The sequence below is a fragment of the Onychomys torridus genome, chromosome 17 (genome assembly GCF_903995425.1).
Source record: "Onychomys torridus chromosome 17, mOncTor1.1, whole genome shotgun sequence".
In the NCBI taxonomy this organism is placed as follows: Eukaryota; Metazoa; Chordata; class Mammalia; order Rodentia; family Cricetidae; genus Onychomys; species Onychomys torridus.
The window spans coordinates 29,558,408-29,630,496 of record NC_050459.1 but is presented as its reverse complement, the minus strand read 5'-3'; the positions used below and the strand labels follow the sequence as shown (position 1 = coordinate 29,630,496).

The window sequence follows — 72,089 nt, the reverse complement described above, 5'->3', positions numbered from 1 at the left end:
GCCTTGAACTCACTCTGTAAACCAGGCAGTCATTGAATTTGCAAGCTAGGTCCAGCTTCTCCCATGGATTTCAATTCATTTTCTAGGGTTGCTATGGTAACTACAACAAACAGAATGGTGTGGAAAATGAAAAACATGCCAGGAATGATGCCAAGGACCTGCTGTCTCAGCTTCTCAGAGGCTGAAGTAGGAAGACCACTTGAGTCCTGGAATTCTCAGCCATTGTAGGTAATGTAGTCAAATTCCATTTCAATATCAATGATGAAGCAAAACAACGTAACTCACATGAGAAATGGAAACAAGCTCTTTCAAGTTCGTGAGGACTGGGGTCTAAAATCCGGGTGCCTGAAGCTCCAAGGGTGAGCCCCTTCCAGGCCTGAGCCTCTGGAGGATGCTGGCAATCCTCAGTGCACGTTAGCTTAGAGTTGCATCACCCCAACCTCTGCCTGTTCTTACATGACTTTACTCTGTGTTCATGTGTGCTTCTGTGTCAAATTTCCCCCGCCCTTTCTCTTCCAAAGACACCTGATATGGGATTAGGATTAGGATCCACCCTAAGCCAGTATGACCTCATCTAATTTTGCTTCTATCTGCAAAGAGACACTCCCTGTTTCCTAAAAGATCGAATTCATCTTAGGCCTTTAACATATCTGTGCAGGACCATGATTCCACCGAGGAGACTTTCTCAAAACGTGTGGGATGTTCCAGAAGTTCCTCCTCATCCAGCTGCTCTGCTCGAAGAAAGTCCAGCCCTTCCGGGCTCCACGCCTCTGCACCTACTGTTCTGGAGGCTGGCTGCTGGCCATGGAGAACAAGAGGGGGGGGATGGGGACAAAGGCAGGGGTAGGGCTCATCTCCCAGATGTTCCGGATCACCCAGGAGCATATTAATAAGTAACAATAACTGGATCGACAAGTTATTTGTAGAAGAAATAGAAACGCGCTGTCAGCATGTACTGCAAACCAAAGTCCCCTGGAAGAATACCAGGTTTCATTATTATGAGCAACTCATTTTGGCTGTCTCTCTGTGAGGTTTTGGCGTGGGAACCTAGCTACATCCATCCACACTCCGGATTCCTCTTTGAAGAAATTGCCATTTGTCTGCCTTTTGATTTTAGCTGAAGTATACAGTGGAGCTGTTTTCTGGAGCAGAACTCCAGAAGAGATGATGAAACCATAGAGAGGCTGGTCCAGTGAGTCTCTCCTCTCAATTCTTGGACCAGTTTTAAGCCTGTGTGTCTAAATGAGTTGGAGTCTATATTAGTCTGGGTCTTCCTTCCTTCCTTCCTTTATCATTATTATTTTTTATTTATTTATTTTTTTGGTGATGTTAGGGGATGGAGGCAATAACTACAATAAAATAATGAGGTAGGATATGTATAAAGAAAAGAGGTATTTTTGTTGCTCACAATTTCAGAAGATGGAAGTCCAAACAGCAGGCTGTGACAAGTCACTTGCCCACCTTGACTGCATCCCATTATGGCAAGAGCAGCGTGCATCTTAGGTATGTACAGTCTCACTTCCTCTCCTTAGAAAGCCACTTGAAATCAATTACAGTGGTTCCACCCCAGTGACCTCATCCAATCTAAGCACTCTTTAGAAAACTCTCATGAGAGCCAGGGAGATGTCTCAGTGGGGAAAGCAGCAGCCACGCCACCCTGGCAAATGGGGTTCAGGTTCCCAGAACCCATGTAAGAAGCCAGACTTGGGGGAACAGCACCTACCACTCTGACATGTCTCCATGGGGACAGGGAAATCTCCAAAAGCTCAGGGACCAGCTAAACTGGCTAATGCAGCGAAAAAGAGACCCTGTCTCTAAGCAAGGTGGAAAAGTAAGGAACGACACCAGAGGGGTGTCCCCTGACCTCCACATGCATGGGGTGACATGAACAACGCCTTCACCTACACACTGGAGAAAGCACATACCATATACACAGACACAAACACACACCACACAAAGACATGCCTTTACTTACACATTCCAACACGCACCACACAAAGTGCTCAAGATGGATCCTGTACTGGCTGGTTTTGTGTGTCAACTTGACACAAGCTAAAGCCACCAGAGGAAGGAGCTTCGGCTGAGGAAATGTCTCCTTGAGATCCAGCTGTAAGGCATTTTCTCATTTAGTGATCAATGGAGGAGGGTCCAGCCCATGGTGGGCGGAGCCATCCCTGGGCTGCTGGTCCTGAGATCTATAAGAAGGTGGGCTGAGCAAGCCATGGGAAGCAAGCCTGTAAGCAGCGCCCCTCCATGGCCTCTGCATCAGTTCCTGCATCCAGCATCCTGCCCTGTTTGAGTTCCTGTCCTGACTTCCTTCAGTGATGAACAGCAATGCTGAAGTATAACCCAAATAAACCCATTCCTCCCCAACTTGCCTTTCGGTCATATGTTTCATCGCAGCAAGAGGAATCCCAGCTAAGACAGATCCTATTTGTATTAAGTTTCCACTTTTTAAAAATACCATTAGCATAGACTTTAAGGATTAAAGTTTTGTATGAGCTCCAGGAAATAAGATATTCAAACCCTAACAGAGCCAGAGGATGTTGGGAAGAAACTCAAGACCCTTAAGGCTCAGGCCTATTTTGGATCCTGGTCTCAGGAACAGAGCACCAGCAGCAGGTACCTCTGTCCATTTCTCCCAGGAACACAAATCGGGCAGTGGCCTGGGGAGGACCAAAGGGGAGCCTGCACCGCAGTGTGTAGCAAAGGATTTTCAGCAGGGCTGTAGGCAGGAAGGATGCAGGTGTGTGGGTATGGGTGGTGGGGACACTGGCAGAGGCAGCAGTGGACTGGTGCCACCTTCAAGAACTTCTGGGCTGAGGACTTACATAAGAAAGCCCAAGGGGATAAGCATGAGTGGATGATTGGTTTCTGAGCAAATATGAGTTAATTCTGTTCCAGAAACCACTTTAATCTCTTTCCTTTTTAAAATAGTTTTTACATTTTTATTATGACGGCAGCTTTTTCCTGCAATCCTTCTCCTGCCCCTAAGCCCTGCCCCCAGGTATATCCTCAATATCTTTCAAGCTCATGGACTCTTTTTCTTAATTGGTGTGTGTGTGTGTGTGTGTTCCTAAATGCATAAATACAACCTGCTCGGTCTGTATAATGTTACTTGTCACTTGTGTGTATATGTTTTCAGGACTGGCCATTTGGAATTGGATAAGCAATCGGTGTGCTCTTCCCTGGAGAAGATTATTTCTCCAGCTTTCAGCATTCATTAGCTGTCTAAGTTGTTTTGTGAGGGGTTGAGGACTCATGAGTCACACATACACACACACACACACACACACACACACACACACACACACACACACTAGCATGTCTGTTGATGTTGTCCTTATTTAGCTCTTGTTTGTGCAGCCATGATAGTGAGTCTTCATGGGTGTGGCTTCTGACACTCCTCAGAGACAGTCTCACAGCAAACTTCCTGTTCCTGTGGCTCATGTCGTATTTTCACTCCCTCTTACACAATGACCCCTGAGCCATAGGTGCAGGGATTATGTTGTAGATGTGCAGGCTAATTTTTTTTAAAAATCACAATCACTTTTATTTTTATTGTGATAAAATATACAGAATACAGAATAGAAAACTGAAGCACTTGAGAGGCAGAAGTAGGAAATTACAAGTTTGAGGTCAGCCTGAGCTACAAAGAACCTTTCAGGCCAGCCTGGGAGACAGAGACCCTATCTTAAAACCACCCTAACAGCAAACAAACAAAAACCAAGTTGAGATAAATCAACTTCTAGAGAAAAACAGGCTTATTTAGGCTCACAGATTTGGAGGTTCAGTCTATAACTGGCCGGCCCTGCTGCTTTTGGACTGTGGTGGGGCACCACTGTTGTTGATGTTATTTTATTCTTTGCTCTTTAATCTTTGGGAGCCCACCACCCAGCTCCCAAATAAATATACAGAGGCTTGTTCTTTCTTATGAATGCCCAGCCTTAGCTTGGCTTATTTCTAGCCAGCTTTTCTTAACTTAAATTATTCCATCTACCTTTTGCCTCTGCTCTTTTATCTTTCTCTATTCTATATACCTTTCTTTCTTTCATCATGGCTTGTTGTGTAGCTGGGTGGCTGGCATCTGATGTCCTCATCTCCTCCTTTTTCTTGCTCCTCAATCCTCTCTTCACAGATTTCTCCTCCTATGTATTCTCTCTGCCTGCCAGCCCCACCTATCCTTTCTCCTGCAATGCTATTGGCTGTTCAGCTCTTTATTAAACCAATCAGGTGTTTTAGACAGGCACAGTAACGCAGCTTCACAGAGTTAAACAAAAGCAACATAAAAGAATGTAACACATCTTTGCATCATTAAACAAATGTTCCACAGCATAAACAAATGTATCATCTTCAAGTAATATTCCACAACATAGTATATTGTGACAAGAGTGTCCTGGAAAAAGATACTTATCTGGGAAGGAAAGAGAATGAAGAAAAGTAGCATCAGTAGATCCCTTCAAGGGCATGACCCAGTTCCCCAAGACCTCACACTAAAGCCTACTTCTCCTCCCTTCTTCCTCTTCCTCCCTTCCTCCACCTCCTCCTCTTGAGATAGGGTCTTACTATGTAGCTCTACCTGTCCTGGAATTCACTATGTGGACCAGGCTGACTTTGAATTCACAGAGATCCCCAGTTAAGCCAGATTGGGGATTAAGATTTTTAATACATGAAGGACCAGCTCGCCTACATCTCAGGAGGTGCTGTCTCTTCTCTGACTTTGCAAATGGGCATGAGGTCTGCTTCTGCTGAGAATGGACCTGTGGCCCTCTCCCTTAAACCCCACAAGCAGTATCCAAGGGCCTTCCCATCCAGCGGGAAGAAAGCTGGGGTTAAACTCACCTTTCAGCTGACAACCAAGTCAGGGGATGGCAAGCCTGTTCTGTCCTTGTTTTGGGTATGTTTTCCTTGCCTTTAGGAATAGAGCCTAGTTTTGTAGGGAGAACATCATCCAGTTTACTTGTTTATGTTTTGCCAACCGATACACAGAATTCACAAATATAACACCGCAACTTGGCTCATCTGGTTGGTGGGATATTGAGAGGCTGGGGTTTGCATGTGCAGACACCTGGAGAAGGGCTTGTATGGCAATGATAGGACTGTATTGCTCTCCCTGCAAATGGAGCATGCAAAGGGGTGAGCCCACCAATTGACAATGGCCTGAGATGCTTTCTGTTAAGATCCCACCCATTTCTGCAACTTCACCGCCAACGTGAAAGGAAAATGACCAGAATTTCAAAAGAAACAAATGTGCTTTTAAGCTGCCGAATGAAACAATTAAGTAGTTGAAATATGATCGTCATAAATGGCATTTGAATTCAAAGAGGACAGTGGAGATGGCCTCTGTGATGTTCAATGGAACGATTTAAAAAAAAAGATAATAAGCGGGCTGGGGAGAAGACTCATGCCACACAAGCATGAAGACAAGAATTTGGATTTCCAAGCACCCACATCAAAAGCATGTGGGGCAACACATACCTGCCATCCCTGTACTGGGGAGGGGAGTCAGAAGCATTCCTGGGGCTTGCTGGCCAGCAGTATAGTCAAATAGTGATCGAGGATCAGTCAGAGACCCTGTGTCAAAATAAGGTGAACCCAGTCAACACCCAACTTTAACCTCTGCCCTGCATGTACACACACACACACACACACACACACACACACACACACACACACACAAGAATAAATTGGTAAAGTAATAGTAATAACACAATTCAAAGTCGCTACATTTAAAATACAACAAAGAAAAGAGAAACAGAAAATGTAACATAACTGTGAATTACAGTCTATTTTAGTAACTCTGGGGGCCCACAGAGGTTTCCTAGTGAGATCTGAGCTTGCTTTGCCCAGCAGGGCTGCATTAAGGGATGTCTTGACCATGTGTGTGGTTACCAGGTGATTGGAAGAGACTGCACTTGGCTGAGCTAGCCGGAGGTCTTTTGCCCCACCCCTTGGCATTCCTATAAAAAGCCCTTTTGAAGAGACAGAAGGGGCCAGTGGATATTGACCCAGGCCCTCCCAAAGCTATTCTGTGTTTCTGTCTGTTTCTCTTCCCACTATAATTCTATTTAATGTTTCTTATCTCTCCTCAAGAGCACCATGGGAAAAAGTGGGAGCCAGTCTCCCACAACTAAACTAAATAGGACAAGTAATTTGACATATACAAACAGTAGGAGCAAACCCGCAGAACAACTCATTCTTTAATTAATTTTCTCTCCTGACCAAATAAGGCAAGCAAAAAAAAAAAAAAACAATCTGTACGGTAAAATGACATGAGAAACTTATCCTCTTTCAATGGATACAAAGTTTTAATGTTTGGTGGTGGCAGCATGTTGAGCTAGTCAAATGCACATAACTTGGTGTGCACATCAGAGGGCTGGAGTTCTTTTGGTTGGTTTGTTGTTACTCAGGGTCTTACCATGTAGCTTTGGCTGGCCTGGAATTTACCCAGGTAGTCCAGGGTGGCCTTGAACTCACAGAGATCTGCCTGTTTCTGCCTCCTGAATGCTGAGATTTAAGGTGTGCCCGCACATGCCCAGCTCTCAACCCCAAATGGAGATATGAACCTCCTGCCTTAAACTGGCCCTGTGACGGACCCCATACATACAACTCAGGGTGTTCAGTCTGCAAGTGATGAAGTCTGGGTCTGGTGCTGAAAGCCTGAAAACAAACAGACATTTCCTTTTGGGGCACTGGGATTTGTTCCATTTGCATTACACAGATGGTTTGCATTCCTTGGTGTCTAAAGTATGGAAGCTGCAATCTGTTTGCAGCTCTTTGCATGTGTTTATTTAGGGGTGGAATAGTCCCTGCAGACCAGGCTGGTCCTACAGCAACAGGGACAAGAGATCAGGCCTCCTCTGGACTGAGACAGATTTGAAACCTCTGGAGGAAGCTAGGTGTTGTAGTGACAGATTTGCATCTCCATTTGGGGCCTGGGAGGGTAGGGTGTAGCTTAGAGACCTTACAGAAAAACCTGTAGGATGGCTTGTTTTCATGGTAAAGTTCTGAACTATGCAAATTCAAAACATTTGAAAGCATGCTAGAAGAAAATATCCGCAATTTCTACCCAATCCTTATTTTATACAGTTGCATTTTTCATACACATATACAATGCATAGAATGTAGGTGCATATATAATTATATATGTGTATGTGTGTTGCATATAATTATATACATGCTGAATATATTTATTCTGAAATTTTGTACTTCAGAGTTGATATTTAGAAAATAAACACACTTTTTATACTACAAAGTTTACCTTAAATGTTGATGTTAGATATAGAGTTAAGGTTCATGATTCTTCTAGGTCTAGCCTAAAAAGTAAGACTTCATTATCTTCAAAATGAAGAAGCTTAACTCTGTTAGATCCAATGTTCACATGATACAATGTGATGGTTAATTTCAATTGGCCAAATGATTCTGTTTTTTAAAATATCTAGTGAGAGGGGAATAACAGGGAACAGAGGTCTGAAGAGGAAATGGGAAAAATGGGATGGGAGGTTCTAATGAGGGAAGAGGGAGGGAGATACGTACAGAAGGAGGAAGGACAGACATAATTTCAACCCCTGGGGCCTACATGGTGGAAAGAGAACTGATTCCCCCTCCCCATAAGTTGTCATATGACTTTCTACACAGACAAACGATTGTTTGTTTTTTAAGTCAGTGGTCCATTGGATGTCAAGCTGATGAAGGATAGACTTGCGTTGATTAATTTCAATTATAACGTGATTGGATTAGTAAATACCTAAGACACAACACTGTGTCTTTTAAGAGCTTTTTCAGATTGGATTAACCAAAGATGGAGACCTATCCTTAATGTTGGTAGCCCTGATCCATGGGCTGGGGCTCCAGACTCAATGAAGTGGGTGGGGGACCCAGCTAAAGGCTGGCATTTTCCTTTCCCTGCTTCCTGATCTGCCTGGATGTGAGGAATCCCAGCCACAAGCTCTCACTGACATGAACTTGGCCATACCCTCCCTGCTATGATGGCCTTTCTCCTCTCTCATTCGTTTCTTATCAGACATTTGATCTCTCAGATGAAGAAAATAATATGTGTCTTAGTTAACTTTGACTGTCAGCTCGACATAGCCTAGAGTCATCTGAGAGAGAGATTGCCTAGATCAGATGGATTGGCCTGTGGTCACGGTTAATGGGGGAAGGGGTGTCATGATTGTTAATTGATAGAGGTGCTCACTGTGGGTAGCGCCATTCCTTAGGCAGATGGTCCTGGGGTATATAAGAAGACTAGCAAAGCATGAACCCATGAGTGAACCGTCAAGCAACATTACTGCATGGTTTCTACTGTACTTCCTTGGCTGTAAGGAGATTCTCTGGTTAGAAGTAATACTGTGTGGATAACCAGCAGGCCCACCTTGAATTCCTTCCATGGAATTTCTGCCTCAGCTCCCCTCAGTGATGGACTGTGGCCTGGAGCTGCCAGCTAAAATAAGCTTTTCCTCCCCTAAGTTCCCTTCAGTTTAAGTGTTTCATAGTAGCAACCAAAGTGTTTCATCATAGCAACAGAAAAGTAACTAATACAATAAGCATATCATAGTTAATGGTTTTTAAAGCCTAACTTCTAAAGCAGTTTTAAGTTCACAGAAAAAAAGAAAAAATAAGAAGGTCGTATAGAGGTTTAGCATATGCCCCCACCACATGTGTGGCCTCCGTCATTATCGATAGCCCGTTATTACCACAATACTACAGAACGGTACCTTGTTAACGTGGATGACCCTACACCACACATCAGAGTCCACAGTATACGTCAGGGCTCATTGATTGTGGTGTACATTCTATACGTATAAGTAGGATGGTTACACTTTGTTTTGCTTGGCTTATGATATAGGCAGTTTGTCATTAAAACACACACACATACACACAGAGATTGGAAACCGTTGAACCTGCCAACACAACCCACATCTGTCTGTAGCTGTTGCTTTACTTGTGAGCCTGCATACATAGACAAGCATATACGCAGGCCCTGCACAAGCTGCCAGTCTCTGTGCGTTCAGATGTGTATTGGTCCTGCTGTGTCTAGAAGGCCTTTTTCCTGTGGTGTTCTCCACCCGCTCTGGCTCCTTTAGTCTTTTTACCTTCTCTTCCATAGAGTTCCCTGAGCCTTGACAAGAGGGCTTTCATGGAGACCTCCCCTTGAGGACCGAGTGTTCCAAGGTCTGTCGCTCTCCGTACGTTGTCCAACTGTGGGTCTGTGCATTTGTTCCCAGCTACTGTGGGAGGAAGCTTCTCAGCTGAGTAGGACACTGACCTATGAGTACTGTAGGATGCTGTGAGGAGTAGTTTTAGGGCTATGTTCCTTTAGCAAAACTGTGGCATTTGCTTTTCCCCTAGGTCCATGGCCTATCTAATCTCAGGTTCTTAGCCAGTCAGGCTGTGTTGGGTTTTAATTCTAATGAGATTTAAATAAGATGGGTTCCATCCCATGGAGTGGGCTTTAAGACAGTAGTTGGAAGTTCCCACAACTTTTGTACCACTCTTACGCCAGCATATCTTGCAGGTAGGTCACCATTGAAGATTGCAGAGTTTGTAGCTAGGGTGGTGTTTACCTCTCTCCCTTAGTGTTGGGCAGAGTACCTCCCAGTACCAGGAACACTAGTCAGTAGAGGTAAAGATTCTAGGAAGGAACCAGCCTGACCTCTCTGTGTTCAGTGAGTTATGTAGGTGTTGTCTTCAGCAAAAGGGGCTCACAATAAGTTTGGGGAGAGCAACCCATACCATGCTACTATTTTAATCTCTGTTCTAAAGGGCTCGAATGGGAGCATTATGCATTTTACTCGTTGACTTGAGATTTTAGCCGAGGTAAAGAAGATGAAGTTGCTAGAAAGCAGACTGGCTTAGAAATCAAGAGTTTAGACTGATCACACTGCAAGGCTTCCCTCCCTGCTGCCTGACCAGAGAGTGAAGGATGAGGCAGTGAGTCAATGCACAGATAGAAGTGCTGTGTCTCCAGATGCTTTCCCGGGCAGTTTGTGACCGCATCTGGCTCTCAGTCCAATGGCCGCCTTAGGCCCTCAGGCATGGAGAATAACACAGATGCAAATGCATGGGCAGTCAGGAGCTCAGTGAAATGAGGAGAACGAGAGGAAGGCTTCCCGGCCTCTGCAGTTCCAAACAGCTGCCTATCTGCATTCTAACCTGGCTTGAGTACAGCATCCCCTGTGGAAGCAAATTCTATTTGTCTGTGTGCAGACATGCACAGGCACACCCATCTGCATGTATTCAATAGTCAAGAGGAGATGTGCAGGTAGAAAGACTGCATCGAGAGGAAAGAGGTGAGCTGTGTCTTAGGGTGTTGATTGCTGTGAAGAGACACCACGACCGTGGCAATTCTTATAAAGGAAAACACTTAACTGGGGCTGGTTTACAGTTCAGAGGATTAGTTCATTATCATCACCATGATGGGAAGCAAGGCAGCATGCAGGCAGACATGGCACTGGAGAGGTAACTGAGAGGTCTATATCTCGATCCACAGGCAACAGGAAGTGAACTGTGTCCCATACTGGGTGTAGCTTGAGCGTATGAGACCACAAAGCCTGCTCCCACAGTGACACACTTTCTCCTACTAGGCTCCACCTCCTCCTAATAGTGCCACCCCCTTATGGGCCAAGCATTCAAATATGTGAGTCTATGGAGGCCATACCTATTCAAACCACCATCGATTGTAATTCCCAATCCTAGCTGCCCTTAGAAGCTCTGGGGAAGACTTTAAAATAATGATACCTGGTCCTCTTCTCATTTTTACCTCTGAAAAATCATTCTAGTAGGTGTGTGTGTGTGTGTGTGTGTGTGTGTGTGTGTGTGTGTGTGTGTTTGGTATATGTATACGTTTGTGGGTGTCCAGAGCTGTCCTAAGCCCTCCAAGCACATGCTGCAGCAGGTACATGCACACAGTAAATAAATCTTTCAGAACAATCTGTTCAGGTGAGAGATCCATAACCTTGCACAAAGGCTTTATTGATCTGTAGTGCCAAGGACTGTTATTTCGAAATATCTTATGTAATCATCCTCATTTTACCTTTACAAACTTTCCCCTCCTCAACCTTGTTGAACCTGCTTAGACATTTACTATGCCACAAGCCTTCTCACTATGATGAAATGCTGTTCCCCAGCAAATTTAATAACATTGTGTGTGTGTGTGTGTGTGTGTGTGTGTGTGTGTGTGCGTGAGAGAGAGAGAGAGAGAGAGAGAGAGAGAGAGAGAGAGAGAGAGAGAGAGAGAGAATGCATGTAGAGGTCAGAGGACGATTTGTGAGAGCTGATTCTCTCCATCCACTATGAGGGTCCTGGAGTTAGAATTTGTGTTGTCAGGCTTGACAGCAAAGTGTGTGTACTCGCTGAGCCGTGTCACTGGTCCTAAATCTAATCCTCAGAGAACAGTTCTCTATGCTATTTGATTGGACAACAGTCAGCTTAACTGATTCTGTAGTGACGTCTACTCATGTTGGCTGAGGGCATGACTATAGTATCATGCTTCAGGTTAATATCACACATCTCATCAGAGTCGAGGGGAGTAACTCCGTGGTAAAAACATGTGCTTAGCAAGTTTGGGGCTTTAGGTTCAGTCCCAGAACCCAAAGGGAAAAAACAAACAAACAACAATGACAAAAATGACCCCATTGTTCTAACATAATGTCCACCTATTGAACAACTAGGTACAATGGAAGGATGGAAGCTTTCCTTTTTGCCTGTGTGGTATTTTTACAAAGTTCATGCCTGGATATTGAATGGCAGAGGGAAAAGAAGCTGGCATGGAAATGATTGCTCAGTGGCTAATGTGCTGGCCACGCAAGCAGCAAGCTTGAGAACAGTTCAGATCCTCAGAATTCACATGAATGCAGTGTGTGTGTGTGTGTGTGTGTGTGTGTGTGTGTGTGTGTGTGTGTGTGTGTGTGTTGCAGCCCACCTTTAATTCTGGTGCTCGGAAGGGAGTTAGGTCATCCCAGGAACAAGATGGGATGTATCAGCATGCTCTGGTTTGAGTGAGAGACCCTCAGTAAATAAGATAGAGAGCAAAGACACTCTAAGTCAGCCTTGAACTTTGCAAACATACAAACATGAATGTACACATACACATGCACACACACACACACACACACACACACACACAAAGGTACCAGAGAGGCAGTTGGATCCTCTGGAGCTGTAGTTACAGGTAGTTGTGAGTCTCTTGACATGGTGCTGGGAATTGAACATGGGTCCTTTGAAAGAGCAGCAAGCTCTCTTAGCCACCAAGACATCCCTCTAGCCTCTAATTTTAATTATGTTTTGACCCAAACCTGCAGAAATAAGGATCCAGAATGGTGAGTAAAAGGACCAGGGATGAGAAATAAAGAAGGCAGGAAAATAAAGAAGCCAAAAGCAATATCTGAGACCAGGAAATCTTGCATAAGCTGAAGACTTATGCCAAGCAAATTTATTAAGAAGTACAGTATCATATATACTATTTGTGGGGGGAGGGGGCAGGGGTATGGTTCATAAGTTTTACTAGACTTTTACAGAGAACTTTGCCCCATAACAACTTAAGACCTCTGACTTAGGGGGATGCTAGGTCTTCGGAACAAACTCAATAAAGCCTCACCTGGACCCATGCACTTTGTGACTGTTTTTATTATAGAAATACAGCATTCTAGTTACATACAGTTTAAACACCCACAAATGTGTACATATACCAAACACACACACATACATACATACACACTCTCTCTCTCTCTCTCTCTCTCTCTCTCTCTCTCTCTCTCTCTCACACACACACACACACACACACACACACACACACACACACCTACTAGGATGATTTTTTCAGAAGTAAAAATGAGAGGAGGACCAGATATCACTTTTTTTTTAATTATTTTTATTTTATTTGCATTAGTGCTTTGCCTGCGTGTATCAGATCTTGGAGTCAGAGACAGTTGTGAGCTGCCATGTGGGTGCTGGGAATTGAACCCAGGTTTCTGGAAGAGCAGCCAGTGCTCTTAACTGCTGAGCCATCTCTCCAGTCCCAAGGTATCACTATCAGCAGAGAGCTAAGTTGAGACAGTGCTGGCAAAGAGAACATGGGATATCTCAGACACAGCTGCCTAAGGACTGATAACCACAGCCCAGCAGAATGAGTCTAATCCCTGGAAACCGCAGCCTTCACTCCGTCAAGACACTGTGTCCAGCCCTAGACCAGTCCTGCTAAGTTTGCTCCTGGACAAAGACACAGACACAAAGTTCCCTTTGTCCCTTCATCAGAGCCTTATGAGAAAGTCGTGTTGGTTTGGCTCCCCACAATGGCTGTGGAGCTAGGCTCTCATCTGTAGAATATGAAAGCAAGTGATTATGACATATTGATTCTACTTCCCTAAGTATCATTGAGAGTGGAGAGGAGATTTTATTTCCCCAAAAACAATTTCACCAGATTTCAATCTCTCTCTCTCTCTCTCTCTCTCTCTCTCTCTCTCTCTCCTCTCCTCTCCTCTCCTCTCCTCTCCTCTCCTCTCTCTCTCCTCTCTCAAGTCAGAACATGTCTCATGTCTCTGTTTGTTTCCCAACTATGTAGACTAGCTCATGGCTATAGGGTGGAGGAACCCTAGTCAAGGAATTCAGGAGTATATATCAAGTGATCTGTAAGAAGAAATGGGGAAAATATGCATATGTATCCACAAGCACATCTTCATGAGTATGGAAGAAAAATGGCCACAGTATTAAGAGTATTCATTTATTAATTAATTATTAAAAGTAACTGTAATTCAGAAACCAGTAGTGTTTCTTTTTCTGTATCACATTCCAGATATTGAAGATAGTTCAGAATATCATGATGTTTATCATAGTATAAAATCAATGGTTTTTTTGATTAGCTACTAGATCATTTCGTTTTAGTATATATAGTGGTAGTTCACACATTTGCTTTATATGCATTTAAATGAATGTGTCTCAATATAAGTGGTGTCCTCTGTAGTCCTGTGCATTTATATGTTGAAAGGGTAGTTAAAAAGAGGGTTCATAAGTTTTACTAGACTTTCACAGAGAACTTTGCCCCATAACAACTTAAGATCTCTGACTTAGGGGATGCTAGATCTTCGGAACAAACTCAATAAAGCTTCACCTGCACCCCTGCACTTTGTGACCGGTTTTTTGTTATAGAAATATAGCATTCTAGTTACATAAACAGTTTTAAATTATTTTATTATTTTTAAAGGATACTACTATTAAAAGAGCCAAGATATTCAAGTCCAATACCTTACTGAAGAACAATTAACAAATACACAAATTTACTTCAAGGAGATTGTTGGAGACCCATGTTTTTTATTGATTCTTTAGGGTATTAGTGCAATAATATACCTCGAGAATTTTTAAAAGGATCTGCTATTCAAAGAAAGAAAAATGGGTCCATAAGATTTAATTTGAATTTTTAGCTGTTGAACAGATACTATTCTCATATATGTTTTGAATGGAAATTTCTATGTTTAGAAGCTTAAAATATTTATTCTTGATCCATAATAGAACTAAAACATGGATATCATAATAAATCAATTTCATTTTTGATGCAATAGACAATTACATTAAATCTGTATCATACTATTCATTCATGCCATGTCAATGAGTTTTAAATTTCAATTCAGATCTTAATGTTTAATAAGCTATTCTTGAACTAATTTATTTCTAAATTATACTTTTGCTGCACAATTAATTTAAAGCAGTAGAAGTTATGGTCAAATGGGAAAAATCTGAATGTCTCTATATTTTAAGTATTACTTGGGATTGTACAAAATATAATGAGTGCAAATCCACTTCATATATGAAATGACTATTTTATGGCCTATAAATAACATTTTCAATTCCCTTGAAGCATGCTAGATGTTATTGTTTAGTTTTTTTATTGTTTAGATGTTAAACACTCTCCAAAGGCTTTTGTGTTGAGGGCCTGGTCCCCGGCTAGAGGAAGGTGAGGTTTAATGGAAGTTGTAATGTGCTCTTGAAGAGGATGTTGCTACCCAGATCCTACTTCCCTCTTCTCCTGATTCCTAGAGGCCACAGGGTGATGTCTCCTCTCCACCACGTGTTCTTGCTAGGAGGTTGTGACCTACACAGTCCAGAGAGCAAAGGGAGCAGCTGGCCATACTGTAAAACTGTAGAATTCATGACCAAAAACAGTCGCCTCTCTTAGGTATTTTGTCACGGTGACAGAAGGCAAAAAAATGTCTTTGGGGACCAAATAAGCAACTGGACAATGATATCTTGAAAAGAAGACTTGGTTCACCATAGAGTATTAATGTGAGCTGCAGAAGGACTCAGGCTTTGTCCTCAACTCTTTGGCAGTATGTCCTGATAAATAAATTATGAGTAGCCATTTATTTACTTACCAAAGGGCTGTGGGCCACACAAGACACTAACCATGTCATTTAGTGAGAGCTTTGGATCATGCATGATCAGGTCAACTTCAGTAGGGTGTGGTGGCTGAGGTCGGTTATGCATGTAGACAACTCTATCTATGAGACTGTTCTCTTTTACAAAGCCATCAAGGCTCCAGCAAGCTTTCCTGATTGGCAATACTCACACAGACTATCACACACTGTTGGGAGGAGTCAGCGCCATTTGTACCTCAACTGGGAAAGACTAGGGACTCCATCCTTTGTACTTTGTGCTTTGCCTATAATAAACCATAACTATCAGTATATCAGCCTTGTGTTCTTGAGAACCCATTAACTTGTAGCTGCTGTCAGAAAGGAAGAGGGGCTTGGGAACTTTGGAGTGTCATACCTGACTACCTGAGAAATCACTGAGTCCTCTAAACCCATGTAAGAAAGAAGCTATGGGTTCTCCCCTTTACTCTATCCACTTTCCTTCACATCATCTAACATTCCCCTGCTTCAGGGGAAGCTGATCAGATGGAAGGGGAAAATGAGGCATTGTCCTTCTCATTCCATAGAATGGAGAACCCATGACTGTCTAGAACAGGAGGCATACAGCACCAAGATTCTTGGAGTGCAGGGTTTTGAGACACTCAGTGGCTCTGGACCAGGAACTGTAACAGCTCTTATCTTCTGGGAATACCCTCTGTCACAACCACCTTGACCAGCAAGGAAGATGCAACACCAAGCTCTTCTTTCAGCAGAGGAACCTTGAACAATCTTCTGACCCCAGGGAAAGCCCGTGCACTACCTAAATAGCCCCTGGGTGGCCAACCCCAGCCTGCCACATGGGCACTGCGGATAGGTCCAGGTTCATGGGAACAAGCCAGATCCTAGGACTAAGCCAAATATGGAGTTGTTTACTCCCGAGAGCACTCACCATCGGGAAGGTGGGGGTGGAAGCCAGTGCCATCTTATGGGTGTGGCTGTGCGCAGCTCTCTACAGCCCTCCTTTCTCTTTTGTGTCCTTCTACATCTTCCAACACCTTGTCCAACATTCTCTGGATTCATTTTCTCTCTGCTTCCAGTTTTCCTGAAAGTACAGTGACTGATAGACTTCCTATGGTAATAATAATTCTCTCCTTTTTTATCATATAGAAGTATTGTGAACATCCTCTACCTTGTGGTTGCTATGCTGCTCTGTGGTTAATAAAGAGTCATTTAATTTCACAGCATTATAATCCACAAAGGGAAGCATGTTCCTAAGAAACATATGTGGAATAGTGAAGTTCTCTATGTAAAGGAATAATGGGAAATTACACATTTAAAAGTGTTCTTACTGCAACAGGGTGAATTTTAAAAACCAGGCCAAGCTGCCCCATATTTATGGTATTTACTCTCTCTAGTCATAAAGCCACATGGGTGGCCATCAAGAGTATAAGCTCTGCAATCAAATTTCATTTGTGCCATCTACTGTCAACTTGGCCTTAGGTCTCTCTGTGACTCATTTCCTTATGTGTAAAATGGGAATAAAAATAGGCCTCAGGAGACAGCTCAGTCTATAAGGTACCTGCCACGCAAGCATAAGGACTCAAGTTCCATTCTCAGAACCCGCATGAAAGCTGGGCATGGGGGCTGGAGATACGGCTCAGGTATTAAGAGCACTTGTTGCTTCTAGAGGACCTGAGCTCAGTTCCCAGAACCCAGGTCAGGTGACTCACAACTGCCTGTAACTCCAGCTCCAGGGCATATGCACACATGCATGCACACATACCCACACCCATACACCATGGGTGTGGGTGCTAGCTAGTTTTATGTCAACTTGACACAAGCTAAATTCATTTGGGAGGAAGGAGCCTTCACTGAGAAAATGCCTTCTTATAACTGAGCTGTAGGCAAGCCTGGGGGGGGGGGCATTTTCTTAATTAGTGATTGATGGGGAGGGCTCAGCCCCATTATGAGTGGAGCCATCCCTAGGCTGGTGGTCCTGGGTTCTATAAGAAAGAAAAGCAGGTTCAATAAGCCATGAGGAACATGCCAGGAAGCAGCATTCTTTCATGGCCTCTGCCTCAGTTCCTGCCTCCAGGTCCCTGCCCTTGAGTTCCTGTCCTGACTTCTTCTAATGATATGGAAGTGTAAGCCCAATAAACCCTTCCCTCCCCAACTTGCTTTTTGTCATGATGTTTCATCACAGCTGTAGTAACTCTAACTAGAACAGGGGTGGGTAAAACACAAAACAGAGTGTGGGAACACATATCTGTAAACACTGCAGGGAATGGGGAGGAGGGAGAGAAACACTAATCCTAGCAGACTTGATGAGCTCCAGGTACAGCAAGAGACCTTTTCTCTAGCAAGTCTTTCTCTGTACTGCCAGCTCCCTAATAATGACCCAGAGACATTTAATTGTGAAAGCTGCTTGGCCTTAGCTTAGGCTTGTCCCACTAGCTCTGATAACTCAAATTAACCCATTTCTACTAATCTACGTTCTGTCGAGTGGCTCGTTACCTCATCTCACCATACTGCTCATGCTGCTTCCTCTGCCTCTGGCTGGTGACCCTGCCTTTCATCTTCCCCCGACCTCTCTGTCCCCAGAAGTCCCACCTAACCTCTTCCTGCCTAGCTATTGGCCATTCCGCTCTTTAGTAAACCAATCACAGTGACACATCTTCACATACTGTAAAAGAATATTCCGCAACACTTTTCTCAAAATGTAAGTTAGTGACTGAGGAAGATAACCAGCCTCAATCTCTGGCCTCCATTCATGTGCGCACACGCACACGCACACGCACACGCGCGCGCGCGCACACACACACACACACACACACACACACACACAAACACACACACGTGAAACCATAATCACGTAATCACACATGAATCTCTCTCTCTCTCTCTCTCTTTCTCTCTCTCTCTCTGTCTCGCACAAATATACACTCAAAAGACTTATCACATTTGGTAAGGATTAAATGCCCTAATACTCCATTCATATATCACCAGAATGTTTCACAAGCAAGACTGATGGGAAAGGAAGCCTATTTTACCGCTCATCCATTTAAAATTTATTTAGTGGAAGAAGATCTATCTCTGTCCATAAGTGAAAAGAGTCAGGTGGTTCCCTAATGCTTCTTCTAAATAATAAAAATTTCTATTTAAAGCCAGACATAGTACCAAAGAACAGTGACGTTAGGATGTTGTGGCCCCTATACCAATAAAAGTTTCAGGTGTCATCCAGTTCCCCACTGCTGGGATCGTCTGAAGAGAAGCCAGTTTGGAAGGACAAACCTTTATTTTCTTCTTTACACTCACTTTATCCCCCTAATCTTGTACTCCCAACATGGAAATTATAGTTTATCACCTGAAGTGGGAGGGAAGGTAAGCATGGGGTGGGCAGAAAAGTGGGCAGAAAAGATCTCCCTTACCTGGTTCTTTTGGAAAATGCCTCTCTCTCTTTTCCAAGCTTGACAAATGACTAAGGGTACCTATATCTCATGGTACTTGAGTCTCCCGCCATGAGGTTAACTGTACATCACATATAGAAAGCTCTGTATATTCTTCTGGTTGATGACTAGGTGTCACTCCATCAGCCATGTATCTGCCCACATCATGTATATGTACCTGTGTGTTCAGTCCCACTCCATGTGGCACCAATGTAGCAGCCCAGGAAGCTCCTTGGCTGGGGTTTCGGGGAAGCTCTAAACCAGTGGTTCTCAATCTGGGGGTCACAACCCCAGTGAGGTCCAATATCAGGTATTATGATTAATAACTAACAAAATTACATTCATGAAGTAGCAACAAAATAATTTTATGGTTGGGGGGTCACCACAACATGAGGGATTGTATTAAAGGGTCGCAGCATTAAGAAGATTGAGAACTTCTGCTATAGAAACCTCTTCTCGTGGTCCAGGATGGATTCTTTGCCCTGATAGACCTTAGATGCTCACAGCATCAGCAACTCCCTTTCAAACTGCTAAGGGCATCTCTGGCCCTCTAGACTTCCCGTGCATGAAATACAGCTCACTGTCCCTTGACAGGGCAAGCTTTCCAAGGTCCCAAGTGAAACTGGCCTGAGGTAAAGAAGGAAGCATTACTACCAACCACCGTGGCCAACATAGAAAAGGATCCTTAGTTAAGCTTCTCTTCCCGAACACATTTTCTCCAAAATATTCTCTCCATTTCAGTGATTTTTACAGGCATGCTAACTCTTCTGTCAACAGTAGACTGGCCAGAATGGCATGATCTTATAAGGTTATAGTGGAGCTAAAAGCCAACTGTCTGGAGATGTGCAGTGCATGACTTGTGTGTTTGTGGTGTGAATAAGCCTCTCGTACTGCCACCAGCCACATAAAAGTATAGCACATATAATTAGGTACACCACATAATGCTTGATGGAGGTAGTAAACGGCAGTTACTGGTTTGCGCTTACTATACTTGATTTCATATCATTGTTGTAGAATGCGCTCCTACTTATTAAAGCATCCCAGGCTTCACTGGGAGCAGCAGCGTGCATCTCATGTTTGCCGCATGTCTATGTGGAATGGGTGGCCTGTATCATCCAAGTATGTACTGTGATGTTTGAAGAATGTTGAAGCTGCCTAGGGACAGATCTCTGAGAAAGCAGCCACGTTGTTAAATGAAGCATGACTGCACTTGACTTTGGCTAAAGGGGTCAAAGGTTCTGTAACTCCTTTCAAATTTTTTTTTTCCAAGCTGGCAGAGACCTCACCATGTAGCTGGAAATGACTTTGGGTTTGGGGTTTTTTTGTTTGTTTGCTTGCTTGCTTGTTTGTTTAGTTTTGTTTTTTGAGACAGGGTCTCTCACTGTGTACTTCTGGATGTACTGGAACTCACTATGTAGACCAAGATGGCCCCGAACCTACAGAGATCTGCCTTCTTCTTCCTCTGCCTCCTGAGTTCTAGGATTAAAGGCGTGTGCCACCACACCTGCCTGAGGGTGAGTTTGAAGGCATCCTCCTACCTCCATCTCCACAGTATTAGATTAGAGGTGTGCACCACCATGCCTAGTTAAAGAGATGTAGGAGGTCAAACCCAGGGCTTCATGCACGCTAGGCAAGCGTTCTATCAACTGAGCAACAACCCGCCCCCCAGCCCATAAACCAAATCTCATTTTTTTAAGCTTTCTTAGTTGATCGCTCTGCAGCTCGTTATGTGACATCGATTGTCTTCATGCTGTGTTTGACCAAACCATGAGAGGATCCTGATGTTTACATCTTTAATATATGAAGAGAACCTAGAACGATGCCCACCAGCTGTTCACTATTAACAGTGGTGGACACAAAACAGGACACACGAGTAGTTCAGAAAAGCAGGTGGCACCACTGTGGAATATCTCTCCAGTTTATTTTCATTGTATGAGAGATAGTCTTCTCTTTGGCGTGGACTAGCGGTGGTTGGACTTAAACAGAGCACTACACTTGTGACCTTCACGGCCAGTCAATGATGCTGTGAAAGGGTTTGTGAGACAGCCATTCTGGCCTTTATGGAATAAGAAAGGGTATAGAGTTGGGATACTTCTACAGAAAATATGGGGTATGAATAGCATCCAACCTACTTGGGCAAATCCAGTGTTATTATTTCCTTCAGCAAAAGTAATAGGGGAATTGAAGGGCACTGGCCACACACTGAGAATAATTTTTCATGGCTGAATTTTCTAGAGTAAAAAGCTTTTCAGCTGAAATAGTTCTGTGAACTGATGAAGACATGGTTTTTTTCTGTGTTTTGTAACTGCAGTTACACTTCCTTTTCCACAGAAAGATGGATGAGTTGCTGAACTTGGAGGGAATCTATTTCTCTCCCAGCTGGAAGAACCCACCTTCCTGAAAGCATGAAACTCTTTTGAGCCTTGCTTTCTCTTCCATGAAATGGGTATCACAGCTCAGTCATGATCAATTCACAGGGCTATTCAAGAATTAGGGGTGCGAGTGTCTGGAACAGTGACTCAGCAGTTAAGAGCACTTGCTACTCTTGCTGAGGACCCAGACTGGGTTCCCAGCACCCACAAGTCGGCTCGCATGACCTATGCATTCTAGTTCCGGGACATCCAATGCCCTCTTTTGGCTTCCTGGGGCACTGCATACATGAGGTGCACATATACACATGCAGGCAAAACATCCATACACATAAAACAAATACATATTTTAAAAATAATTCAGTGGCAAGCATGTACAAAATAGTCAAAAATATTAATTTATTATTAAAGTACAGTATAAGAAGAAAAGAGAGGGCTGGAGAGATGGCTCAGAGGTTAAGAGCACTGACTGCTCTTCTAGAGGTCCTGAGTTCAATTCCCAGCAACCACATGGTGCCTCACAACCACCTGTAATGAGATCTGGTGCCCTCTCCTGGCCTGCAGGAAAACATGCTGTATACATAATAAAAAAATAAATCTTGAAAAAGAAGAAGAAAAGAGAACAAGAAAGGCTAAATATAGGGATGAGCAAGGACTGAATGCAGACTGTGGGTAATGAATATGAGTTATGAAAGTGGAAACAGGGCTAATTGTTTTTCTAATGCTAACTCTGTTATGGGTATTTGTTCATTTGGGGTGGTGGATAAGTGAATCATACATATTCAACACTGAAAGTGTAAAATTTAATGTGAAGCTTCACAACTTCTGCCCAGAATTCCAATTCTAACTTGGTAGAAATTAATTGAATTGAACAGTCTTTTTTTTTTTTGGTTTTTTGAGACAGGGTTTCTCTGTGTAGCTTTGCGCCTTTCCTGGAACTCACTTGGTAGCCCAGGCTGGCCTTGAACTCACAGAGATCCTCCTGCCTCTGCCTCCCGAGTGCTGGGATTAAAGGTGTGCACCGCCACCAATGCCGCCGCCACCACTACCACCACCCGGCGAATTGGATAGTCTTTGGATCTGGCTAATTTTGGTGTGTAACATTTTCTTATTTATTTGCAAGTTTTTATAATAAACTTTATTAAAATTATAATAGTTACAAAAATTAAGTTAAAAGACTTGGAAGTACCTAATTAGTCAAGCAAAGCAACCAGCTTTGCCACCTTGTTTATATTGAAGAGAAGGAAAACCCCAGGAACCAAGAGTGGTCTAATAGAGGAGCCTATACAACCAAATAAGGACAAGACAGTGAAGAGGACTGGTGAGTTCATTTCCTTCAGTAAAATACATTCCAATTTCTTCCACCAACACATATTACAGAACAAAAATGAAACTGTGTCTACACTATTGGGATTATGATTTATTTAGAAACTGAAAGCCACATTTCCAGGTGCTTGACTACAACTATGTTTTAAACAGTTGAGTATCCCATGATTCATCTTGAGGAGCAAGAAATGATATAGCCTTCATCAGTTTGATCTCTAGTAAGAAGAGAGATAGAGTCAGGGTGGTAGACATGTTGTTGTAAGCAAACAGAAAATCAAATTGAGAATAATGAAAAGTGAAGATTTTACTTTTTTTTCAGTGTGGGAGATTACAAATTGGGACTTATGATGCTGGATTGTGAACAATAACATAAGCATGAACATACAGTTTACATTTAAAGTTAGAATTAGCTGTACAGAGTACATGTATGACTGTGCCTTCTGCTCATGAGTGAGCTCAGAGGCATTATCTCTATCACTCTCTGGAAGGCTACAACTGGGTAAGGTCAAGAAAACACACAGTGAGCTTGAATATTTTTGCATGTTGCACAACAAAATAAGGAAATGATGGGAAATAAAAACAAATAAGAACATGAAAAACAGACCCAAGAACCAGCCTGAAGGAGACCTGTTTAGGTCAGTCTAAGAAGAGGAGAGAGGGAGAGAAAAGATGGAGAGTAATAAGTCATGTCTGCAGTGATATAAAGGAATCACCGAGGTAGGAAGGATTGGCTTTATAGTGAATTGTTAACTACAGCAGGAATGATGGGAAGGAAGAGTAATTTATTGACTGGCCAGCACAACAGTGGTCTATTGGGACAGGAATTGTCAACAGATGCTAAAGCTTGTGGGCTGAAGTTTGATAAAGTACTGACATAGTTTCCATACACTTCTCCCTTAAATATTTATCAATTTCAAATGGTATGATTCTGATGTTACAATAAAGAAAGTTGACAACAGCTTGACAAAGCAATATTTACTGGCTGTTACTGTAGTGTAAGCTCTTCCCCCAAAATTCATAAGTTGAAGTGCTAATACCCAATACTTCTGAATTTAACTATTTTTGGAGAGATCATCATAGATAGGAATAGAATACAAATACAAATACAAAATACAAACCCAAATTAAACAGGTTTTGTACATGCTAGGCAAATGCTCTACCACTGAGATCTACCTCAGCCCAGCATTGATGAAGTTAAAAGTGAGTAATTAGGGTGACCCATGTATGATTGCTATCCTTACTAGAAAACAAATCTGGATACAGGCATACTGCCTTAGTTTTCTACTGCTTTGATAAAGCACCATGAGCAAAGAAACTTATCAAAGAGTTTATTGGGGCTTACAGTTACAGAGGGTGAGTCCATGACCATCATGGTGGAGTGTATGGAAGACAGATAAGCAGGTATGGCATGGAAGAAGTAGTTGAGAGTTTACACCTGGATCCATAAGCACAAAGCAGAGAGAGCTAACTGGAAGGGTATGAGCTTTTGAAACTCAAAGCCTGTCCCCAGTGACACACCTCCTCCAACAAGGCCACACCTCCTAATCCTTTCCAAACAGTTCCACCAACTGGGGATCAAGTATTTAAGTACATGAGCCCACAGAGGGCCATTCTCACCCAAACCACCACACATCCACAGAGAGAAAACTGAGTGAAGATGGTCATTTACAAACCAAAAAGGCTTGAGGAGAAACCAATCTGTTTGCACCTTAATTATAGACTTGAAGTGTTTGAAACTGGGAAAACGAAAATTTCTTTATTTAAGCCATCCAGTTCATGGAACTTTGTTCTGGAAGTCCCACTTGTTATCACTTGAGATGGGATGACCTCACGTTGTCTCTAGTGTGACATATCAAGAAAACCATAGAGAAAGTTCTATGATCCTTCAGCCAGAAATGGCGGATCCCAGTCTGAGGACCCGACAAGGGCAGACTGATAACATCAAACATAAGGGGAAGGTATGTGGACTGTCAAGATAATGAAAGACCAGAAAAAGCTGAGGAAAGGTCCATACTGAAGGAGGCTAAAATAGCATGGCAACTCGCATCATGTATATCCTTGAAATGAACCCTGAGCCAGAAAAGAAAAAGATGTTGGAGAAGTTGGAAAACTTGAGTAAGGCTTGTAGGTTATTTGTGGGTGGTAATATTGCATGAGTTTTGATTCCTTGATTAAAAGAGCCATGTGGTGGTCATGAAGAAAATGTTCTTTGTTTTGAAAAACAGAACAATGGACGTACATCTTGAGAGTCTGGGTGAAACAGGTATATGAATTCTTCATACTGATTCTGTGCCTTGTCTATGTACTTAAAATAATGTCCAAATAAGTTATATTAATGTACTAATAATTTAAATAACACCACTTCAAATCTATCTCATTTAAAAAGCCCTTACATGCTATATTCAGAAATTGCAGCTATTAAATCATGCTATATTCAGAAATTGCAGCTATTAAATATTATGGAAATTTTTCTTCCTTTACTTATTACATTTTCTTCTCTTCTGTGTTTTGAGACAGGGTTGCATGCTGCTTGGATTGACCTCAAACTCATCGTACAGATTGAGGATGACTTTGAACTTCTGACCCTTTGGCTTCCACCTCTAGAGTCCTGGGATTACAGGCATGCACCACTATACCTAGTTTTACACAGTGTTGGGATTCAAACCCAGGGCTTTATGTGTGCTAGGCAAGCACTCTACCAACTGAGCCACAACCCAGCCCTCACATCAACTGTTTTGTAGCTGTGTGAACTGAGTTTATTATTTTATAATATTTATATTTATATTATTTCCACTATGATATATGATTAGCCTTCCTATCCAGTCTGAAACCCTGCAATAAGGGGATAAAAATGAAAATCCCTTGCTTTCAGTAGCATAACCACTGACGGCCCAGAACAACAACAACTCCAATCCAAAAGCCACACATACAGGTGGCCCTGGTTAAACTAAATGGAGTCACAGAACAAAACCAAAAGTCATGAATCTGGGGAAGGGCTGGTAGGCGTGGGACAGAAGCTGGCAGGTATGAGAGGGAGATAGGAAAGAGGGGAGACAGCCATCAAAGTCCATCATACATGTGCATGAAACTGCCACCTAACAAAATCAATTTTAAAAAGATATTTCTTGGGAAAAAAATTAAAATTCCAAGGCTTCCCAGGTCTTTCAAGTAAAACAATTTTAGAATGAGAAGTAGAAATCTACACTGCTCCTTAGACTCTTACCTGATCCTTACACACACTAAAATATATGAGCCACTTTCATGTGGTTTTCATAATACCCAGGTTGGGGGTTTTGATGATCAAAGAACTTCCTGGAAAACACACACACAGACACACACACACACACACACACACACACACACACACACACACGCCAGGCATGGTGGTGCACATCTGTAATCTCAACAGGTCAATAGAGAAGGATTATAAGTTTGAAGGCAGCTTGGCTTTTATAGTAAATCTGGGGCCAGTTTCAGCAACATAATTATACTCTGTCCTAAGAACAAAACAACAACAACAAAAAAACCCCACATTAAATTATAAAATCTTCAATTTAAGTCATATTATTTTTATTTACTCAGAGTAATTGAGAATATTTTAGTGGGCTCTTGGAAATCATTTCTGTTTAAATTACACTTAAAATTCAATTTAAAATTCTTGGAGTACAAACTCTCCCTTCAAAATTCTGTGAACATGATCCATTGATTGTTGAGAATTAGTATTTCAGGGAAATCTGAGAAAAATCCTTTTGTTATTTTAAAGACAGGGTGTAGTTTGTTTTTTTGTTTTGTTTTGTTTTGTTTTGTTTTTACTCCTTGGGGGCTTGCCACCCAGCTCCCAAATAAATATATAGAGACTTATTCTTATTTATGAATGCCTGGCCTTAGCTTGGCTTGTTTCTAGCCAGGTTTTCTAACTTAAATTATCCTGTTTTTCTTCTACATTTTGACCCTGGGCTTTTTAATCTTTCTTTATTCTATATATCTTTCTTTCCTTCTTACTCCTTGGCTGGCTGTGTGGCTAGGTGGCTGGCTCCTGCAGTCTTCCTCTCCTCCTCCTTTTCTCGCTCTTCCCCCTTTTTTCTCTCGAACTTAGATTTCTCCTCCTATTTATTCTCTGTGCCTGACAGCCCCACCTATCCCTCTCTTGCCTAGGTATTGACTATTTAGCTCTTTATTAGAAAAATCAGGTGTTTTAGACAGGCAAAATAACACAGCTTTACAGAGTTAAACAAGTGCAACATAAAAGAATGCTTTTTTGTCTTTGCATCACCAAAAAACATTCCACAGCACAAACCAATGTAACACATCTTCAACTAATATTCCACAACAACAGGGCCTTACCATGAATTCAGGAATGCTACATCGACCATGCTGGCTTTGAATTCATAGAGACCCCCCTGTGTCTGCCTCCTGAGTGCTGGAATTAAAGGTGTGTGCCACCAGCCCCAGTGACAGTCCAATTTTGGTTCTTCTCTTAGAGTCCTAGCATTTTTATACCTAGCTGATTCTATAATCTTGTGCTGTTTTCATTTGAAAGTGTGCCAAGATACATACTAACTTTCCTGTATTACAGTGGCTGCTTTTCTTGTCACAGTAATCTAAAGACCTGGCGAGAAGCAGCTTGGGGAGAGGTGGGTTCACAGTCTGAGAGGGTACAGTCCACCCTGAGGATCTGTGAGTGGGGACACATAGCCGGTGCTCTTCATATCCTGACTGAAGAGGAAGCAGAAACAGGACACAAACTAGGGTGTGCCATAAAATTTAAGGTCCATCCCAGCAAGCCACTTCCTCCACTGAGGCTTTGAAATTTGAAATTTCGTGACTTAAAGCAGAGTCACCAGTATACTGGTAAACAAGTATACACACACAGGCGGTTATGGATAGCATTTCACACCAAACCCAAACCACATACTGTTTTCCTCTGCAGGATCATTTCCTTCTACTGTATCTTCAATTAGTGGTCCATGCCAGACACTTTCACGCCTTCTCAACCTGACTTAAGTACTTCTGCATTCTCCTCAAATCCATTCTTGTCTCTTGTGCTTCGATGCCCCTTCCTCATTGTCATATGTTGTCATAGTTTCATGAAATGTCCATTTATAATGACATCATTTAAAGGCAAAGTAGGGGTGTGTAACATTTTGGGAATGATATTTTCTATTCTGTAATTCTTTTAAATTATAAAATGAATCATGTATCAAAAGCGTTTGCTGTGGATATCTCTCTGTATAAATAAAATGCTGATGATTGGCCAGTAGCCAGGCAGAAAGAATAGGCGGGATAAGCAGAAAAGAGAATTCTGGGAACAGGAAGGCTGAGTCAGGAGATGCTACCAGCCGCCGCCAGTGAGTACCAACATGTAAGATACTGGTAAGTCACGAGCCACGTGGCAAGGTATAGATTTATAGAAATGGATTAATTTAAGATGTAAGAACTACATAGCTAGAAGCCTGAGCCATTAGGCCAAACAGTTTAAATAATATAAGAGTCTGTGTGTTTATTTTATAAGTGGGCTGCAGGATTATTTTATAAGTGGGCTGCAGGACTGCTGGGGCTTGGCGGGAGCTGGAGAGAAGCCCTCCAGCTATAAGCTTTTTAAAATATGTTGATGGTGATGATGATGATGATGATGATGATGATGATGATGTAAGTCCTTTTTATAACTGCAATCCAGAATAAGAAATGGAGCTGAGTGTTTTAGGAGTCCTCTTCGTGCCTCCCGTTAACTGGCTTTTAAAAATGTTTTCACCTGGGGATCTGTAACCTGGATATTTTAGTTTTGAAAAATTAAGAGACAAACACAAAGGGAGAGCTGCCATATAAGGAAGAAAATAATTGACACTTTTTAATAAAGGCTCCAGGATCATTTGCATGGCCCCAAAGTCACAGACTCTTCTTTGATAGTTTCCAGATCTTTTGGAAGTCTATGGATAAAGTAGTAAGTCCCTCCCGAGGAACTGGGCCTCTTAGGGGGGTCTCACAGAGCTACAGATGATGGAGAAGAAATCTGCCCAGACAGAATGGGCTGCAGCAGATTTTCTCCTTCTTAGTCTGCCAGCTTTGCCTTCACCTTTCGAGTAGTTCAAAGCAGAGTATGTTTGGGGGTATAATGTTGATCTTCAAAGACATGAAGTGGGACTCAGAGGGAAAAACAAGAATTTCATCAAGTCTTGTTCAAGACAATGGAAGTGCAGATGAACAAAGACAGCTTCCCTGGACTCTACTCACATCTTCTACAGCATAGGCCATAGCATTGAGTAGCTTTGCAGTGATGGTATTGAACATGCTTTGTTCTAGTTGGCTTTCTGTCGTGATAAACGCCACCTGGGGATGAAAGGGCTTATTTCAGCTTACAAGTGACAGCCCACCCTTGAGAGAAGCCAGGACAGGCGCTCCGTCAAGACCCTAGAGGCAGAGAACAGAAGAGGGGGCACAGAGGAACACTGCTTACTGGCTAGCAGGGCTTTCTTTCTTCTCCAACTCAGGACCCCTGCCCAGGACCGGCACCAGCCACAGCAGGCTGTGCCCTCACATCAGTCATTAAGAAAATGCACCCCAGACATGCCCGATCTGAGGGAGGCACTTCCTCCAGAGGTTCTCTCTTCCCAGGTGATCTGAGTTTGTGACAAGCTGACAAAAGCTAAGTAGCACATTCCTGTCTCTAAAGCTTGTATTTCAGAAGAGGGTAACATTGAGGAGAAGGCTGATTGGGAAACTTGATGCCAGACATTCCTCAATGATTATTTTTAACTGAGGGTGGGAAGGGGTTTTCATTTTCCCTACAGATTATATGAGCTATCCAGTACTTGATTATAAAGCAGATTCTGCTTAAATGACTTTGCCAGCTGTAGGTTAATCAAAGGGGTTCTGAGACAGTTTACAGAAGCTAGATTCAACTGGGATGTTCAGTAGGGCCAGTTTCAATTTATATTGGCTTTAGGACTCCTTTGAGAGTTAATGAGCAAGTTGGACATGGTGGCTCACACTTGTAATGCCAATACTTAAAGGCAGAGGCAGAAGGTTTATGACTTTCTGGCCAGCCTGGACTACATAGTCTAACCCTGTTCTTCAAACAGTTAAACAGCCTGTGTATTTTCTTTATAGATGGCCAGAGGCCCTAAGGGAAGAGCCTTTCCATCTTCTACCAGGAGGGTGAAGTCTAGCTGGTCTATTCTGGGAACTAGGTAGGAGCTTTGGGGGAGGGGTATGGGGGGATCCCTTAATTCCCCCCAGGAAGAATAAGCACCCTAACCCTGCCAGGTCAGCAAGGCTCTGGGACTCCTGCTTCTTCCCAAACCACTCTCTCCCAGTCTTCCTTGTCTTAGCTCCCCTCTCCATTCACCTACAGTCCGGGGCATACCCTAAAACCCCAGAAACTGCTCTAAGACGTTGCTCTATGACAGATCTGCTGGGCTTTCCCACTGCTAGCTTGTGATTTAGGGTTCTTGGGTTTGTTAAATATACTACTGATCCTCCCCACCCCTAGCTTCCAAAAAACAAAAAACAAAACAAAACAAACAAACAAAAAAACAAAAACGTCATCGTGGTCTCGTATCGTTTAGTCTAGTCTTTGGGGAATTAGGTTTTCAAACATAACTTCTATTTTATGGTGCTTAAAGGGCAGGGAGGACAATGCAAAAATTGAATTCACCACTTCAGTATAGAAATTCAAGCACTAGACATCTTTGGTAAGATCTCGTTCTGCTGTGGAGCATTCTTTTGACTTATCTGTCTTCAGCAGAAATTAATCCTGTCCTTCCAAGATTTTTAGTGAAATGCAAAAACATATTTGATCCTATTTTGTTTATGTATGCCACCTGCCCACCAAAATAAGAATGGCAAAATATAAGGAAAAGATTGTATTCACCTCCTAAATACCAGTATCCATCACAATACACAGTAAAAACAGATACAAAACAAAAAACAATAGATTTGCTAATACAAGGATATAAAATAAGTGACAAACCTTTGAAAACTTTGAACACTTTCATATACATTTTCCACTGGCCAAACCTACTGACTAGTAATTTTTTTGGGGGGGGCAGGGTATGGGAGATTGAACCTAGAGCTTCATGCATGCTAGGCAAATGTTCTATGACTGTGTTCCTATCAATTTTCAACTGCTATCTCCTGAAACTGAAAATCTGTTAGTACTTTCAATGATGAAAACTGATGGTTAAACACGATGATGTGCAGGAAGTTTGGGGTCGACTGCCCTCTGCTGGCACTTCAAAGAACTAACTTCCTGCACAGCAAACCCTGAGATCCGTGGTGGTAAACTTCAATACAATACAGTTGTTTTTGTTTTGTTTTGTTTTGTTTTTTTGACAGAGTCTCACTCTATATCTCTGGCTGGCCTGGAACTTGATATGTAGACCAGGCTAGGCCCTGAACTCATAGGGATCTGCCTGTCTCTGCCCCGCACATGCTGAGATTTAAAGATGTTAGCCACTGTGCCTAACTTCTATTTTCTTAATTTTCTAAGTGCACATGCAGAGAACTTGCAATCAGAGACAACTTGTAATTTTCCAAATCACTTGATGTTTCTTATAAACACTGTTTATTTTGGAAGAATTTGGAGGTAGCATACATTATCGTCAGAGAGGTGTGATGCTGTGGTTCTAGCTCTGGCAGGAGGAGAGACCACGGCAGCAAGGAAGCAGAGATGAGTTCCAGTGCTCAGCCTGCTTCCTCTGCTTACTCAGTTTAGGACTCCAACTCATGGGATGCTGCTGCCTGCGTTCAAGGAAGTCTCCTCCTTAGTTAAACTGACTCAGTTCAGCTACACACACACACACACACACACACACACACACACACACAGATACATACACACACACTCACTCACACACACACACACAGACAGATATGCACACAGACAGATACATACATACACACACACATACACGAGACACACACACACACACACACACACACACACACACACGAGACACACACACATACGCATGGAGAGCGCAAATTGATTAGAATGGCTTACAGGCTGGGGTCCGATTAGTCCAACGATGGCTGTCTCCCAGTGGAAAGGCCAAGAACCCTGGTAGTTGTTCAATCCAGTAGGCTTGACGTCGGTGAATCTTCAGTTTTGCTGGAATCCTGACTCGGAATATCTCAGCAGCAAGACAGATGAACTTCCTATGGAGAGTGAAGGCAAGCGGGCCAACAGCAAATCTTCCTTTTTCCATGTCCTTTCATGTAGGCTGCCACTAGAGGGTGTGACCCAGATTTAAGAGTGGGCTCTTAGACCTCAAATGATCCAATGAAGGAACCCCCACCCCCCCCCCCCCCCCCCCCACAGAAGAAAACGTACCCGGGCACTTGGGATTTGGTTGATTCCAGATGTAGTCAAGTTGTATACAGTGTTCTGCCTGCATGCCGGAAGAGGGCAACAGGTCTCATTACAGATGGTTGCAAACCACCATGTGGGTGCTGGGAATTGAACTCAGGACCTCTGGAAGAGCAGCCAGTGCTCTTATCCTCTGAGCCATCTCTCCAGCTCTACAATTGCCTTCTTATGGGATCAAATGTCTGAAGTAAATCAACTGAACATCCCTGAGTTATTGTTTGGCTCAATAAAACACACACACACACACACACACACACACACACACACACACAAAGAAAAAAATTAATAAATAAGAAAAACAACAGGCAGAAACAGCTGAATAATAAGGTAGAAATTTATGGCACTTTTTCGCCACTGAGTCATAGCAACAACCCCAAGAGAAATTTGTAGAATCAAGATTATGGAACTTTTCTAGGAGACACTATCACAGAGATCTCACTCTGGTGTCCCTTTGGCTCCCTGGTCCTTGAGAACTTTGTGGAAAGAAATCAGAGGAAAAAAAGTATAGTATAGAAAAATATTTTTATTACTATTTATTATTATTATTATTATTATTATTATTATTATTATTATTTAGTATGTGCATGTCTGTGTGTAAATGCCCTAGGAGGTCCGAGCAGTCGTGTCAGATCCCCGGGAGCTGGAGCTACAAGCAGTTAGGAGCCACCCAATGTGGGTCCTTGAGAGCAAACCTCAGTTTTCTGCAAGAGCAGTATTTGCTCCCAACCACTGAGCTACCTCTCTCCATCCTGGGCTTGTGACAGAGAAAATGGAGCACTTCCAAGGTGTGCGGACAGTCACCGAAGGCACCGTTATGGAGGACATCCTCTCAATGAGTGAGTTTGGACAAAAGCCAAAGAGACCATGCCAACCTGTGCTCTAGTTACGCTTTAGACCAGTTCTAGTCTCTAGAATACAGCTTTTCCTAGGGGGTGGGCTCCCCCGCCCTGCACTGGTGATTGACAGGCCTGTTTGGATTAGGAGGGAACAGAGGTGTACTCTTGTTCTTCAAGGTCTCAAGTGAGGCAGATAGTAATCTAGAGACATGACTCATATTCCAGTCCTCCTATTAGAAACCACAGTCTTGTAGTTTCAGTTTCTGGTCTTATAAGCTGCTGCTGAGGAAGTGGAGGAGGAGTCTATCATAAACGACCTCCAACCGTTTGGAGAAAGAAAATGAAGATACGAGAAGGAGACACTTAAGAAGTAAGGACATGAAAGGCAGAAGCACGATATTAATATCTCAGTTATGAATCCCAGACGGAAAAGAATTGGAGGAAGCTACACTTCAGGGACCAGTGAAGAGGCTGGAAATACAGCTTAGACGGTAAGAGCATGTGCTGCTCTTGCAAAGGACAAGTGTTCGGTTCCTGCGCCCACACGGCAGCTGGCAACCCTCTGAAACTCCAACCTCAGGGGTTCTCACACTGCGCGTGCATACATGCAGTATGCAGAGATGGACATGTAGGCAAAATACTCATGCACATAGAATAAAATAAATATTTTTCTATAAATACTATAAAACTTATGTTGAGGACAAAGAATTAATTTTTTATCTTCCCCCACCTATTAAGACTTTAATGCAAATGTTTCGATCCTCTAGAACCAGAAAAACCATCGTTTGCACAAAGAACTGCTGTTTCATTCTAGGACTTGGATGGCCTGGCACGGTGACCCTTTTCCCGTTCCTCCATTTCCAGTTCTCTTCAGACTAGCCAATTGATTAAGACTGAGATTCCAGGCAACGTGGAAGAAGCACACCGCCACCAACCACAGTTAGACTAAGCACCAAACACACTTCCTGTCTCTTGTGTGCTCACTGTTCGGAGCACACCCGCTTGGTCAAGAGTAAAGTTTGCCTTGCCCGGACACTTCATTTGGAACGGTGGTCTCGTCCTTCGCTTCTCAAACTTCCTTCTAACACCAGCACCCATGTGGCAGCTCCCAACTGGTTCTGACTCCAATCCCAGAGGATACCGCGCCCTCTTCTGTCCTCCTGGCGGTACTGCACACACAAGATGCAAGTAAAACACCCATGAACACACACAAAGCGGGCAGCACACGATAAATTAAAATTTCCCTAAATGAAATTATTTTTAAAACGCCAGAGAATGCCAAACAGCAACAGAAAGGGAGGAAATCCTGTAGATTTAAGCGTGCAAGTAGCCAAGAGAAAACCTGCGGTGTCTAGACATGAGGAACACTCTGCAGAAGGGCAAAGATCACACTGACCGTTTTCTTTTCTTTTCCTTTGTTTTGTTTTGTTTTGTTTTTTCGATACAGTTTCTTTTTTGTTTGTTTGTTTGAGACAGGGTTTCTCTGTGGAGCTTTGCGCCTTGCCTGGAGCTCACTTGGTAGCCCAGGCTGGCCTCGAATTCACAGAGATCCACCTGACCCTGCCTCCCGAGTGCTGGGATTAAAGGCGTGCACCAGTCCCTGTCTGTCGTTCCGTAGCCCAGGCTGGCCTTGAACTCACAGAGATCCGCCTGCCTCTGCTTCGGGAGTGCTGGGATTAAAGGCGTGCACCACCACCGCCCGGCTCACACCGGCCGTTTTCAAAGCAAACAGGAAGAAAATAAACAGGAGTTTTGAGTTCCCGGGGAAAAGATCTTAGAACCCGCAGCAACCGCTAATTAGGGCGGCTTCAGAGACGCCATCCAGGCAGCCGGCGCGCCTTTGAAAGCGCGGCTTGACCACGCCCACTTCCCCCAGGCCGCTCCCGCCGGTCCGACGCGCGCGCGCGCGAGATAGAGCCTGGTCCCGCCCACTGCGCCTGCGCAGCGTGACGCCGCCGCACACTCCCGGAAGTAGGAGGCGTCCGGCGGAGTTTGTGTGGCGGCCGCCGCGGGAATGGGAGCGCGGTAGTTTTTTGTTTTGTTTTGTGTTTTTGGAGGGAGAAAAGGCGGCTTCGCGGGGCCCGGCGGAGCGGGAGCGAGCGTCAGCGGCCATCTCCCGGCGGTGAGAGGCAGCAGCATGGAGGGCGAGCGGGGCCGGCAGCGCGGCGGCGGCGGCGGCGAAGCGGCTCAGCAGAAGACGCCGCGGCCCGAGTGTGAGGAGCCGCGGCCGCTGAGCGTGGAGGTGAGGCTGCTCGCGCGGGGCTGCCGCGCTCCCCCGGCGCCGTCCGCAGCGGGGCGAGCAGAGCACCCCTCTGCGGGAGGGAGAGGAGGTCGGGCGGGAAGTTCCGAGTGGGAATTCTGCGTCGACGTTCGGCGCGCGCGGGCGCACGGCGGGTCGGGCCATCAGCCCCGCGGCCGGCGCTGATTGGTGAGCTTCCCGGGCGCCGGCGCCTGTGCCTCCCCAGCCCCGGACGACCGACCCCACTGCCATCTGCACCGGTTCCCAGCCACCCTGTCTTGCTCTGTCCCCTGCTGTCTCTCCCAGAACCCAGCCCGGAACGGCTTAAAATAGTGTTTGTGCATACATGGATTCCCCGTGTGCGCGAAGACCAGAATAGGAGGTTTAGATATGGGTCCTGGGGATCGAACTCTGGTCCTCTTGCAAGAGCAGAAATTGCTCTAGCGTGATCTTGCAATAGTCTGAATATATCTAGTTTACTTCCCTCATTCCGTGCCTTCAGTTCGCCCCTGCCGCCTTTGCCTATTGCGTGCACGTCTTTGCTGTACGCTCTGACTTCCCTGTGTTCTTTTGTAGTGGGCTTTTGTTGTTGTTGTTTTGTTTGTTTGATTGTTTTTTTTTGGTTAAAGATCTTGTGTTCCCCTTGTCCTGGCCATTCTTCCTCCGGATCTTTAACAGCGTTATCTCACTGCCATTGTTAAATTGGTACTCCGTTAAGTACCCCTGGAAAGCTGCCCCTTTCGTTCTAATACATGTTGTCAATAACATCCTCTAAGTCCGTTTTAAAGCTACTTTGCAAAGCTTCATAAGAGAACCCGAATAAACTTCATTGCCTTTCAAAGTCCTGAAACTTTGAAATAGAATGTTTTATGGCCTGGGTCTGTGTTCAGATTGATTTAGGGATTATTTTGTTCGTTAAAACCTTACTGTTAAGTGCTTTTAATAAATGAGTATATATATTTTTTTTCCTTGATTTCATCCACACACAGTTGTTTGTTGTTTTTGAGACTTATCTAGTATATTTCCACTGACTCTAATTTCAGTGGTTGATGTAAACTAGCAGAAGGAAAGAGGAAACATTTTAATGTTTGAACATTTTTGTTTTGGTGTGCAGATGCAAAAGCTTTTCTTTTGTAACTAGACAGTGCATAGCTTTGGCAACAAGATGTGGAAACAGGTTTTATTTAGCAGTAGTTATACTTTATAAAAGTCTCACCTCAGACACAGTAGGTCGTGTTCTTTAAAAAGGGCTTTCAAAGACCACGCTAGAACCCTCTTCTCAATAGAAAAGAACAGCCATTTCTTTGAGGTACTCATATTTTTATTGTGGAAAGTGTACAACCCATTCTTAAGTTCCACACTTTAAAGTACTTCTCTATGTTATAGCAAATTAATGTAGAAGTTGATGATCATTTCCCATAATGTAAAAGGATGTTTTATTTGTGATAATAGAAGCTATACATATATTTAATTGGGTACATGAAAATTCCAGAATGTCACGGTTCTATGAAAATGAGTATTTCTTTCCGTGTTGTGAATTCATCTCCATGTTTTTTACCTGGCCAGTCCTGTATGAGACATGACAGATAGATCTAGAGACCGGAGTGGATGCTGGTGCTAATCTTGAGCATTAATTTAGTAAATGAATGTGTATTTGTAGATAATTCATGCATATGGGCTTTTAAAATTTCCTTCTATTCCTTTGTAGTTTTATTTAAACATCATCTTTGGGGTGGGGTGGGGGAGAACTTATAGTGTAGGCTTCAAATTTAGGAGGAAACAATTTTCCCAAAATCAAGGATGGAATTGTCCTTAGTAGCAAAGATAAATCTTTATAGAACTTACTATTTATATGTCTAGAAGAAGTGTGTTTGTGTTACATGTCTAGAGGAAGTAAATTTTCAAAGCTATATAAAAATTCTTCAAGTATATCAGAATGGAGTTATTGGAAGAAGAGAATATGTATGAATTCACTAAGACATCAGTTTTGGTTAAAATATTCTTTAATGTTGACAGTTTTGTAACCTGAATAAAGATGGAGTTTAAAATTCTTTGTAAGTTTAAATATAAAGACCAAATTATCCTGATAATGTCTAAGGAGAAATTTAAATATTCCTGAAAGGTAATTATTTTCTTGGTTGAAGTGCAGTGTAATTAAAAAAATATTTGTATAAGCATATATTAATTTACAAAGTAAGGTGGTTTTTGTAACAGGTAGTTTTGATAAGGTTATTCCCTCATGATTCAGGCGTTGAAATTGCTGGCCCTTTTCTCAAAGGGACTAACAGTGAGAACTGTGAGTACTCAGGCCCAGGACCTTGCAGTACACTACCAATAAGTTGGTCCTATTGAGTTGAAAGCTGAGAGTGGGAGGTAATCCTTGATCCTTTCCAGATCAGTTTTAATCGAGGAACTGCATTATGACCAAGTAAATAGGCATTAATATGTTAATAGTAAATAAACTTGTTGACAGTGCTGAAAACATAGCTTATGTTTGTAGCATTGCATGTAGAACATAATTAGCTTTAGAAATTAGTGTATTTGTGGTTCGGGTCTACCTATGGGAAAATAGTGGAGTCATGTGACAGAAAGTCAACACTGTCGATCTGAGTAACTGATAAATGTGGGACTTAATGTGGGAGCTTTGAAACAGAATGCATTTGTTTGCTTTAAGTCCTCAGAAGTTTTAGTACTGGACTGGAAGTCTGTTTTCATTTAGGGTAGTTTCTGTTAACTTTGTGAAATAAAGCCAAGCTAAAAAAGTAGGGAGGACGCTGATTCATACATGCACAATTGGGGGGCTACCCACCACCCCCACATTTCCCCAGAGTGCTTTTGAATAGGAGCAGCAGGAAATATTAGGATTAGAGAGGGGGAGAAACAGATGGAAAATAGAGAGTAGCCTCGAGAGGCCCTGGAACCTATTCCAACAGGCCCTGACTGTCTCTGCCTTAGAGTATTTATAGAGATGCCAAGGGGTGGAGCAAAAGACCTCCCCCAGTGCAGAACATCTCAGACACCTGCATGCAGGCCTGAGGTCCAGTCATCCTCTATGCAGACCTGTTGGGTAAATCCACTAGGAACCTGAAAACGGGCTCCCACACACAATGATGTAAAACATCACTTAAACTTAGCTTATTTCTAAGTTTTGGGATACTGTTTGTGAAAGGGCTTGTTTATAGTCTGATGATTGTAAGTAAAATTATGGTTCATTAGTAGTTAGCCTGCTGTATACGCAAGGTCATACTTAGAATAGATGCTACCTAAATACTGTTTACCATTACCAAATACCATCTAGGACAAGTATATTTGTATAGGTGAGGGAACTGCAAATGAGTGGCTAATAACTGCCCGAGGCCATGATGCTGTAATTGGCCAGCTGGGGCCCAGACTGTCATGGCCCTGACTCTAATATCCGTCCTCTTTTCATGACTCAGAACAGAGCAAGGCCAATTATCTTGGAAACACATCTCTCATCTTCCTGTCCTCCTCTGGTGTCAAGGGGAACTTTTCATTGAACATATGGCATGGAGAAGAACCCTTAGGAGTTTGCATCTTTAAAAATGTATTTGCACTGATTATAAATGACCTCTCTCTCTTCCATAGAAAAAGCAGCGATGTAGACTTGATGGCAAAGAAACAGATGGATGTAGGATCGTTACCTCCAGTGGAAGTGACTTCAGTGACCCAGTTTACAAAGAGATCGCAATGACAAATGGTTGTGTCAATAGAATGAGTAAGGAGGAACTCAAAGCCAAGCTCTCCGAATTTAAACTTGAAACAAGGTAATTAAAACTAACTTCAACCTGCTGCTTAAAACACCAATACACTCTATTTCTCAAAAGCAGAGTAACCTTACAGTTACAGAAGTAGTACCTGCTCATTTTAGAAAATCTTGAAAATACTATAACAAAAAAATTCCTACTATGAGAGCATTCATCTCACAACTGTAATTTATATTCTTTAACATGAGTCTTGAGTCTTGCCATGCAACTTTTTTTTGTTTTTGTTTTTGTTTGTTTTTCGAGACAGGATTTCTCTGTGTAAGCTTTGAGCCTTGCCTGGAACTCACTCTGTAGACCAGGCTGGCCTCAAACTCACAGAGATCCGCCTGGCTCTGCCTCTCCAGTGCTGGGATTAAAGGCGTGCGCCACCACTGCCTGGCTGGCATGCCACTTCGTATTGTTCTCCTTTAGATAGCAAAAGGAGGTCTCCGAATCAAAGTTTGTGACTATTTTAGAAATATATCATCATTGTTTAGATGTACAGTCACGTTTGTTATAGCAAGTATGTTGACTTTTTACTTTTGACACGAGCTTATGTGTAGTCTGAGTTGGCCTTGAACACACAGTCCTCCCTCTGCTCGTTTCACCATACTGGTCTTGAAAATTTTGCATAATAACTGCTCCTTTAGTTGACATGATAGAAGATTATATTTTTATGACAGAAGTTTGTCTGAAATCGGAGAAATCAGTCACTTAGAGTCAATCACTTTGTTTTAGTTTCTGAAGGAGCTGTTGTATCCATCACATTTAACTATACTGAATAAGGTTAATGAACCCTCTGTCTTTTAAGAAATAGACACCTGCGTTTTCAGAACTATTTTGTAGCCCCTCCCAAATATGCACAGTGTTTGATATTAAGGGAAAAAAAACTTGACTGTATGCAATAGTTGAAAACATTGTTTCAGGGCAGTCAGAATTCTTATTCCTTCTAAGTGGCCTGCCTACACTGGTTTTCAGATGGAACTGTGGTACTTTTCAAACGAGCACCTACCTGGTCTCCCCTTCCAGGTTGTCTGTATCATAGTTTGTAAGGAAAGTTTTAATTTTATTTTCTCTTGACTCTTTCTGTTGTTAAAGTACAACCTGTGGCCTACAGAAGATGTCTGAGAGAAATTTTTGTTCTTCCCAGGTGTGAAGATCAGTTGCTTACTCCTGGCTTACTTGGCAGCTAGAGGTCTAGATGTATGCTTATACATTTATCCAACAAGCCTGTATTGAACTCTAAGCACTAGACATTGACGTTATGAAGGTAAATACAGAGACATCCCCCACTCTGCAAATCTCAGTCTTGTGAAAACACACAAATGTCATGTTAGAGTGGTCAGGGTGGTGTTGGAGGTCTGCGTGTTGCAGTGCAGCTGAGGGTGCAAAGCAGTGTGTCCCAGGAACTCAGAAATGGGACATTTAAATTACGCCAAATAGGAAAGGGAAGGAGCTAATTTCAGGCAAAAAGAAATTTAAAACAAACAAAAAACCCAGAAAACCTTGTGATTTCTGTTTGTGTGTTTTCAGTTATATATTCTTGCCTTTGTTGTACAGTCAAACTTAAAGAATTCAAAAGCATGCTGTCTGTTGCAGCTACAGCACACAGTGTGCTTTACCATAACTTACGTGTAGCAGTGTGCTGGGGAGGAGTGTTTGGCAGTGGTACTGCAATGGCAGATTGAGGCAAAGTAAAGGAACCCTGTGCTGATAGAAGGGAGCCCCTGAGATGGCTTACATGAGAAGTTGAAGTAGTGCTCAGTTCTTCGGTGAGGTGAAGCAGTGTGCTGCAGACCGTGATCACGGGGCCTCTGCCATAGTCCAAGAAACTACGAGAAGCCGTGGTAGAGAGGATTGAGGAGAGCCTGGTTCAGGTAGTGTGCAGAGGTAGAGCTGGTAAACGTGTTTGCATGAGGAGGAGCCAGGCGGAGGTAGAGGGAGAAGTTTTTAGACGGGACAGCTGGTTCAATGTTGGTGCTGCAGTCAGGTGTGCAGTGCCGTGTCCTTAGAGAAACAGCAAATAAAATGACAGAGAAGAAGTTTGTCACGTCTCACAGGGCGCTCGCTGTCTTAGTATGAAAAGGGTTGAGGGACTTTCCTAGGTTTTAATAATGTGTAAAGAAAACACTAAAATGCCGGGCATGGTGGTATATGACTTTAATTCTGGTAACTCGAGGCAGAGGCAGGTGGATCTCCAAGTTCAAGGCCAGCCAGGTCGGCACATGAGTTCCAGGACAGCTAGGACTACATAATGAGACCCTGTCTGAGCAAGAAGAAAACACTAAAATAGTCTTAAAACAAGCAGCTGGTTGAGTCTCAGTTTCCACAAGTAGGAATCTTGTTCAGTGTGTCAGTGGTAGTTTAGAAAGGAAAACAAAAGGTTTACAAAGCGTCAATAAATCAAACAACCTACTTTTAGAGAACTGTGAGTGCAGTAGGGTTCTCTCAAAGCATGCTCCGAGGGTGTATCCTAAATTACTTTTGAAGTGGCTATAAGACATTCCATTTGAGGGCCATAATGCTTTCATACCCTTAAGAATTTTTTGTTTGTTTGTTTAGTTGTCTAACCCATGAAGAAGAAAGAATATGTGTTCAGTCTGCATTTTCTCACTCAACATTACAGTTTGTCCAGTTATCTTTAATTTTTATATCATATATTATAACATATAGGGCAATGTTATGTGTGTGTGCAAGGTTATGGCTTGAAATACTAGATAAAATGAAGAAAAGACTTCTCTTGTGAAGGAAGATTGGTCGTAGTGAGCATTTTGTTTTCATTGGCTCTTTGCTAACTTAGTGTTGAGTTTTTCTTTCCTTCCCTTTGTTTCAGCTCTGTGCCTGCAGCTGTTAACCAGTGCCAGCAGTTAGGACCTGGGATTCTTGACTGTAACCTTCGCCCAATCTTCTGTTTTTTAGAGGAGTCAAGGATGTCCTAAAGAAGAGATTGAAAAACTATTACAAGAAGCAGAAGTTGATGTTGAAAGAAAGCAATTCTGTGGACAGTTACTATGACTACATTTGTATTATTGACTTTGAGGCTACTTGTGAAGAGGGAAACCCAGCTGAGTTTCTACATGAAATCATTGAGTTTCCTGTTGTTCTGTTGAATATACACACCTTAGAAATAGTAAGTGAATCATTGCATTCTCATCTTATTTTTAGTTGGAACTAGTGTTCAGTAGGAAGCTGGAAGCGCCTGTTTGCCATTTTAGCTGGAAATAAAATTCCAAAAGGAGATTTTTGCATAGTGCTGTGAGCTCCCTATCAGCATGATTAATAGAAAAATCATAATGAAGCAATCCCTGCTTTTCTTCCTCTCCATGAGCTGAAATTGTGCTTTTTCCATTGCTTAGGAGATCTGAGCAGATGGCAAATCTCTAGGGAAGTGACAGATAAAACAGAAAAAAATACTCAGACATAAGAATCTAGTTCTGTGGAAGGTATCAGCTTATAGTTTTGATGTTCATTGAGGGTGGGGGATAGTTTGTAGAAATAGTTGCTGATGGCATGGGGGGGTGTTGATTGTTGTTTTTGCTCTTTGGGGGGCCTGCCACCCACCTCCCAAATGAATTACACACAGAGGCTTATTCTTAATTATAAATGCCCGGCCTTAGCTTGGCCTGTTTCTAGCCAGCCTTTCTTAACTTAAATTATCCCGGCTACCTTTTTTGCCTCTTGGCTTTTCCCGTTCTCTTACTTTTATAAATCTTACTCTTATTCCTTGGCTGGAAGTGTAGCTGGGTGTCTGGTGCCTGGAGTCCTCCTCTGAGATTTCTCCTTCTATATGTTCTCTCTGCCTGTCAGCCCTGCCTATCCTTTCTCCTGCATTGCTATTCTCTGTTCAGTTCTTTATTAGGCCATCAGGTGTTTTAGACAGGCACAGTAACACAGCTACACAGAGTTAAACAATGCAACATAAACAAAAATAACACACCTTAAAATAATATTTTACAAGGGGGGACGGGTAGCTGGACCTTAATTCCCAATCTGTGTATATATATGCCTTAAGTAATTATAGGCACTGCATTGTTAGTTTAGGACATGATAGAAGGTACTCCTCAAAATAATACTCTTTACCTTATAAAGTGTGATCGAGGAGACATCAGCATGCCTCATCTGTCTAGTCACTTGTGTCAGAAAGGCCTTGTACACGATAACACATGGCTTTTCTGTTCACAGCCTCGCCTCGTTTAGTCTGTTCTTCCTCGCCATCCCCCTTGGTGGTGCAGGTCAGAGGACAGCTTTCGGGACTTGGTTCTCTCTCCCCCCTTGTTGGAGTGGGTCTCTTACTAGTTGAACCACCTGCACATTCGAGCCTGTTTCTAAAGTCGCCTTCTCCCAAACAGATGAATAGTCAAAAAGTCATACGGCAGCTGTGAAGGCAGATACCTTGGATAACTGGTAGGACTCCTTTCTTCTCCAGTGTAGGACACTGATAGCACTTAGACATTAGGGCGCATCACTTTCTGGTGTGTTCTCATCACGTGCTGTCCCACCACAGGGAAATCCTCCCTTTACTCCACTCTACTGTCCGCTCCCCTCTTCTCTTCTTTAGGGCAAAACTCTTCAAATAAGGTACATGCACCTCTGTCTTCATGTGCTTTCTTCCCACCATCCCTTAGACCCACTTCCTTCAGTCAAGTTTAAACTGTGTATTCTTTTTAAAAACTTACAAAGATGTTGTGTGGGGGTGCGCACGCGTGCACGCCACAGCCCATGTTTGAAGGTCAGAGGTCAGCTTTGGGGAGATGATTCTCTCCTTCCACGTCATTGAGTGGGATCTCTTAGTTCTTTTGCCTACCCTACTCCAGACTAGCTGGCCTGTGAGCTGGGCAATTGTTCATCCGTAGGTCTGTTTCTATCCTTGTTACCAGCCGTTTCAACACAGGGGCCCATGGAACCCTCTCAAAACCTTGCCATGACTCCTGACCTAACTTTAAATAAAATGCATATTCCATGTATGACCTAGCTTCCTCTTACCTCTAATAGTCTCCTTTTTTTAATGTATTTTTTTATTATTAAACCCTTTTATTTATTTATTTAGTCTTTAGCTGATTTCCTGTGACTGAAGCCTCATTTCCTCAAAAGAATGCATCATTGTTAAAACCCATTGTCATAAAGGACCAACTTAATAGGCTTAATATTCTTTTTGTTTGTTTGTTTGTTTTTGTTTTGTTGTTCATTTGGAGCTGAGGACGGAACCCAGGGCCTTGCGCTTGCTAGGCAAGCACTCTACCACTAAGCTAAATCCCCAACCCCTAGGCTTAATATTCTTAACATAGAACAAACAAAATGACCAACATTTTACATGCCAGAAAAATACTTGCTACAACTTTGAAGGTTTGCTTTTAAACACCTGCTGACATGTTTTTAAAAATCAAAATGAACTGTGTCTTTACATTTGGGTATCAGAAGGCTTTTTGTTGGGAAATTCTCCTTAGGAACTCTGAAATGCTCTGCCGTGGAAGCTGTGTAATTTTGCTGTGGCTGGATTTGTTTCGCATGTGTGTCATGGATGGTAGTCACATACAGCACTTTCACTGTGTCCTTCCCTGCAGGAAGATACGTTCCAGCAGTACGTGAGGCCAGAGGTTAACTCGCATCTTTCAGATTTCTGCATCAATCTTACTGGAATTACTCAGGTGATAATTCTGTCTATTTCTGTTAGTTTGGGTGGTGGGTGGTTGTTTATTTTGAATTTGAAAGAAATCTTTAAATCGGTGATTTATTTTGTGGCTAGGTTAAAGAATATCATTATGAGCAATTTAATGTGCTGTTTTCCTTGCTTGGTAAAAGTCTTTCATACTGTAAAACAACAACGAAGAGATGGCTCAGCAGTTAAGAGCATTGGCTGTTCTTCCAGAGGACATGGGTTCGATTCCCAGCACCCACATGGTAGCTAAGAATTTAAAAAAATAATAATAATAATTATATATAATAACAAAATAATAATTTTTAAAAACAAACAAAAGGCCTTAGGGCTGGTGCAGTGGTGTGTGTTATAGTCTCACATGCTAAGGGAGTAGGGGTCTCAGTTCTGAGGCTGAATGCTTTCTTGAGCACAGACACTTGAGACCAGCTTGGGCAGCACTGACGGAGTCTCACTTAGAAACAAAAGTTAAAGCCAAAGAGTCAGCTCTACACTTGATAGCATTTTGTTGCTTCCTACTCCCCCCTCACACCCATGGAATTGTAATGATGCAGTCAAGATGTCGGTTGTGAAATGGAGCTTTGGTAAGATAAGTGTCACTGTGCTGTACTCACAGACAGGATTTAGACCATGTGTGTTTACAGTCTTGACTATACCTTTGGTGGCCAGTCTCTGGTTTTGTCTATATTTTCTTTTTTTTTAAAGATTTATTTATTTATTATGTATACAGAAGAGGGTGCCAGATCTCATTACAGATGGTTGTGAGGCACCATGTGGTTGCTGGGAATTGAACTCAGGTCCTCTGGAAGAGCAGTCAGTGCTCTTAACCTCTGAGCCATCTCTCCAGCCTTTGTCTATATTTTCATGGGTAGGCCTTTTTTAATTATTTGGATCCTTCATTAGTTTGTTGGCTCTCCACATAGTTCAGTGCCCACTGTGTATTTCAAGTCTGTAATTTGGGATCAGACAGAATAAGCCAGTAGTCACAGTTTGGCCAGGAAGAGTGACAAGTCAGTATTTTATTAGGTTGTGTAGACATCTATACCAGAGGCTTACATCTGTGTTGGAAGGTAGGGCTGCCCTGAGACATGTCTTCAGGTTGGCAAAGTTGGGCGGAATCTTGATAAGTAAATGGACAGAAAAGGAGGATTGGACATTCCAGGTGTGCTGTGGTAGAACTCAGTGTAGTTCGGGATGGCTCAAATCTATGGGTTCTGGAGAATATGTTTGAGCTCTGCAGAGGCAAGCCAATCATAAAGGGTCCCATGATCCTCAAAGCAAGTATAAGAGACATGCAGTGTGTCAGATTGACAGTCTGAAAGTCCAGCCTCATGGCAGTGTGGTACGATGTGCCACACACTGTAGTGTGGTGTGGTGTGGTGTGGTGTGGTGTGGTGTGGTGTGGTGTGGTGTGGTGTAGCGTGGACAAGTGAGATGAGATAGGCTACTTCAGGGCTGTATCTTAGGGGAAGGTCTCCTGCTGTCTTGGAGAGTCAGTTAATCACAGGGAGCCACTGGGGTAGGTCCTTGTTCTCAGTCACTTCTGGTGCTGTAGTAAACACCACCACCAAAGCAACGAGGAGATGGCTTGCTTCATCCTGCGCTTTGGGACCACAGGCCATCACTGAGGGAAGTCGGGGCAGAGAGGAAGCTGACCTGGAGGAATTCTGCTTGCTGCCTCACTCACTAGCTCACTCGCTGGCTTTCTTATACAGCCGGGGTCCCTAGCCACCTGCCCAGGGATGGCTCTGCCCACCGTGGGTGTGGCCCTCCTGCATCAGCAGTCGAGGAAGTTCCCCCACGGGCCACTCTCCGGCCAGGGATCCAGTAATCCTTCTGTTGAGGGTCATTCTTCCTGGTGACTCTAGGTGTCAGCTGATAAAACCAGGACAGCCTTAGTTCCTGATTTTAGGAGAATTGCACACTCACTTGAAAGCAGTCTTTAGTTCTTGGCCATAAAATGATTTCAATGATCTCAGGTGAACATTGAGGTGGTAAGTAGATCTCAGTCATTGAAATCACAGTTTCACAGTTCACATACTGTTTGTTTCTCTCCAGGTCATGCCTGGGCATGTTGTAGGGCTACAAGCAGCAGCTGCCCTAACCCTGTTCTTCTTTTGTGTCTTCAGGATCAGGTAGACAGAGCCGATGCTTTCCCTCAGGTCCTGAAGAAAGTAATTGAGTGGATGAAGTCAAAGGAATTGGGCACTAGGTATAAGTACTGCATATTAACAGATGGGTAAGTATGTTAAACAGATGGGTTTAAATCCTTTTAACAGTGAAGAGGCTCTTACTCTTTGAACGGCTAGAATGTCCACGGTGTTACTCATTAAAAGTCCCCAGGAGCCACTCCATAAGACAGAGTGTTTTTCTTTTCATGTTCTTTTCCTAGTTTGAATTCCTAGGATGGAAGGAAGGAGGGAAGGCCACCATCACATTGAGTCTGTGACTAGAGACCCAGAATGATGCATACCGTACAGAACACTGAAACAAGTTGTCTGTAGCCCTGTTCCATCATGACATTGACCTGCTCACAGAGGCCTTCAGCTTGGCATACACACACAGACACACCTACACCTGTTATTCAGGCTGCCCGTTCATTCTCAGGTTTTAACTTTCTCTGTCCACTTCCTGCTTTCTTCTGGGAGATTCTTTTCTTTGCCAGCTTTTCCTTTGGCTTTACCCTGGCACCACAACTCACGTTGGTCTTTCCATCTCTTGTGAAAGTCTTCAGCCTTTACAATGTCAGCCATGTGACTATCTGGTGTGTGATCTTGTAAGGAAGTTGGACTTCCTTTCAGAACACGTCCTTTTATTACCCCGTAGTCTTCCATAACACTTCCTGTAGTACCTACCAAGTCCCCTATCTCAAAAACCTACTTGGGCCTCTTCTCTAAAAAAGAAAAGGAAAAATGAAGAGCTGCATAGGAAGGTCTGTAGGGTTGACAGGATTACAGACATTGTCCCAAGGTCACTAGACCACAGTGCTATTAAAGGGGAAGGAAGAAGCCCTGATGAGCTTCAGGTTTGATTGATGCCGTGGTGGTGTGTGCTCCCCTGTCAGGATGGTGCTGACACAGAAGTTCGAGGTCTTCACATACGACCTTAAATTCTGGGACGGGTATTCAAAATCAGTATGGGTTGGTTGGTTTGTTTTTTAATTAGAGCAGTAGCAAAAACAGTAATCGATGCCCCCAGGCAGCTCAGGGATTAGGTTAGGGTGGGTGAGGGCTGTTAAAAGTATACAGCAGCAGTAGGCTCCTAGGGTATGCAGTAGATTTTACAGCAGCTGAGCTGAGGGATTGTAGACTTCCCCACGGAAGGTTCTAGTTACTGCTGCTTTTGACTAAGAAAAGCCACATTGGAATGCACTGAGTTCCACACTACACACTTGGTACTTCCCTGGCTCGGTGTGAGACAAGGCCTCACTGGGTAGCTCTGGCTGTTGATGTGCTACGGTGCTAAGATTAAGGAGTGCAGTACACACTGTGTCCCACAGTAAGCACAGGGTAGAGAAATAGCAGGTCAGCTTGTATTTTAACCCCTAAAATTTGTCTTTAAATTACTTGCTTACATGTTTTATGTCAAGGCATACTCTTAAAGAACTTCAATGATAAATTTGGTTTAACAGTCAAGCCGAGCAGTTACAGCAAGGTGGCAGTATGGCAGGAATCAGAACCACAAAAGCAATCAAGATGAGCCTAGGAAGAATTAGTTTGGGAAGAAGATACTGCGTTTGTTTTGTTTTGTTTTTGGCTTTGTTTTTGTTTTTCCATTTTAAGAGTTTTAAAGTATTTTCTGGGAATCAAGGTTAATTTTCTAAGCGTGGTATTTTGTGTGAATATGAGGTCAACATAAGTAGAACACAAAAAGAACAACTTAAAGTATTGTTTGTAATAGTAGTTTAGCATTTACTTTATACCCTTTTTCTCTTTTGATAAGTTCCTGGGATATGAGTAAGTTCTTGAACATCCAGTGCCAGCTCAGCAGGCTCAAATACCCTCCCTTTGCTAAAAAGTGGATCAATATTCGAAAGTCATACGGAAACTTCTATAAGGTAAAAATTGTACTTTTAAAATTAGTTATGCCCTTGATTGTGTTTGCTCTATTTTACATAATATTCAGCTGTGACTTTGTACACATAGTAAACATTTTTTAGGTTTTTAAGATGTTGGGGATTTTTGTGTATGTGTGTGTTGTGATTGTTTTGCCTACATGTATGTATGTGTACCACATGCACGCCTGCTGCCCATGGAGGAGAAGATGGTGTCAGATCCACTGGAACTAGATTGTGGGTGGTTGTGAACCACTATGTGGGTTTTGGGACCCCAATCTGGGTGCTTTGCATTGCAGAGTAACAAGTGACAAAGCTATCGAATTCCTATGGTGACAGATGTTTCAGCTCTATTAAACCGGTCTACAAGTGTCCTTCCCACCCTGCATCCTTACAGTCAAGTCATTGTTGGATGCTTATGGCCTGGGACAATGGAGACTGTTCACAGAGCCTCTCTCCTGCTCTGTTGTGCTAATACAGAGGCAGGTTCACCACATAGCTTGTGTTGCACCTGCAGAGTGCTAAGACAGCAGGCCTGCATCACCACCCCTGGCTGACCAGAAATCTCCATTACTCACCAGTCGAACTTCTCAGTACTCAAAAGTCTGTTGGCTTTCAGGATTCCTTCTTGGAGCCATTAATCTTTTTTTTTTTTTTTTTTTTTTTTTTTTTTTTAAGGTTTATGTATTATCATGTATACAGTGTTCTGCCTGCATATGTCCCTGCGGGCCAGAAGAGGGCACCAGATCTCTTTACAGATGTTTGTGAGCCACCCTGTGGTTGTGGGAAATTGAACTCAGGACCTCTGGAAGAGCAATCAGTGCTCTTAACCACTGAGCCATCTTTCCAGCCCCTGGAATCCAAAGTACCCTTTGGATTCACCTTTTTGGGCTACAAACCTAGGAGAGGAACTGATGGTTACAGGGTGTGTGCATCATTGACATTGCTAGGTAGCACAAGGATAATTTTCCAAAGGGCTTTTCACTTTGCTGCCTCCTTAGCAGCAAGTTTACAATAGATCCATATCTTTGCCACCATCTGAGATTGCCAGGCACTTAGCCGCTACCTATGCATCCTTTTTTTCTTTTAACTTGGGGCCTGGCTTTTTGTTACTGGTTTAGCATGGTTTGGTTATGGCTTGTTAGTCCTTTGATGGCATTTCATAATTTACCCCTTTTTTGTGTGTGTGTATTTTTCTTGTCACACATTTTGGGAATTAATTTTTTTTTTTTTTAATGTTGTGGAAAATAGAAAACATAAGTGAGAGGAAAAAGGTATAATGAGCCATGACTCAGCTCCAGCCCTGGTAAGTTCACGGTCAGTCTTGTTTCAGGGACATCCTCATTCACTTTACTATTTTGAATCAGAAAACAGACAGCAGCTCATCTGTAGCTACATCACTGTGTCTCCAGAATAGTCATGATGCCATTACTACACGTAAGGTGTATAGCCACAGTTCCTGTTGTAACCATTTGCCATAAACATCATTGTGTTTTATTATATATTTTGTGTTGAGCCCAAATCACTATAAAGTTAATATATCTCAGTGGATTGTTTCTTAAATTTATGTCATCTAATTTTATGTGAGTGGGTGTTTTGCCTGCATGCATGTGTGTTTGGTGCCTGCAGAAGCCAGAAGGCATCAGATCTCTGATCTGGAACTGATGTTACAGGTGCTGGGTCCTCTGGAAGGGCAGCCAGTCCCTACCCCGCCCCCCACCCCAGGGGTCTCTTCAGCCTCTCCAGGTGTTTAGCCTGTCATTTTCCTTTCTCCCTGTCCCCTTCCCTTAGCAGCTACTTTACCTTTTAAAATCTTTTTTGTTTTGTGTTTTGGTTTGGTTTTCTTTTTTGAGACAAGAACTCACTACAGCCTTGGATGGCCCAGAACTAGCTAAATAGACCAGGCTGGCCTCAGACTTACAGAGACCCACCTGCCTCTGCCTTCCCAGTGCTGGGATTAAAGGTAGAGGCTGCCACTCCTGGCCCTTTTTGTTGTTGTTGTTGTTGTTGTTGTTGTTTTAGTAGTATGGCCTTTACTGGTTGTGTCCTGATGTAGTTGCAGACATAACTGTCTTCTGCCTGTTTTGTTAAGGCATATTAATAAAATCTTGGGCTGGAGAGATGACTCGGCAGTTAAGAGCGCTTAATGCTCTTGCCGAGGACCTGGGTTTGGTTCCCAGACCCCTCATTACTTGCCTATGAACTGTAACTCTAGTTCCAGAGCATCATCACCCTCTTCTGGCCTCTGTGGGCACCTGCACACATAAACTACTTGTGTGCACATGAGCACACCACACACACACACACACACACACACACACACACACACACACACACACAAAATAAGACAAATCTTTTAAAGGCTAATTATAAAGATAATTTTTAGGCTTATATAAAAATATCAGTAGTTCACTATAAGGTAAATACATCAATATAGTTATAAAAAGCAGTAAACTCCTAGTGTTCTTGAGTGTAGAATTTGGTCTATTTATTTGCCTGCTCTTTTGTGTATGGTTTTCCTTCCTTTGCAGTTGATAGTGCCCATGGGAGGAGTAGAAGAGCGTCAGATCCTTTAAACAGGATCCTCCAAGCTGAGCGTGGTAGCACATGCCCAGTTCCAATTCTTTCGGAGCCTGAGGCAAGAGTTCTGGGCCAGCCTGGACTGCATACCAAATACTGCTTCTCCATCTTGTTTGTTTGTTTGTTTTGTTTTGTTTTGTTTTGAGCTGAGGATCGAACCCAGGGCCTTGCACTTACTAGACAAGCGCTCTACCACTGAGCTAAATCCCCAACCCTTCATCTTGTTTTGTCTGCCTTCTCCAAGTAGACCTTAAAGTCTCATGGTGAAGTCACTGGTATAAGATACTGTGCAACAGTTTGAGTGCCCCCATTACTTTTAACCCAACTTTCCTCAAGAGTGTTTCTCAGAAATTAAAATGTATTAATCTCTTTGTTCTCTCTTCATAAATTTAAAAAGTTACAAGGTAGACATTATAAATCATTTAATCAACCGGCTTAAACTAAACTAGGATTTAATAGTTTTAAAAGTAGGCTAAAAAAAAGTAAAAATACAGCCTCAGGCACAATTTTATATAAGATACGAGGGGAAACTTCCAGTTTCTTTTTTGGCATAGTATACCAGGCTCAAATGTAGACTTAGTATTTATAAAGTTATATAGATGTATCTTTTGTGGCCCCTGTCTTCATTAAAAGCTGTTTTTGAAGTAAAGGAAGGAATAGCTCTCCTGACTGCTGTGCTCTATTTTTATTTCTTCTGTGCAGTTAGTCAGTTTCGATCATATAAACTGGTGTAGTCGAGACGGTGCTTCCTTATTTAAGCACTGCCTGTAACATGCCAGGTGAGTCTCTCCCCATGTTTAAACATCACATATACCCAGGCATATGAAGCTAAGTATAAAACCATCACTAGTTTTTGAAGTAGCACCTCCATCTCTGTAGAAAGTTGAATGCTATTCTATCATTTTTATTAGAATTTCCATTTTTAGTTGAAAACAATTTTCATGAATATATTCTGATCACAATTTTCCCCTCCATCAGCTGCTCCCAGATCCTCCCCACCCACCTAACTTCATGCCCTTTCTCTCTCTAACATACCCACAAATTCACAAACTCACAAAAATGGAAACCAAAGCATATGAGCAAATGACCGATAAGACAAAAAAATGCCCCAAATGAGAGAGAAAGTACAAAAATACCATATTCATGAGACTCCGTTGGAGAGAGCGTGATTTTTCTGTTGCCAGCGGGTACCAGTTACAGGTAGTTTTGGTTAGAGGCGGGAACCTGTGTCCCCTTCATCCTCAGCATTGGGACCCCATCTCACTTGAACCTTTACAAGCCCTGTGCATGCTGCCTCAGTCTCTGAGTTCATATTGCATCAGTCCTGTTGTCTGGGCAGCACTGTTTCCTTGGACTCCTCTTTCCCCTCTGGCTCCTCACCTCTTCCGCATAGCTCCCTGAGCCCTGAGAGGAGGGCTTTGACGGAGACAGCCCACTTAAGACTGAGTGTTCCGAGTCTCACTCTGGTCTAGTTGTGGGTCTGTTAATTCCCATCTGCTGTAATAAGAGGCTTCTCTGATGGTGGCTGAGCAAGGTGGAGGATCGAGAGTATTCCTCTTCCCTGAGTGATGCCTTTGTTCTTGCTGACACCGCGTACAAGGATCCAGCAGTCTTAACTTGTCTTCCACCCAGACCATTGAGAGCTGATTCCGTCTTAGCTTGCCTCCCTGTTTCACAGTGTGGGCACACCTCAGCATCACCGTTTTTCATTTGTTCCACACAAGCTTATGACTGGACGTTGAATATCCAGCTTTAGCACAAGGACATGCAGGCCCACACCTATATACTGGTGTCCACGAGATGTTCTTCTTTCTTCTGTGATTATGACTGATGGTTGAGCTGGATGTGGTGGTCTGCTGGTGCCCAGTGCTTGTACTCCATTGAGAAGTCGGTTATTCTAGTGGCTAATAGCCATATCTGACTAATAGCCTTTCTTTGTTATTAAAGGGCCATGGGGAGTTTCTTTTCTGAGCCTGTGTATTTGGTGTTCTGTATGTCCCTTGAACCTTGATGGGAATCCCTTTCTTTAGATTTGGAGATTTTTCTTTTATGATTTTGTTAAAATGTTTTCTGGACCTTTGACCTTGGTTTCGTCTTCCTTTGTGTCAATATTTGTAGGTTTGGTCTTTTCATAGTCTCCCATCCCAGATTTCCTAGATGTTTTGTGCCTAGGTTGTTTTTTTGTTTTGTTTTTTGTTTTTCCTGTGTGTGTGTGTGTTGTGTTGGTTTTGGTATTTTGTGCCTGTTTTTTTGTTTGTTTGTTTTAAAGATTTAACTTTTAATTTTCTTTTGATTAATCTTTCCTTTTACACTGTCTTTATGAGCTGAAATTCTCTCTTCCACCTCAGTTTTTCTCTTGAGTTTTTATTTTGACTTACTGCATCAAATTTTATTTTTTGTTTTCTTTTGGGCTTTTAGAATCAGAATGGTAGCTGTGGCTGTCCAGGAACTTATGTAGTCCAGGCTGGCCTGGAATTCACTCACTGCCCCTAGAGTGCTGGGATTAAAGGCATATTCCACCACACCTGACAGCTAGTTGGGCGTCAGTGATTTCTCTTTCTCTGTTAGAGTGTGTCTTCATGTCTTGAGAGTTTTTTTTTTATTTCATTCAACTGTTTGTGTTTTCCCGTCCTTCATTCAGGCATTTATTCCTATCCTTGTTCGGTCCTTGAGCATATTCATAATTGCCATCTTGAAGTTTTTGTCTGGTGCCTTGGGAAGACTGCTTCTCTCCGGGAAAAGTAGAATAGGGTGCTGGCTGTTTTGCGTTTCTTGTTTTTCAGTTTAACTGTTCTGAGTTAGTTCTAAAGTATACTTACTAAGCTGTTTATTTTCCAGGTTCCTAGAAGCCAAACCAAACTGACAATAATGCTTGAAAAATTAGGAATGGATTATGATGGGCGGCCTCACAGTGGTCTTGATGACTCTAAGAATATTGCTAGAATAGCAGTTCGGATGCTTCAAGATGGATGTGAACTTCGAATCAATGAAAAAATACACGGAGGACAGTTGATGAGTGTGTCCTCTTCCTTTCCAGTAGAGGGCGCTCCAGCTCCACAGATGCCGCACAGTAGAAAGTAGCTGCATTTTTATCTGGATCAGTTTCTACAAATGAAGAGGTAGCTGAGGAATGCATCGGAGCTAGTGCAACCTTCATGCACCTTAAACATTTGAAATCGTACGACAATTACAGATAGATGGGTGTGTATGCAAACATTTTGTGGGAGGACACACTGACTTCTCTGTCACCAGCACTTTTGATAGGAGCAGTATTTGTCACACAGTAACCATTCCTGCTTAGAACTGAACTTTAATAATATAAGGTGTCCAAAATGTATTCCTTTGGTTTTAATATGTGAGGTTTTATTGGTTCATTCCTTGAATGTCGTGTCTTCCTGATGTTGAAATTTGAAATGAATTTCTACATTAACACCATTAAATTAAATATGTTTTTGGAAGTGTGGAAAGGATTGAAAAGTAGTGTTTATGTTCCCATTGGATTTTACATACATCATAGTCCTTTTCATTTTTGAAGTTTGTAGGTGAAATTAATCTGCGGTCCTCTTCTCCATATCATTGAGGGATTTCTTCCAGGAATGCCGTGTGGGTACCAGATTCTACAGATGTTCACGTTCTGTACCTCCAGTAGCATGATGTTTGTATATAAGCTGTGCATATTCTATATATTCTAACGATCTCTAGATAGCATACTTACTAAACTATGAAGATAGTTGTACTGTTTAGGGGGAATGACAAGAACAGAAGTATCCAAGTTGGTACGCACACCACCACAGTAGGCCTCACCACATAGCACACGAAGAGTTTACTCAGCCAGCACCAGCTGGAAACAAACTAGGTCTGAGGTGATGGGAGCAACAGCAGTTGTCCTGTGCGTCACATATCTGGTCTGCTCAGTTTAGTGCTTGCAGGGCAGCAAATTCGGGTAGTTCTTTCTGGAACATTGCATGAATTCAGGACAGGTAATTGCTTCCAAAGGTGTCTCTCACTAAGCTTGACTACCTGAGTTTGATCCTAGGCACCACATGGTGGACTGAGAATCAATTCAAGGATGTCCTTTGACCTTCTACTTGTACACTGTTAGAACTGAGCCCACACATATACACACATGCACTTCCAAAACAAATAAGCAAAATGTAAAAGTACTGGGGCCCCTCTGCCAGTTTCATCTCATAACTGGAAACCTTGTCATAGATGACAGGGTCTAGTTAAAAATCTAGTTATTATGCTGGGCGGTGGTGGTGCACGCCTTTAATCCCAGCACTCAGGAGGCAGAGGCAGGTAGATCTCTCTGAGTTCGAGGCCAGCCTGGGCTACAGAGTGATTTCCAGGAAAGGTGCAAAGCTACATACACAGAGAAACCCTGTCTTGGAAAAAAAAATCTAGTTATTGATTAATGAAAAATTAGAATAGCCTGGTGGTGTGCACATGTAATTCCCATACACAGAAGTTAAGACAGAGATGAACCTGAGGCCACCCTGGATCACATAAGCGAACCCAACTCCAAAAAGTGTCAGTAAAAAATAGAAGTGAAATTATAAGAGCTATAACATACAAATCAATGGGAATTTTTAGAGATTTGTACATTAGCTTCTCCATTGTGAATGTGTATTCCATTATGAATGTTTGCCCCACTTTGAGATTGACTTACAGCTCATGATGAGCATTGACATTTGTGTTCAGTACTATGGGGTTAAATGTTCTGTGCCATAGTTAGTAAAAGTACCTGGCTTGTCTTAGTGAGTGACCAGTATATACTGGAAAATAATTCCTATTTCTAAAATCAAAATTTGCTTTGGAGATAATGTAAAATTCTTTCTAGAGGCTGAAAGTGTGGACTTTTGGAATTAAACCCCTCTGAAGTTTTTCATGGACCAGTTTCACTGACATTGCTTTCTTTTGTTTGTTTTTAACTCTTAATAGTAACTGTGAGGCCACGTTATTTCTGTGGTTAATACAATCAAGTAGATTTATTTCATCATGTTTTCTAACTGCATAAGAGAAAGGACAGTAGATGTGCTTGGTAGCATGAGAATTCCCTCCACAGACTTGTGGGTTTCTTGAGCCAGTGAGCTGCTGTCTTGAAGGAGAAGAATGGAAAATAGTGCGTCATTGTGACAGGTGCCAGGAGGCCCGCTTACTTACTCTTCCTTCAGGTGATTTTCCCACGTAAGCCATGTTGACATACGCAGGCCCATGCCCTAGAAAAAGAATTGCTTGTCACCTGATTGCATAGTTGCTACCAAGTAACTGAAACTACAATTGGAAAATTGGAGAATAGCAGGAAATACTAATACCTTCCTGGGTTTTTTAATTTTTGTTTTTTAAATCAGGCTGTTTAAATTTCTTCCTGACAAGTAATCAAGTACTTAACCTTTTACTTTGTTTATGTGTTAAGAATTCCAACACTACAAGTTAAAATTTAAGTTCCTTTGGCTCCACTAAGTGTTTTGCCATCTTTACTCAGGTTTTGAGTCCTCACCAACCTCCTCTGATTTGATTTGGCTTCGGCAGTGATGGTGTGTCTTGAAGGTGTAGAATCAGGCCATTCTTGGAGGGAAATGCTGAGGAATGGCTGCGTTCTGTGTAAAGATGTTTGTACTAGTTGACTGGTCACTGCTATGACGTGTTACACTGATGGTAGTAGTTATTCATGATTACTTACAGCCTCTGCTCTCCTTCATCATCAGCAGCCACGTAATTTCCTTGCTTTCCTCGTCCTTGCTTGGGCACATTGGGATGTTATTTCCAAGTCCACACCAACTGGTATATATGCTCAGCTATATTTTGTCAGATTTTTATCTCATGTTTGTATTAAATATTGACATCAACTCTGAAAATATTTATTTTCTTTCTCTCCACTTTTCCCTCCCTTGACTGGATCAAACAAAACAATGAAGAAATTTTTGTTTTTGTTTTTTTCTTTATAAAAATTTGTTTTTTGTGTGTGCATGTGCCTGGGTAAGTTTAGGTGTACCATGTGCCCATAGATGCCTGTGGAGGCCAGAGGATGTCAGATGCCACCTTTGAACTGGGGTTGCAGGTGGTTGGGTCACCTAATGTGGGTGCTGGGAACCTGAGTCCACACTTCTGCAAAAGCAGTAATCACTCAACCATGGAGCCATCTCATGCCCCAAAGAAATGCCTTCCAGATTTCTTTTTTCTTTCCTCTTTGGTTCTTTTCCTTTAGAGACTTGCTTGTCCTGCTCTGGCAATAGTTCCTCAACTGGGTTAGCATAAAAGACCATGGCAGTCGCTAACATGTTAGTAAAGGGAGATACTGTCACTGAGTTATTTCTTTAAATGGTAATTTCTGGAAAGGTGAAAAATCGTTAGTCCATCTTCCTGAATGTTACCTTACAAAATATTAATTTGGAGACTAATTTGGAGGGAAGGAGAGGTAGGTATTAAGATTTCTAGAGGAGGAGGGATCACGGGTGGTCTGAAGAAGCAGCACCAGAGGGTCACCACCTCAGAAGTGAAGTCTGAAGGGTATGCCCTGTTTGAAGGGCCGACTTTGGGAGCTGCTGCTCTAGAGAAGGCTAGTTCCTTGGTGAAGGCCTGTGGACTCTTTTTTCCCAGCCATGCGCATTGAGATGCTTTCATGCAGAGTTGATTCCAGTGTTGATACAAATGGTCCCAATCAGCGTCTTCTTGTCCTTATTGCTGACCTACATTCCAGCTCCCCAGACAGCATCTGAGCAAGGGATCAGTAAACTAATCACAGGCTGGATCTGATGGCCAGTGGCAGATCAGAATCAAAAGAGAACTTGTGTGTATGGGCGTTTGTTTCTGACAGGTGTCTGTGTTGTCTAGACTGGCTTCAAATTCTTCAGTGCTGGAATTACAGGTAAGTGCTACCATGCCCGTGATGAAGGGTGACCGGAAGCATGGCAATTATGGGAAATAAAACTTTGGTGGTGTAAATAAAGCTTTGTGAGTAGCTCCTATTCCCAGTTATTTGCCTGCATTGTATGTGTTTGTGCCTCAGCAGCTGAGATGAATATTCACTCCAGAAACCTGGCCAGGGAGCTGCTTAGTCCTCTAGAGCCGTTTCTTGATCTCTTCCTGATTGAAAGCCTTAGTAAGCACCCTCAGTAGATGAAAAACTGACTGGTGTGTAAGAGTCCTGCATAGTCAGAAGTTTTCCCATGTTCCACCTGGTCCTGCAGCCACCCTGTCCCACAGCTGCTTGGTCCCAAGTAAACACACAGAGGTGTATTATATTGAATACAAGCTGTGACCTATGGCTCAGGCTTCTTGCTAGCTAGCTCTTTCATCTTAAATTAACCCGTTTCTGTTAATCTGTGTGTTGCCATGTTGCCGTGGCTGCTGGCATCTTGTTGCTCCTTGGACAAGGGCTGGTGTCTCCCCTCTGACCCCGCCTTTCTTCCCTCTCTATCCCTCTTGGATTTCCTGCCTGGCTCTATTCTACCCTGCCATAGGCCAGTGCAGCTTTATTAATCAATGGGAGCAACATATATACACAGCATACAGAAAGACATCCCATAGCAGTCATAGAGCAGAATGTTACAGTACAGTTAAAGTTACACCTAACAATGCTCTAACAGTTGTTAGAGCAGTTGATCTCTCTTCAGACGGAACAGGCTCTGAGTCTTGGGGGAGACAGGCATAGGTGGAAAAGGATTTTTGCTTTTTAAAAACAGTTACCCCAGTAACTTGGGAAGAATGGTAGTATGGTATGTCTACTGAGACAGGAGCTAAAAGGTATAAGCTTGGGATTGGGGATAGGGTACTATCAGCCCTTGGTGTCCAGAGCCGCTTGTGGATCATTATCAGGATGCCACAGTCCTATGTTCCCCGCTGTCATAGTGTGTGTAGCCTGTCATTGTCATATACATGAGGTCATCTCTAGATCGCTTAGGAACACCCTCGTCAATGCTGTGAAATGCTATATGCACTATTGTTGGGTGAAAATGTCTGCATTTCATTTTCACTGAAAATGTTCAATGCAGATAGACTTTTTTAAGATGTTTTTTGTTTGTTTGTTTTTTATTGGAGTACCCTCAGAGGCCAGAAGGGAGCATCATATTCCCTGGAATGGGGCTTACAGATGGTTGTGAGCTGCTATGTGGGTGTTGAGAACCAAACCCAGGTCCTCTATAGGAATAACAAATGGCCAGGTGGTGGTGACACATGTCTTTAATTCCAGCACTAGGGAGGCAGAGGCAGGCAGGTCTCTGAGTTTGAGGCCAGCCTGGGCTACTAAATGAGTTCGAGGCAAGGCGTCAAAGCTACATAGAAACCCTGTCTCGGGGAAAAAAAAAAAAAGTAAGTGTCCTTAACTGCTGACCCATGTCTCCAGCCTGGGTGTGTTTCTCTTTAAACCTTGTATTTTTTCAGTCTGGTTCATCGAAGGTGTAGTTGAAGAGCCTTTGGATTCAGAGAACCAAGTCGTTTCTGTGGATTGTGTGTCAAGGCCTGGGTAAAACAATGGGAATTCTGAGACTTCCATACAGTCCAATTTCACACCTCCTAGGTAATGTTCTTGACGTCTGTCAATTTGGGGTCTGCTTTGGTTCTTTGTTGAGTGAATACTGACCATTCTGGGTTCATGTAACATGATCGGTGACAATTGTAGACACAAGTCCTTTCCAGTTTGATCAAGAGGACAAAATAACTTCTACACTTGCCATGTGGCGTTGCCCTCCATAGCAGAGGGCTGTTGTTCCTCACTGCCTCACTACTCCTCTGCCCTCGAGTTTATGTTCTTTATTGACTTATCTTCGTCAGTGGAACCACTTAGTCCTGAAAAGCTCAGGACCCTTGGTCTTTTCTCCCCTGCTCTGGTACGCATCGTTGACCTATCACATCCTCAACTGCTGATAAATTTATTATTTTTATTTATTTTTTTTAACATTGATAAATTTAACTGACCATTGTCTCACTATCTTCATCCATTTTGTGATCTTGACACACAGTACCACACACTGGGCTGCTGTGGGATATCTTTATGCTGTGAGTATGTGTGGCTCTGATTGGTTGATAAATAAAGCTACATTGGCCTATGGCAAGACAGCTTAGAGGCAGGTGGGAAATCCAGGCAGATATACAGGAAGAAGAAAGGCAGAGGGGAGGAGATGCCAGCCTACCACACAAGGAACAGCATGCCAGAGACTGATAAGCCATGGAACACATGGCAAAACATAGATTAATAGAAATGGGTTAATTTAAGTTATAAGAGCTAGCTAGCAAGAAACCTGCTAAGGGCCATGCAATTAGTAATTAATATTGAGCCTCTGAATGAGTATTTTATAAGCGGCTGAGGGACTGCAGCCGGGCAGTACTGGAGAAACCTTTCGGCTATACTGGGAGCTGAGGATTGAACCCAGGGCCTTCTGCTTGCTAGGCAAGTGCTCTACCACTGAGCTAAATCCCCAACCCCTATGCTAGGTCTTTATAAAGAAAGTTGCTTTCTTGGTGTTTTGGAGGTTGGGATGGTCAATGCCTAGGTGGTACATTTGGTAAGGACCTTCTTGCCATGTCAGCATGATGTAGAGAGAATGGTGGGAAGAAAATGGAAGAGTACACCAGCTCTGATCACTGTACCCATAAAGCTACCTCCCAAAAGCTCGACCTCTCTCAATACCATCAACAGGAATTTGAGGGGTTTCTAAGACTATGCATTCAAAACACAGTGCTGTGTTCTAGTTTAACTTCTTTCTCTGTTGCTGTGATAAATAATATGGCCAAAATCAGTTTTGGGGTGGAGGGCGTATTTCACCCAACAAGTGAGAAGTCATGGCAGGAAGGAGCTCAAGCAGGGGCAGGAAGTGTGAGGAAAGCCTCATACTGGTAGCACCGCCCACACTTCCTGTCAATTACCAATCAAGGAAGTGCCTCAAGTAGCAGGGCTTACAGTGGCTACGCCCTCCTTATCAATTACCAATCAAGGAAAAGCCTCAGATAGGCCCACAGGCCTGTGTGATTCAGGTAACTGGGCTGTGGGGAGCTGAGGCTTAGCTAGGAGACACTGACTGTTCCTATCTGTTCCCCGCAAAAATCTTTCTAGACCGATGCTTTGCGCTTGTATCGCAGGAGCCTGCATTTCTCATTAAATAAAAGTCAAGTCTCCTGGCATTTAGACTCTCCAGTCTGAGTTTCTTACATTCTCCAGTTTTGATGGTGGCCATCTGCCCCAGGCCAATCACCATCCCTGCCTTACATGTGTCACGTGACACTCCTTGTCCCCAGAAAGTAGGCCATCAAGCTTGGTCTCTTGCTTATGATTTTTTTCTCCTTTTTTTATTTATTATATTTGTGTTTTAATTTTACACATGGGTTCCCCTGTCCTCCGCCCCCGCCCCCACCTTTCTCCCATCTCCTCCCCTCCATTCCCATCTCCTCCAGGGCCAAGACTCCCCTGGGGATTCAATTCAACCTGGTGGATTCAGTACAGGGAGGTCCATTCCCCTCCTTCCAGGCTGAGCAAAGTGTCACTTATGATTTTTAAGAACCATCTTTGGTCCCAGCCTACCCTGACTTTGATGATGTCTTCTGATGTGTTTTTCTGTGCACACTGGGCCCTTAATTGGTGCCGCGGAGGTTCATATTCACTATTTCGTCTTCGTAGGTTCTTACATGTTGTGTCCTCAGACTCTAACATACAATATATAATTGAAAATAGGCATGATGAAATATATTCCTTAATGCCTGTACCTCTTCCTGAACTGGAAAAGGTGAATGGCTTAAATCCTGACTAATCCTGACTACTCTGAAGAAAGAGTAGATGCCTGTATAGAGAGCTTTCTATTTTCTTGTTCCTATGAACCCTGAATCTCAGAGTCAGAAGTATTTAATCCCTATCAATACTCGCCTTTTCCTCTAGGTGCCAGAAAAAGCAAACAGATGATAAATTCCTTCCTCTCTATCTCTGCTGATTTTAAACCCTCTCCAAGTATCTTTGACCTTGAAAAGGTCATTCATTGCTTCTCTTCTATTTTAGAACAATAATTCTTCAACTTGTTTGGTTTTCATGAATACTTTTTTTTTAAAGTTTTTAGAAAGAAACTATTACATTCCACTTTTTTGGGTTTTGTTTGGTTTTTGAGGCAGGATTTCATGATGCAGTCCAGGCTGGCCTGGAACTTGCTGTGTGGATTGGCTGTGAACTCTCTGGAGACCCACCTGCCTCAGTCTCTTGAGATGGGGATTAAAGGTGTGAGCTACCGCACCTTGGCTCCATTGCACAATAAAACACATTAAATTTCCCAGGTTTAATGTTAGTAGATAGGATATTCATCTTAGCATAAATATTCACATGTTATAATAGGCATCATTCTTTATGTCTGATGGGCTCTAAATGCTATAGAAATTAATTCCACTATCCATATAGAAAATGCAGAGAGAGGGGCTGGAGAAATAACCCAGTGGTTAAGAGTTCAGTTACCAGCAACCATGTGAGTGGCCCATAGCTGCCTGTAACTCCAGCTCTAAGGAGTCTGACACCCTCTTCAGGCCTTCATGGCAATTGTATTCACACGCACAGGGATACACGCAATTTTTTTAAAAAACACAATTTTAAAAAAAAAACAGAAAATGATAAAAACTTCTAAAGTATGTCTTCTTTCTTAAATTACATAGTTATTTCAATGACCCCATCAAGATTTTCTAATAGAGTAAAACCACTAAAAATGCCCATGCTGGACCTAAAAGTTTGATGAAAATGTAAGATTGTATTAGTGCAAATGAAGGAGAATTGCTTCACATTGTGGTAAAAGCATTGAACCATAAAAGTTGGCCATTCCCTCCACTTAGGAAGTGTCCGAGGCAGTCACTCACTAATGCTTTCACTACAGTGCTCCGTTCCTGTGGTTGAGAATGGTGGCTGGGCTGGAGAGCAGGAGCCATTCCCATTGGACCAGTGGAGCTCATGATTTAAACAGTTGATATTAAAGAGGTGAAAACTGTGGCGTACTCCTTTAGCGAGGAGGGGTGTTCAGGGCATTGGACCCAGTTTCGTGCATGACACTAGTCAAGCATCCCACGGTAGAGCCTCATTCATTAAAGAGCACCCAGTATTCAATGTCTAGTTTTAAAACTTGTGTCCATGTAAGTGTGACTACAGCCCCTACGTGAGGAGGAGGAGGAATGGAAATAACTTTCAGGACAGTTGTTTTCAATTTCTTAAATCCCATGCCAAGGATGACATTGTGATCTGTCTTCAAAACTGAGTTTTAAAGAGTAGTCAGTTAATTATGACTCACTTCTTGGTCTTTTATTCTTGTGGAAAACTAGCAGTTGTAGGGTATAGACCGTTAGAAGTGTTTGTTACTCAGAATTATATATTCTCAGGTTTGAGAATGGAAGCCCAAAGGGTCTTACTAAGACATATGTACATATTGGTTGGACTTGCTGATCCTTAGTTAGGGAAACTGCCTAATCCAGTGTATTCAAGAAGAATTAGGATAGTCCAACCTGTTAGTTTCAAAACACATTTTGTTCATATATATAATGTTTTTATACAATTAGTGCTTTGGATTAGTTTTATTATACTATATTCTCCTGACTTTATATATGGCAAATATCCATCATATAATAAAATCAAGTTAGCCAGGCAGTGGTGGTGCACGCCTGTAATCCCAGCACTTGGGAGGCAGAGCCAGACAGATCTTTGTGAGTTTGAGGCCAGCCTGGTCTCCAAAGAGAGATCCAGGAAAGGTACAAAGCTACACAGAGAAACCCTGTCTCAAAAAGAAAAGAAAAGAAAAGAAAATCAAGTTAAAATAACCATGATCGGACTAATTTTGGCAGAAAGAATGACTTGTGAATAAAACGTGCTGATGAATTCTGAAGACGTGAAAACTATCAAGAACCAATATAGACTGTGATGAAAAGGTTAGACAAAGGAGCTGGAGAGAGGCACGGTGGTTAAGAGTCCTTGCTGCTTTTACAGAGGACCTGGTTTTGAGCCCCAGAAGTCACATGGTGGTTCACAACTATCCATAACTCCAGTTCCAGGGGGACCCAGTGTGCTGTTCTGACCTCCTAGGCACTAGGCACACATGGACACATATATACATGCAGACAAAACATTTAAAATCTTTTTTTTTAAAGTTATACAAAGCAGTGGGGATTTAAACTCTGGTAGATTTACCAGACAAGATTCAATATCTTGTTTCTCTAAGTTGTAACAAGTCAATGCTTTGTATGAAACTGCCATTTAGTAAGCAAGTTAGATCGGTACAAGGTGAGATGTTTTCTTTCAGTAAAAGTAAATGTTTGGAACTGAGATATTTGGTAGAATTGGGAAGTACATGCAAACAGTTTTACTATTACATCAGGTGCTGTATGCTGCTAAAAACAAACTGATCTGGCAGCTGGCTTCTAATTGGTTTTCTGCTAGTAGATGGTAGTAATAATTTTACAAGGTTTAAGTATACTGTTATTTGTTGTGAGGGTAAATATTTTACAGTATGATTCAGAAACATTTTGTGTGTAGGTTTTATTCAGTTCATAAAATTTTGATAGTCTATAAAAGTATTCCATGCTACAATAAAAATAATAAACTACCAGAATATAATTTTGATGGCCCAAAGTTACTGTTTTTATTTATTGTCCTAAGAATAAGTTTATCTATGATTTTTTTTTATTCTTTGAGGATTTCATACATATACACAATGTATTTTTATCATACTCACCTGGAAAGTTCTAACTCTTGAACCCACCCTGACTGTCTCAACCCCTCCCAATTCCTGTCTCTTACTTTTTTTTTTTTTTTTTTTTTTTTTTGGTAACTACCAGGTCCAATTTGTGCTGCCCAAATACACTCGGGGAGAGGAACCATTAAGAATGAGTTTTGGTTTTGGTTTTAAAAACCTGACATTAATTGTACCTTTGATTGTACTGAACATTGTCCTCAATGCTTTCATTACTATTAAATTTCATTCATATTGTGGGTTGCATGAAGTGTGGCAGTCCCAGGACAGTTTGAGGGAACCAGTTCCATATGGGACCAAACACAGGTCATCAGGCTTGGTTTAGCAAGTGCCTTTGCCTGCGGAACCAGTTCACCGTTCTGGTTGGTTTCTAAGCAGTTGACAATTTCACTCAGGTAAAACACTAGAGCATTCAGGATCTCTTATAGGTGTTTGCTGCCCAGCTGGTGGAGGAACTTCACCAGGAGTGATGCATAAAGGTGTCCGTTGCCAGGCCTGAGTTTCGTTCCCAAGCCACCAGGTGAAAAGAGAAGACCAGCTCACAAAAGCTGTCTTCCACATGAGTGCTGCAGCCCGCTGACAGCCCCTGACACACATAATAAGCAAATACATTTTTTTTTTTTTCAGAAAATAAAAGAAGGATGCTTTTGGAGGCCAGGGAGACAGCTCAGAGGGTGAAGGGCCAAAGAATACCTGAGTACAGTCTCCAGAAAGAGAAGCTGGGCACTCTTGTAACCTCAGCACTGGGGGTGTGGACCAGGATGATTCCTGGGCTCTGGCCAGCCAGCCATTCTAATATATATATATATATATATATATATATATATATATATATATATATATATATGAAGAGTCTCTTGGCGGAATGGGAACTAACCTGCCCCTGTCTCATGAATGTCACGAAGTCTCTTCATCAGCCAGTGCCAGCCTCTGGGTTCTTTCATGTCAGGCACACCTGCCTGTGAGCATTCACCTTACCTCTGTCTGGAGGTTACTCAGTCCTGAGCTGGGTGGAAACCATGCACACCCAGCACTAGTGGAACAGAATAGCTCTCCATCACTTGCTGATCTTTGTCTTTTTGCAACTGAGCTGCACTCTGTTGCCTTGCCTGAAATATGTGAAGAACAAGGCAACGTTCATCCATTTTGTTTTGGCGAGGACGATGCAACCTCCAAACATTACATTGATTCAAATTCAGGAGAGACAGGTAAAATTTAATAAAGACACTTTAAGTCATACTCCACTAACGCCTACACTGTTTACTTCAGATAACTCTTGCATTTTACCACTTAGTGATCTGAGAGGCAAGAAGGAAGCGACGCCTTTTAAAATGAAGTAAAAGAAAATGGCAATGTAATGATTTGGAATATTATGTGATTCTTTGCTTGAATATGGAGGTTGGTGATATAAGAATCTTATGCTTAGAAACCACAGGTTTGTATCCTTATTAGACAACTCCCTCCCCCTTGCCCCTATGTGTGTGTGTGTGTGTGAGAGAGAGAGACAGACAGACAGACAGACAGAGAAAGAGAGAGAGAGAGAGAGATCCATCCCCTGGAGCTGAAGTTACAGGTAGTATTGAGCCACATGAAAATCATACTCTGTTGTCACATTTTTCCATGACCCTACTGGTTAAAGTCACTTACACAAAAGCTCGAGGCTTGGGGAGACATTTACTACTGTTCAGAGGAGAAGGAAACATGAAACATTACAGCAGTGGTCCTCAACCTTCCTAATGCTGTGACCCTTCAATACAGTTCCTCATGTCGTGGGGACCCCCAACCATAAAATTATTTCATTGCTCCTTCATGTCTTCGTCAGTGTTCTATTGCTGTGAAGAGCCACCGTGACCATGGCAACTATTAAAAAGGAAAGCATTTAATGGGCTGGCTTAGAGTTTCAGAGGTTCAGTCCATTATTATTATGGTGGGACATGGCGGCACGCAGGCAGACAAGGTACTGGAGCCAGGAGTTCTGCATCTTGATCTGCAAGCAACGGAAGAAGTCTCTCCCACTGGGCATGTATTGAGCATATATGAGACTTCAAAGCCCGCTGCCACAGTAACACACTTCCTCCAAATATTGCCACTTCTTCTGGCCAAGCATTCAAACAAGAGTCCATGGGGGCCATACCTATTCAAACCACACTTCATAACTGTAATTTTACTACTGTTATGAATCGTAATGTAAATATCTGTGTTTTCTGACAGCCTTAGGTGACCCCTGGGAAAGGGTCATTTGACCTCCAAAGGGGTCACGATCACAGGTTGAAAACTCGCTGTGTTAGAGCTTCTCAAAGCAGAGGGAGCTCTACAGTGGAGGAGGACCCAGAGTGCTTTGTGCATGCAGCATGTACTTCCCTAAGCTCATGTCCCCACCTTACTCCTTCTGCTGATGCTCAAGATTTATCTCCCACCTCTTCCCCAGCCTCTGATGGTCTGGAAATTCTCCACTAGCTTCCAGGATAGGTCACTGGAGTCACCAGCACCTTGAAGTCTGGACATGAAGAAACAACTCACACCCTCTGCCCTTTCTCCCCAGCAACACGCACGGCCAAGGCAAGGCTGGCTCACACTGTAGACATGCAAGGGTATGTACGCCTAGGTGTGATTACACTTTGCACCTTGACTGAAAGCTTGGTAACTACTGAAGCTGGAGGCAAGTGTTTGTTTCCAAGAGCTGTACCTGAACCTGCTTAATTTAGCCTGTGCTCATGTGCTGCCTCTTCATTGCTCTGGTGCATGATCTATAGTCTGCAAGGCTCTGGACCAGTTTGTAGGAAAATGCTTGGATGCTGTCCTCCGTTGTAGTGACTTGTGGTTTTTTTGTTTGTTTTGTTTTGTTTTGTTTTGTTTTGTTTGCCCTGTGTTCAAGTATGTCTCTTCATGTTTGTTTTTGAGGCTCTTTATGTAGCCCAGGTTATCCTTAAAAACACCGTGATCTCAAATTCATGCTGATCCTCTTGCCGTGGCTCCCCAAGTGTGAGTCACTTCTTTAGGCTTCTTTTTTTTTTTTGGTTTTTCGAGATTTTTCTCTGTAGTTTTGGAGCCTGTCCTGGACTAGCTCTGTAGACCAGGCTAGCCTCGAACTCACAGAGATCCACCTGCCTCCCAAGTGCTGGGATTACAGGTGTGCGCCACCACTGCCTGGCTTAATTCTTTTTTTTTTTTAAGATTTATTTATTTATTATGTATACAGTGTTCTTGCAGGCCAGAAGAGGGCATCAGATCTCATTACAGACGATTGTGAGCCACCATGTGGTTGCTGGGAATTGAACTCAGGACCTCTGGAAGAGCAGTGCTCTTAACTGCTGAGCATATCTCTCCAGCCCTAGGCTTCTAATTCTTTAAGGATCTTGAATGTGAAGGTACATAATTCTGATTAGTTGGTAATTTTTTTTTTATTTTACCAATTTTCAGTCCAGTAACATGCAATAATAGTTGTATTGTTTATATTCAACTAGGGAATACTTGCTAAATATCTTATTCTAATTGAGAAAGTAAGGCAGGAAAGAGTACAGTGAAAAGCAGGTTTCAAGAGGCAATCGAAGAGCAACATCGTGTTTAAGAGCATGCTGTGGAGGTCAGGGCTGTGTTTTGATCTGGATTCTGATACCAGTGGTGTGGCCTCAGCAAGTTACTTAATCTTTCTGAACTCTCAGCTTCCCTACAGAACTTAATAGGGTTATTGTAGGAGCGGAGTGAGCTAACTTCTGAATCATGCCCAGGGAATGTTTGCTTGGTTTCACGAGAGGATCTCAGAGTAGGGCACTGCACACAGCTTCAGGATTCATTGTGGTACTAAAGGCTGTCCCAAACAGCACAGCATGCTAGATTCAGGGTTGAGGCTAGAGGTTCTTAAGTTCTCCATTAGAGTGGATGATCCCAGATTCCAGAATGGAGTCGGGCTTCTTCACAGAATCAGAAGGACTCGCTGTGGGAAGGAGGGGAAGGTGAGGGACAGGAAGGAAGCCAGTGGACAGGTTAGCAGACACATCTGATGCATCTATTCAGTAAAGCCGAGTCCCTGCTGGCCCCTTTCCCAGCAGATTAAGTTACCACACAGCCACCATCAAGTGGTGTTGATGAGGTAAGGTGATTACAGTCATAGTGTTAAGTACTCAGAGGACATCAGAGGGACGGAAGCAATGACTGATGGGCCAGATTGTCAGCAGGATAACTTCTGAATAGAAATACAAGCTAAATCTCAAGGAACAAGCCAATAAACACTAGAAAAAGAAAGGATAATCGTTTACCATGCAGCTAAAATAGCATTTTGATGAAATTGAAATATGGGAACGTGAACACAACTGGATTCTCTAATATTGTATTTTCCCAGGAGAGTCTGGCCTGTCTGCCTTGGGAGGGCATAGATTCTGAACCTGTCAGGACGCTTACACTGACCTGCACCTGCATCATCTTCTTGGCTGACATGGAGCCAGATTCACTTGGTGAGACCTGTTGGTGAACTCTGGCCTCAGAGTCTGAACCATGAGGCCTTTATGAGTGAGGAACATTAGCTCCAACTGTGAGCTGGCTTCCCACATGTCTCCTAGACTGGTTCTACAGCCGGCGCTCTGAGGAACCGGTTCCCACTAATGTACATTTGCAATAAAATGAGTTGTTCATGCCTCTGTAAGAAGTATCCCCTACAAGCAAAGAAACCTTAAAGGGTGGCCTCCCTTGAGTCTTAATGGAAAGACCCATTGACACCATTCAGTGGCTCTTGTCTAATTTATCGTGAGAATCTCTTGAGGAATTTTATTTCAGAATCCCAGGCAGGGTTGGGATTAGGTCTGATCTAAAACAAGAGAAAGATCTGGAACAGATTTGCGTGGGCAGTCTCTGAGCCACTAGCCTGCTGCTGATAGGATCTGGCCAGTCAGATTCTTTTCCCCTAGCCTTCAATACTGAAAGACTCTAGGCATGCACAACACATCTTGAGTGGAAGTGATGAGTGCTCCTCCCTGAGTGACAGTGACATTTCTCCTTGCAGACAGGCAGTAAATGCCTGTGAGCAGACAGGAGGGGGAAAAAAGCACATGGGCAAAAGGAGAGACAGGCAAGGCAGAGATGCCTGGGTAGAGCTGGCCACATTTTCTCTCCTGGCTTCTATGACATGTTCCTTTATCCTGTGACAAATCCCCTCTGTAGCTACAACCAGCACAAGCTGGTTTCTGTTACTTGTGCTTAAAGAGCCAACTACTCAAAGCTTTACCAAAACAGCACACACCAAGAAGAGTTGCAGCATATACACTTTAAACACTCAATGGTAGGAAATAGCAGCTGACTTCCCAAAAGAGCCCAGAAATGGGCTCCTGCTCAGGAGAAACAAAACCCAAGCCCTCTCATTGTTGAATATTCAACTTGGTATAAAGAGTGGCCCATTGCGAAAAAAGGAATTAAAGACACCACGTTGGTGGGGAGAAATTAAAAGAGGCAGCTGAGGCTGTGTACACATAAGCAAGGCTCAAATCAGCCTCCCCACAGGGAAAGGAAACAGAGCCAGTTCCGTGTCGATGATGAGTTCGGAGGCAGAGCCAACTTCCCTCATGCCGATCTCAATGTGTACCTGCTGTCTCTCCCTCTGAAGGAGCCCGAGGCTGGCAGAGGTCTCATAACTGAGCTGAGGTTTTTGATTAGTTGGGTTTAGCTTATGGCAAAAACAATCAACACTGCCTAAGAAACAGATAAAGCACATCTGTTCCCAGGTGGAAAGCAGCAAAGTCACTGCCCCATAGAGGATGATCTTTGTCAAGCTAGGATGGCCCTAGGGTCTTCCTGCACAGAGCGCTTTGCTATTTCTCCTCTTGCAAACGAAAGCATGCCTTCTGTGCGAGCTTCTGGCCACTGCCACACACCTAAAACCCAGCCAGCCAGCAGCCAGAGGACTGGGGCTTTGTAGGGGCATCTTCCAGAGGAGCACAGGCAGTAGCTACTTATTTCTCTTATAACCTGGAGGCCAGAAAGGGCTCTTGGATCCACCAGCCCTTCCTTGCTTGTTCCTGTGGCCACACGGTGGCCCCGAGCACAGGCAGCCACCTGGCTGGCAGATGCCTGAAGAGAGATGGGAAATGAACAGAACAGTTCTGAGACAGGAAAAAATAACTCAGGCAGCCATATTGGCTTCATCATGTCACTGCACCCCAGGAGGGGCTGATTTGAGGGTGTCCACAACAGGGGAGTTCCCTCTTGGCAAAGTGTTCAACTGTGTGTATGGAAAGTATCCTTCAAGAAAAAAAAAGCATGGCTGTAGAAGCCCTCCTAACAGCTGGTGGGAAGTGGCCAACACTTCCTTTTCCCACCTTTGTGTATGCAGTCAAGGACTGCTCAGCTAGGAACTGTTGTGCATCATGGGATCTTCCTTTTTGGTTGGAGGGCACAGAACAGTCCACAGAGGAAGAGGGAAGACAGGACATGGAAAAGGGGCCCAGCACAACCAGGTGCACCCGGTCTGGGACTGGGGCAGGGAGAGGCCTGTGAGTAGTTGCCCAACTCGGTCACAATATCAGCAGATAGCAGCAAAAGTCAGCAAGGTATGTTAGTGATATCTTTTAAGAAAAGTGAAATTAGGGCCAGAAAGATGGCTGAAAGAGAATAAACACTTTTGCAGCCAAGCCTGAGTGAGACCCGAGGTCAAGGGCCCAGCACCCATAGGAAGGAAGAGAGCTGATCCTGCAAGATGTTCTCTGACCTCCACATGTGTGCCGTGACACTTGTACATGCCTACAAGTATGTTCACATGCACATACAAGAAATAAATGCAATGCTATATAAATAGAGTTTGAAAAAGAAAATCAAAATTAATAGAAAAGCTACATGTTAATAATACGTAAAAAATAAATATGGATAGCATCAACAGAGTGGACATCACAGTGAGTGGGAGGAGTGTTCTGCAAGTATAGGGTTGGGCCCATTTTTATTTAAAGCAGATTTTGTTTTTGTTTTTGTTTTTGTTTTTCAAGACAGGGTTTCCCTGTGTAGCTTTGTGCCCTTCTTGGAACTCATTTGGTAGCCCAGGCTGGCCTCGAACTCACAGAGATCCACGTGCCTCTGCCTCCCGAGTGCTGGGATTACAGGCGTGTGCCACCACCACCCAGCTAAAGCAAAATTTTTTTTAAAGATGGATTTTGGTTTTGTTAGCAGTACTATGGATGGAATTTTGATTCCTAAAAATATTGCATTGAAACATTCTTTTTCGTGTGTGTGTGTGTGTGTGTGTGTGTGTGTGTGTGAGAGAGAGAGAGAGAGAGAGAGAGAGAGAGAGAGAGAGAGAGAGAGAGAGAACCTCACATGCATGCCACAACCTGAGTGGAGGTCAGAGGTTAAAACCTGAGGCAGGATCTTGCGTCTACTGCTGGGCTGCATATTCCAGACTTGCTGTCTCTCGAGCTTCTAGATGATTCTCCTGACT

The 72,089-nt window shown here is 42.9% G+C and overlaps 1 protein-coding gene across 1 annotated transcript; it reads left to right on the top strand.

Moving 5' to 3' along the window:
• Positions 1–34,660: 34,660 nt before the first annotated feature.
• Eri1 (exoribonuclease 1) lies at positions 34,661–55,267 on the top strand. The gene is made up of 7 exons (XM_036166438.1): positions 34,661–34,930; positions 38,534–38,712; positions 41,611–41,821; positions 44,253–44,336; positions 46,474–46,583; positions 48,287–48,401; positions 53,817–55,267. Exons 1-7 carry the CDS (start codon positions 34,826–34,828, stop codon positions 54,057–54,059), a joined length of 1,047 nt encoding a protein of 348 aa, XP_036022331.1. The 5' UTR covers positions 34,661–34,825; the 3' UTR covers positions 54,060–55,267.
• Positions 55,268–72,089: the final 16,822 nt, after the last annotated feature.

Excerpts from the sequence above, each read along its gene's own strand:
- Eri1 (XM_036166438.1), top strand. The coding sequence starts at position 34,826 with ATGGAGGGCGAGCGGGGCCGGCAGCGCGGCGGCGGCGGCGGCGAAGCG. Across the intron at positions 38,713-41,610 it reads GAATTTAAACTTGAAACAAG|AGGAGTCAAGGATGTCCTAA; the intron begins GTAATTAAAACT and ends TCTGTTTTTTAG. Across the intron at positions 41,822-44,252 it reads ATATACACACCTTAGAAATA|GAAGATACGTTCCAGCAGTA; the intron begins GTAAGTGAATCA and ends CCTTCCCTGCAG.